The sequence below is a fragment of the Lutra lutra genome, chromosome 10 (assembly GCF_902655055.1).
Source record: "Lutra lutra chromosome 10, mLutLut1.2, whole genome shotgun sequence".
Classification (NCBI taxonomy): Eukaryota; Metazoa; Chordata; class Mammalia; order Carnivora; family Mustelidae; genus Lutra; species Lutra lutra.
Genome location: NC_062287.1, coordinates 104,319,104 through 104,379,509, shown reverse-complemented (window position 1 = coordinate 104,379,509; position 60,406 = coordinate 104,319,104). Strand labels below are relative to the sequence as shown.

General features: G+C 53.7%; 4 protein-coding genes across 7 annotated transcripts; 2 read left to right on the top strand and 2 right to left on the bottom strand.

The window, feature by feature from the left end:
* Nucleotides 1-9,022: 9,022 nt before the first annotated feature.
* On the top strand, nt 9,023-22,424 carry SLC15A3 (solute carrier family 15 member 3). The gene is made up of 8 exons (XM_047692047.1): nt 9,023-10,244; nt 13,177-13,466; nt 15,729-15,876; nt 17,244-17,354; nt 18,058-18,226; nt 19,865-20,023; nt 21,549-21,704; nt 22,140-22,424. Exons 1-8 carry the CDS (start codon nt 9,705-9,707, stop codon nt 22,292-22,294), a joined length of 1,728 nt encoding a protein of 575 aa, XP_047548003.1. The 5' UTR covers nt 9,023-9,704; the 3' UTR covers nt 22,295-22,424.
* TMEM132A (transmembrane protein 132A) lies at nt 22,344-35,305 on the bottom strand. Of its 3 annotated transcripts, none has more exons than XM_047692046.1 (11): nt 35,167-35,305; nt 32,021-32,235; nt 31,561-31,779; nt 30,481-30,812; nt 29,055-29,204; nt 27,787-27,985; nt 27,546-27,689; nt 25,573-25,775; nt 24,590-24,869; nt 24,031-24,222; nt 22,344-23,619 (listed from the first exon to the last, which is right to left on the bottom strand). In XM_047692046.1, the coding sequence occupies exons 1-11, from the start codon at nt 35,255-35,257 to the stop codon at nt 22,585-22,587; spliced, it is 3,060 nt and encodes a 1,019-aa protein (XP_047548002.1). In that variant the 5' UTR covers nt 35,258-35,305; the 3' UTR covers nt 22,344-22,584. The 3 variants fall into 3 exon arrangements, with proteins under 3 accessions (XP_047548002.1, XP_047548000.1, XP_047548001.1); XM_047692044.1 differs by lacking the exon at nt 35,167-35,305 and adding an exon at nt 34,657-34,914; XM_047692045.1 differs by lacking the exon at nt 35,167-35,305 and adding an exon at nt 34,657-34,914 and having other exon boundaries at nt 27,787-27,982.
* A 723-nt stretch (nt 35,306-36,028) lies between these two features.
* TMEM109 (transmembrane protein 109) lies at nt 36,029-44,007 on the bottom strand. Of its 2 annotated transcripts, none has more exons than XM_047693060.1 (4): nt 43,853-44,007; nt 39,078-39,322; nt 38,085-38,187; nt 36,029-37,647 (listed from the first exon to the last, which is right to left on the bottom strand). In XM_047693060.1, the coding sequence occupies exons 2-4, from the start codon at nt 39,312-39,314 to the stop codon at nt 37,256-37,258; spliced, it is 732 nt and encodes a 243-aa protein (XP_047549016.1). In that variant the 5' UTR covers nt 39,315-39,322; nt 43,853-44,007; the 3' UTR covers nt 36,029-37,255. The 2 variants fall into 2 exon arrangements, with proteins under 2 accessions (XP_047549016.1, XP_047549015.1); XM_047693059.1 differs by lacking the exon at nt 43,853-44,007 and adding an exon at nt 43,570-43,699.
* Nucleotides 44,008-48,072: 4,065 nt separating this feature from the next.
* On the top strand, nt 48,073-58,556 carry PRPF19 (pre-mRNA processing factor 19). Its single transcript, XM_047692019.1, has 16 exons — nt 48,073-48,308; nt 49,997-50,146; nt 50,322-50,398; nt 51,375-51,516; nt 51,600-51,673; nt 51,792-51,854; nt 52,918-52,959; nt 53,084-53,158; nt 53,463-53,538; nt 53,696-53,805; nt 55,384-55,539; nt 55,763-55,832; nt 56,060-56,145; nt 56,479-56,649; nt 56,772-56,877; nt 58,044-58,556. Exons 1-16 carry the CDS (start codon nt 48,290-48,292, stop codon nt 58,139-58,141), a joined length of 1,515 nt encoding a protein of 504 aa, XP_047547975.1. The 5' UTR covers nt 48,073-48,289; the 3' UTR covers nt 58,142-58,556.
* Nucleotides 58,557-60,406: the final 1,850 nt, after the last annotated feature.

Sequence of the window (60,406 nt, the reverse complement as noted above, 5' to 3'; positions counted from 1 at the left end):
GAGTAGGTCAAATCCCGGACTGATGAAATACATGGCCCTCAGATCCCAGAAGCTTCCCCAACCCCGCCTTGTTAAATAAAAAGAAATCTCTCTCAATAAAACTTGGGAAGTGGAATAATAATAAAAAGGAATAAAAATGTTTTCGTACACGCATCAATCAGTAAATAGATCTACACTAGTCACTTGTGCAAACAAGATTGCTACTCCCCGGAAAGAGGAACTGCAAAGTAGACTTACAGCTGACTTTTTCATGTTAGATAGAAGCTGGAAGACAATGGAACACCATCTCAAAGTGCTATGAAAACAGTCGACTTTAACTATGCTCCAGGAATGAGATTGAACAATCTACAGAAAGGGAGAACAGATTTGCAAATCATATATCTGATGAGGGGTTAATATCCATAATATGTTAAGAATTCATACAACTCATAGCAAATAAAATAAAATAAATCTGATTTTAAAATGGGCAGAGGATTTGAAAAGACATTTTCCGAAGAAGACGTTTGAATGGCCAACAGACACATGAAAAGATGCCCAACATCACTAATCAGCAGGGAGATTCAAATTAAAGCCACAATGGGTTATTACCTCCCACCTGTCAAAACGGCCATTATCAAAAGGACAAAGGATGTAGAGGATGTAGGGAAAAGGGACTCTCTGTATGCTTTTGCTGGGAATGGAAATTGGTGCAGCCACTATGGAAAACAATATGGAGTTTCCTCAAATAATTAAAAATAGAAGTACCATACGACCCAGCAATTCCACTTTGGGGTATTTTTCTGAAGGAAATGAAAACACTAACTCAAAAAGGTATATGCAGCTCCATAGTCTTTGAGCATTATTTACCAAAGCCATGATACAGAAACAACTTGAATGTCCATCTGTGAATGAATGGATCAAGAAATGGTTGGGTGCCTGGGTGGCTCAGTGGGTTAAGCCTCTGCCTTCAGCTCAGATCATGATCTCAGGGTCCTAAGATTGAGTCCCACATTGGGTTCTCTGCTCCATGGGGAGCCTGCTTCTCCCTCTACCTCTCTCTCTTTCCCTCTGGCAAATAAATAAAATCTTAAAAAATAATGCCGTAAGAAGTCAGGACAGGAAAGGAAAAGAAATGAAGGACAAACAGAATGATGGTAGGTTTCCCGGCAGAGGGCACAGAGTAAGTCGAGGTGGGACAGCATGGGAGGAGTGTCCCTGGGAACTGATGTGACACCCCTAAGTCACCTGTGTTTCATGGATGTGACCCTCTGAGCAGGAAGAGTAAGACACACCTGGCTAGGTACCCAACTCAATGAGCTCTTATTATTTTTCTGAGAAGGGGGTGACTGGGGAGGGGCAGAGGGATCTAAGTCTTAAGCAGGTTCCACGCCCTGCATAGAGCCCAATGTGGGGCTCAATCTCACAAACTTGAGTTCACGGCCTGAGCGAACTCAAGAGTTGGATGTTTAATGACTGAGCCACCCAGGTGCCCCTTAATAAGCTCATTTTTATTTATAACTCTTAGAGCCAAGACCTTTTTTTTTTAAGATTTTTTTTTTTTAAGTAAACTCTGGGCCCAACATGGGGCTTGAACTTACAACCCTAAGATCAAGAGTCACATACTCTGACTACTGAGCTAGCCAGGTGCCCAGGAGCCAAGCCCTTTTGAACTCAATTTGCAAGGACACCTAGTGCTCCCCCATGCTGTGAACAGCCCAGGCATCTTTCATCCAGACTGCGTCTCTCTTCTGACCTTGGCCCAGCAAAGTGGAACATGCAACATTATTGAGGGACATAAGTCTGCCTCTCTGGCCAGAAGGAAGGGGAGCCCTAGATCTGCATCCCCCTCCCCCATATGGCACAGGGGAAAGCCTCCTGCTGACTGACCCTAGTGAGTGCCCCCTATTATGACCCATGCTTCGAGTGGAGTCTGCCCTGATTCTCACAGCAGCGCAGGGAAGCAGGGGCTCTTCCTAACACGCCCATGCAGATCAGGAAACTGAAGTTAGAGACACGGTTTGCTCAAGATCCCACAGCTAAGATGTGGAGTAGAGTTAGGCTCCAAACTCAGGTCTGTCCACCCCAAGACCCTGAACTCTTAACCACAGGCAGTTCAGCTTTTAGCATGAATGCTTTGGCCGAACCATGGCCTCTCTGGCAGGAGGGCTCTGGCTGTATGGGGCTCTGAATCTTGGACCAGCCCTGCCCCAGCTCGAGTCAAGCCCAAGTCCTGTCTCTGGAGTCCTGAAACTGTCCCCACTGCAGCACAGCCAGCTCCTTGTCTTTCCTGAGGTCCAGCATTTTCTTCCACGGTCTAAACATCCAGCGCCTAAATGTACATACATTAACCGTCGTTACTTGGTCACTCATTCAACACAGATATGTGTTCTAGGTGCCAGGGACACAGCACTGAACAAAACAGACAAATGTTGCTGTCCTTGTTCACACCATAAACAACAGACGTAACAAATAAGTAAATTAGACAAGAAAAGGAGTGGAGCTGAGTCCCGGGTACTAAGAGGGTGTGTAAATAGAGGGTCGGCTTGCCCCTCTCAGAAGAGCCTTGCTTGCAGGAGGGTCACTAGGGAATGTGATCCCAGGGAACAGAGAGGAACACAGAGGGGTGACAGAGGAGAAGAAGGACAGTCAGCAAAAGGGCACACCATTGGGTTGGCCCCACTCTAGCGGGTAGTACTGGATATCAGACTTAGGAGATGGTTCTCAGAATGGTCTGCCCCAGGGACAGCCCCCATTCCCGACTCCTGCTGCACTGCAGCTGAGGGAGAGAGAAGTTGGCTTCCTGTCCCCCCGCTTGCTGGTGCCTCCCATGGGTAGACCTTCTCTGCTGGGCATTAACATAAGACACAGAGCATTGCATGCTTGGTCCCCAGGCCCCACCCAGGGGGTCATGAACAACCATGTCTTCAGCCCCTCTTCCACAGGCAGCAGATGACCCAATGTACTTTCACATCTCTGCCTTGCTCTCCCACCCCTGGAGGACTTCCATTTCTGGTTAGGAACCGCCTACTCCACTGTCCCATTTGTGAACCAGGCCTGAAGTTTTCCTCCTCCGTCAATGGCAGCTCCACGGCAGCCCCTCAAGTCACATGATCAATGGGTCAGAGCAGAATTGCTAAGGATATTCTATGCTCCAAATTCTAAACAGGCCCATTGCATACTGTGCCCTGCTCTTGGTGGGAGAGGATGCAAGGTGCAAAGTCTGGGTCTTCACCATAGAGGCAGTGTCTCAGCATGCCCCAGACCTTCGGATACCTAAAATCTTCCCCAATATAGCAACCACCTAAATCTCTGTGGGGCGTGTCTCCCCCTTTCAGCCCATAGAGCGTAGCCGTTCTCAACCTTGTCAGTCTCAAGCCTCCTTTATATTCTTAAAAATTATCAAGGGCTCAAAGAACTTCAGTTTATGTGGCTTGTACCTATTGATACTTATCATATTGGAAGTTAAACTGATAAACTTTAAACATTTACTTAATTCATTTGAAAATAGCAACAATCGGGGCAACTGGGTGGCTCAGTTGGTTAAGCATCTGCCTTCAGCTCAGGTCATGATCCCAGGGTCCTGTGATCAAGCCCTGAGTCAGGCTCCCTGCTCCACGGGAACCTGCTTCTCCTCTCCCTGACTCCCTGAGCACCACCCCCACCTCTTGCTATCTGTGTCTCTCTGAACTAACTAAATAAAATATTAAAAAAAAAAAATAAAAATAGTAACAGTGACCTCACCATGTGTCAATGTAAATAGCACTTAAAGAAAAATCACTATATATTCTGAACCAAAAAAATTATTGGGAAGAGGAGCATGGTTTTACACATTTTCAAATCTCTTCAATGTCTGGCTTTATAGAAGATACTTGGATTCACATATCATCTTCTTCAATCTGTTGAGAGGTGTTGTTTTGGTCAAAGTATACAGAAAAAAAATCTGGCCTCATAATATGCAATTGGGGAAAGGAGGAATATTTTCATACCCTTTTTAGGTAATTTTAGATATTCTCTGATACTGCAACAAAATTTGACAAGTGATGTTTTCTAAAGGTTAGTTGCAGTATGAGATCTGAAACTGTATCAGTGAACTTTAATCCACTGTTAAATTAAAATCCATTACCTTATCTTACACTTTGAATGGGTCTTTTATCCACGCGTGTTTCTGTAATAACATGCATCGGTCATTCTGGAACATCCCGGCTCGAAAAAGTTACGCAGATCTTCCAAAGGTTGACATATTTCGTTATATGGTATCAAAACAATCACATTCATTAATATCATCGGTGAGCTCATCAGAAAACTTTTAAGTCCTGGGAAGCTGTCAAGAGCACGGTGGCAGATAAGAGTTTTTCTAAAATTCAAATTTTCACTTAAAAGCTCCAGTTTCATCACTGGCAGCAAATACCGTCTTGTGCTTCCTCGGAAATAACAGGCTTCCTTTGCTCGGTTTCAAAAAATTATCTGCCAAATTCTCCAGTCTGAATAACCATAGTTTTTGAGTAAAGATGGTGTTCCAATGGGGGGATGAAAAACCCACAAACCCGCCCAGCTAGCTTGCTGGCAAACCAGAGAGCAGCAGCAGAATTCTGCTCGGAGGTGACAGCGGCCAGGGGACTCCGCGGAAGAGCACTCTGGCTGGTCTCATCCTGTCACACCGAATCCCAAGAAACTGGACGCACAGGGCTGTGCTCTAATAATGTTAGTGATTTTAACTGCTTCATGGAGGCCATTGTTAAGTAAAACTAGATGTTTTTCCCCCTGCTTGTACTCTGAGCAGAGGGTTGAAGAATTCAGGGGCTTCTAGGACAATCTTATGCCACTGCAGCTTTACCCATTATGGCTTTTGTACCAGGCAAATGAGGTCATGGAAAAGGCAAACGGTGTCTTCAGATTCGTACGAAAATAGTTCTGACCTCCTAGAACCCAGAAAAGGTCTCGGGGACCCATAGGGTGCCCATGGACTCGACTTTGAAAACTCCTGGTTGCGCAGGAAGGGCTGTGGGGCTCAGAACCAAAAGTTCACGCACCCTGAAACCCTAGCTCTTCTCTGAAGTGCTGCCTGAGACACAGAGTCCTTCTTCGTGGGGCACCTGGGTGACATAGTCAGTTGAGCATCTGACTCTTGGTGTCAGCTCAGGGCCGGATCTCAGGGTTGTGGGATTAAGCCCTGAGTCAGGCTCTGTGCTCAGTGCAGAGTCTGCTTGAGATTCTCTCCCTCTCCCTCTGCCCTTCCCCTGCCCTCTCTCTCAAATAAATAAATCTTTAAAAACAAAAAATAAAAAGCTCCCTTACAGGGGCAGCCTTGTGGACATTTGGCAAAAGGGACATGCTGCCAATTGTCTCCTCTCTCCCATGGGCAGGATTTCAAGATCTTTCCTTCCTCTCTGATCTCTCCCCATTGGACTTTCAAGTGTGGTACCTGCTGGACACAACACTCTGTTGAACCCAACCTGGAGTTGAGCAGAAGGATAGCCCCCAAACCAAATTTGATCTTTGCATAACAAACCCTTAGAACTACATTGGAGCAACTCTGGAAATTTAGGAAATGAAAACAAATCATTTTACTCTCATCCCATTGACAACTGCTGTTCTGTTGTGACCTCAGGTGGCCCAAACAATGTTGACTCATCCTGAATCTGTTGATGAAATCCCCAAAGTTTTATTTTTTCCATCCTGCTACCACTAAGCCACGTCATCTTGACCCTTTCCATGTGGGGCCGGGTGAACCATAAATAGATCTGACATTCACATCTGTCCCCTGCCCTGTGGACATCTTCTGGTGTCTGGAGTCTAATGGCCAAAGTTTTTGTTTGTTTGTTTGTTTTGTTTTTGTTTGGGTGAACTTTTTCAGCTTCGTGTGATCTGCAAATGAGTTCACTCTCATCCAATATCAGCGACCTCTTTCATAAATTCTCCTATGGCCATTTGAATCTGGCATCAGAACATTCAATGTTGAAACACACTCACTGGTGATGTATACCTTCCCATTAGTTTCCCAGGGCTGTTATTAACAAAATACCACAAATCTGGTGACAGATGACAGAATTGGATCCTCTCACAATTCAGGAGGCCAGAAGCCTGACATCAAGATATCAGTAGGGACAAACTCACTGCAGAGGCCTTCCCAAAGTCTGCCCCTTGTCCCCACATGTCTTATGGTGGCCCGAGTGCCTTGGCATTCCTGGATTTGCGGCTGTAACATCTGCTGTCAGCCTCTGTCTTCCCAGCACCTTCTCCTCTAGGCGGCTCTGTGCTCTCTCCCTCTGCTTTGCTCTTATGAGGACGGTTTTAGATGGCATTTAAAGCCCACTGGGATAATCCAGGTTAAGTGCCTCTTCTCAAGATCCTTAATTTAGGCGCGCCTGGGTGGCTCAGTCAGTTAAGCATTGCCTTCAGCTCTGGTCATGATCCCAGGGTCTTGGGATGGAGTCCTGCATTGGACTTGTTTGCTCAGCAGGGAGTCTGCTTGTCCTTCTCCCTCTGCCCCTTCCCCACCCCTGCACTCATTCTCACTCTCTCTCTCTGACAAATAAATAAATAAAATCTTAAAAAACAAATAAAATCTTTAAAATAAATATATAAATAAAACTAAAAAGCCTCCATTGTTGTCTCCACATCTCATTCCAACTTTACTTTTCATTATAGCCTTTATTATATGTGACAGTAAATGCACCTTCTGTTCTGTTTTACTCCCCTCTCTTCCTTTGTTCCTTGTCTATCTCCCTAAGCACTGGGACATCACTGCCGCAAGGGCAGAGGTTTGTGTCCTTTTTGGTCCCTGTTGTATCCCCAGCCCCTTGAACAGCACCCAGCACATAGTAAGCAATCTCTAAACACTTGTTTTCTTTGTCAGCTAATTAAAGCACAGACATTTCCTGAGCTCTTATGATATGCCAGCCACGGGCCTCGATTATCTCATTTAAATTTTTTATTTAAGATCATTTATTTATTTATTTGACAGACAGAGATCACAAATAGGCAGAGAGGCAGGCAGAGAGAGAGAGGAGGAAGCAGGCTCCCTGCTGACCGGGGAGCCTGAGATGGGGCTCGATCCCAGGACCCTGAGATCATGACCTGAGCCGAAGGCAGAAGCTTAACCCACTGAGCCACCCAGGTGCCCCTGTCTCATTTTAATACAAAAAACCCTGTCATCAGTAAGAGACCACCCCACACCTCTTAAAATGGCCAAAATCTAGAGCACCGACCACAGCAAAGGCCAGCAAGAATATGGAGCAACAGGAACTCTCATTCATTGCTGGGGAGAATGCAAAATGGTATAGTCACTTCGGATGACAGTTTGGCAGTTTCATATACAACGAAATATACTCTTACCATATAACCCAGCAATCATGCTCTTTAGTATTTACCCTAAGGAGTTGAAAGATTACATCCACACAAAAATCTGCATGAGGAAGCAGATAGCAGCTTTATTTGTAATTGCCAAAACTTGGAAGTGTCCAAGATGTTTTTCAGTAGCTGAATGGATCCACTGTGGTCCATCCAGACAATTATTCAAAAGAAATGAGGTCTGAAGCCATGGAAAGACATGGAGGATTCTTAAGTGTGTGTTACTAAATGAAAGAAGCCGAGCTGTAAAGGCCACCCACTGCACGATTCCAGCTATGTCATGACATTCCAGAAAAGGAGCAAAGATAGTAACTTCAGTGGTTGCCAGGGTTTGGAAGTGGTGGGGGTAGGGAGCAGGCACATAAGGAAGAGGAGCACAGAGGATGTTTAAGGCAGTGTAAAATATACTCTATTGATGTTAAAATGACGGGTACGTGTCGTCATACAGTTGTCCACAGAATGTACAACACCAAGAGTGAACCCTAAGGTAAACGATAGACTTAGGGTGATTATCATGCGTCAGTGTCAGCTCATCCTCGGTAAACAACGTACCATTCTGGTGAGTGATGTTAGCAATGGGGAACAGTGGGATAGGGGGTGTATGACGATCTCTGTACCTCCCTCTCAATTTGGTTATAAACCTAAAATTGCCCTAAAAACATTAATTTTTTTTAAAGATTTTATTTATTTGAGGGCAAACAAGAGCAAGAGAGATCACAGAGGGAGAGGGAAAAGCGGACTCACCACTGAGCAGAGAGCCTGATGCGGGACTCCATCCCAGGACATCAGGATCGTGACCTGAACCAAAGGCAGATGCTTAACCCACCGAGCCACCCAGGCGCCCCTAAAAAAGATTAATTCTTTGAAAAAGAACAAAAAAAGACAAAGTCCTTGACTCAGTGGAATATATATTCTATTAGGGAAGACAATAAACCCGTAACTGGATGAGTATTGTACGCCCTGAAGACATGAACACAAGACAGAGTGACAGATGGAGAGTGCTGGGGAGTCATCAGACAACTACTTAGGACCACCAGGAAGGTCTCTATGAAGAGGAGACATTTCAGCTGAAATCTGAGTGAAGAGAAGAGACCAGCCATGCGGAGATCCGGAGGAAGAGCAGTTCTGGGAGAGGGCAGAGCTCAGCAGTCAGGGGAAGAGAAGGAAGGGGCCTGGGGCTGGACTTGAGTGGCTATGGGGCTGTCCTGAGGTTGGAGGAGGGCAGACGGCAGAGGCACGCACTGCAGGGCTCCGCAGAGGGAGTGCTGAGCCCAGTCTAGATGAAGTCTGAGGGCGGACCCTTCCCAATCTCAACTCACTTGTGGGCCCTCTATGATGCCACATGCTTCCTGAAGGTGACCCCACTTCCTTCCTCCCAATAGCAGTTACACAATCTGAATTGTGTTCGGAGAGCTTCCCCATCACTCAAGAGCCCTAGCAGGGGTTTACCCCCAGCTCAGTTATCATAAACAGTCATCCCCACCCTCCCTTCCTACGGGTTCTCTGGGCCATGGTTGCTGCATCTGTAAAGTGGGCTGGGACGGGGAGGGGGGAACCAAAAAAACAAAAAAGTGCAAATGGCATTTCCAGTTCTGTTGCTGTTGCTTTGGACTGTGATTGGAAGAAGATGCAGCCAAAGTGGGATGGAGGGACGAAATGAAAGTGAAAGATGGAAACAATTCCTCAGGCTCCAGAGACGGGGGTAGGAAGAGTAGGCTGAGGAAGAAGGGAGGTTTTTAGAGAGCTGGGCAGACAGGGACCCTGTGACCCAGGCTTTCATTTCTCCTGTGCACCCCACGGCACCATGTGACACAGCCCAGCCACAGAAAGGGGAACCGAGAAGAGGCCAGAATTTCCCAAGAGGCAGAAAGCTGGACAGAGGCTGAGCGGGACAGAGTGCCAGAGGGGGCCAGGGAGGAGGGGAGGCAGCGGAAGCAGGGGAGGCAGGGGAGGCAGTGGAGGGGCCAGGAGGAGGCGGTGGGGGCAGAGTGAGCCTTGTGGGAGGGTCCCCTCCCCAGAGGGTAGGCCAGGTGTCACAGGGGTAAGGGAAGACACTTAAGCCGGGGCGACCCGGGAGAGCAACAGGAAAGGAGGGGGAGGGGCAGAGAGGCGGGGCGAAGAAGGGTCGGCAGCTAGGGCCTTAGAGGAGGGGGAGAAAGGGTGGGTGGTCGGAAGAGTCAAGGTGGGTGGAGGAGAGAGGACAGAGCCGAGGGTTAGGGCCGGGGAGGTAGAGGCTGGGTGGCCACTGAGGCCGGAGGGGGAGAGAAAGACAGGCAGAGGGGACGGGAGAGCAGAGAGGGGGAGCCACAGGGGCTGAGAAAGGAGGGCAGCCCGTCTGAGGGTGCGGGGCCGCAGGGCAGGGCCACAGGCAGAGGATGGCCGCGCGGAGAGCCCGGGAGGAGCGCCGGCCGCTGGTGGCGCGCAGGCCGCGGGCGCCCCGACGGTGGCAGCGGACCGCGGCGGCCGCGGTGCTGCTGGTGGAGACGCTGGAGCGCGCCGCCTTCTTCGGCGTCTCGGCCAACCTGGTGCTCTACCTCAACGGCGCCAGCTTCAACTGGGACGGCCAGCAGGCGTCCCGCGCCGCGCTCGTCTTCCTGGGCGCGTCCTACCTGCTGGCGCCCGTGGGCGGCTGGCTGGCCGACGCGTACCTGGGCCGCTCGCGCGCCATCACGCTCAGCCTGCTGCTCTACCTGGTCGCCTCCAGCCTGCTGCCCGCCACCGCCTTCGTCGACGGCCGCCGCTCCTTCTGCGGGGAGATGCCCGCGTCGCCGCTGGCGCCCGCCTGCGCGTCGCCCGACTGCACGAGCATCTCGACCACCCCGTACTGCGCGCCCACCCTCTACTCCGGGCTGCTGCTGCTCGCCCTGGCCGCCAGCTCCATCAGGAGCAACCTCACCTCCTTCGGGGCGGACCAGGTGAGCGGCGGGCGCGCGCCTGGCGAGGTCCAGGGAGGGCGCAGGGCCTGCGCGGTTCCTGGAGCTGAGACCGAGAGCCAGCAGCGGCCTCAGGCAAACCACTTCCCCCCTTCTCTGCTCCCGGTTTCCTTACTGGAAAGAAGAGGGGGCGCTAGGTCTAACAACAATAACGATGGCCGCGATGGTAATAACCGTTGTTGTTGGCTTTCTTGGACCATGTGCTGCTTTCGATGTTTTAACTCCTTTAATCCTCTTAACTACCCAGGAGGAAGGTGGTGGTGTTATGCCCACTTTACAGATGAGGACGCTGAGGTTTCAGTATATGAATCAATCCGTCCAAGGTCACATAGGGAGCAGGTCAAGGGGTGGGAAGGGTAGCTGGACTTCAGGCCCCTCCTGGAGCCCCATCTTTATGTGTCCTAGGGAATCTGGGGGCTAGGGAAGGAGTAAGCTCCTTCCTAACCAGCAGAGCCAGAGGTGGGGTCCCATAGACTGGTTCAGATCCCTGCTCTGCCTCTCACTAGCCATGAGCACTTGGGCAAATATCTCAGCCTCTGAGGCCTTTCTCTCTGCTTTTGGACAGAGTGCCGCACACAGGAGAAATTCAATAAATATCTACCAAATGAATAAGGGCCTAACGAAATGGCAGTATATATTTTCCTTTTTTAGAAAAAAATTTTTTAAAAGATTTTATTTATTTATTTGACAGATCACAAGTAGGCAGAGAGGCAGGCTTGTGTGGGGGTGGGGGTGGGCAGGGAGCAGGCTCCCTGATGTGCAGAGAGGCCGATGCTGGGCTCAACCCCAGGACCCTGAGATCATGACCTGAGCCCAAGGCAGAGGCTCAACCCACTGAGCCACCCAGGCACCCCTGATAGGGCTATATTTTGATAACTTCACTCAGTGGGATATTAGACAATAAGTTAAAGTAATATGTAATATGTTTAAAACAACCACATAGGGTGTTAGCAAAAGCAAAGCAGTACTGAGTACAGAATATGATTACAGCCCTTTGAAAAGACTAGGAGTCAGCTAAAATGAGAAACAGGAAAAGGCTGTCACAATAGTGTGATCAGGCCACAGGACTTACTGTACTTCTCCCTTATTGCCTCTGTTGTTCAAATGTTCTTTAATTGTATTTATCCACCATCATAAAGGGGATATTTTAAAAGAATCATTGCATCCTACCCGGTTTCCATTGTCCTTGCCAAAGACTTACTCATCCAGGCTATTGGGGTTCCTTTGATGACGGGGGACTTGGTGCCCCCAGGGCACCCTCTCCATTCCTTGGCTACTGTTGACCTTCCTTCGGACTAGGAGACGCCCAACATCTGTCAATAGGAATCTCTCTTCTTCCCTTCATTCTGCTCTTTCACTGATGTGCACTACACCCCCGTGTGCCCTAGGCTGCCCTCGGGAGTCTGAACCTGACCCATAGGACAAGGTGGAAACACTGAAATGATTCCAGGCAGGGGTGGACATCACTGGATTTGAGTTCTTTAAAAATGTCTCTGGCTGCAATGGAGAGTGGGTGGGGACAGTAGGAGCAGGTACCCCAAAGCAGTGAGGGACTGCTGCAGAATTCAGAAGGGCAGTTAGATGGAGGGTGTGTGGGTGGGAAGGGTTCGCACCATCTGGCAGACAGCCATACCTAGGAGCCGTGTTTTTAACACACTTGCTGATTTCGGAAAGGGCCATCCATCATTCTTGACAAAGTGCTCATTTTGGGAGAGCTCATTTATATCCTGAATGGGCTGCCTGGTCTTCCCTCTTAGAGCTGCAATTGTCATATTAATTTACATCCAATTAATAAATGGAAGTGCCTGCACATAATGGGGCTTATTCAATTTTCTGTTTGAAAGTCAATAGCAAAAATTCTCATGTGGACATGGTCTTCCCCCTCTAATGCCTAGAGGAGCCCTCAGAATCTCTAAGAGTACGCTTCTGTATAGACTATAATTTTACCTTTAGAAAGGCAAAAAAAAAAAATACTTACCTTTTCCCCAACACAATCACAGAATGCCAAGCTTAACAGATAGGAAAACCAGTGGATTTCGAGATGTGGTGGTTTGTTGAAAAGGTGACAGATGTAACAGAGTACAGAATCTCTTTGAAAATTGACCTCTAGTCTTTGCTGCTTTTTAGAAATGCAGATGCCTGGGCCCAGCCCCAGACCTGCTGGGGCAGAAACTGGGACCAGGGTCTGGGAGAAGTAGGACCAGCCAGCACCACTGACCCGAACCAGCAGACCAGAAGGGGGCCTGGGGCTTGACTGTTGTAGATTGATCCAAATCCTGGGTAAAGATTTTCAGTCTTTCTGCCCTTGCTGGGGGGGACTGATTTCTGTTTTTGTCAGGCCAGAACCCGCTCTTGGGGCTGTATCCGAGACTACCTCTGCTTTCCCTGATAGGCCAACCTTGCTTGACTGGGCCTAGATCAGAAGGAGCAAGAGGAGGGGAAGGGACGGGCCGATGGGTCACAGGAGAAAACTCAGCATTTCCAAATTGCAGAGGAAATTCTCAATTAGACTTTTAACTGTTCACCACATTTAATAATGTGAAATAGACCTGATCTTTATTGGCTTTCTTCTGATTAGAAAGGTGAGGCATACTGTAGGCCATTCAGTCGAAGACAAAGGAATAAACCAACCAGAAATGAACAAAGTGACATCAAAGACATCTGTTGTGTGCACTTCTTGGTGAAAATTAAAAAAGCACGGTGTGCCATGGACATGAAAAAACAGCTGTGCCAAACTATCTTGATCATTAACAAGTGACTCCCAAGGGAAAGGCTTATTCATTCTATCAACCAATATTTATTTAGTGCCTATTTAGTGATCAGGGACCAGGAAAGTGCCTCTCTGGGAGAGGGGGTGCAGTACCTCATGGCAGGGTGCCCCCGGTCCTCCCTTACTCTCACCCCTGCCCTGCAGGTGATGGATCTTGGTCGCCATGCCAGCCGTCGCTTCTTTAACTGGCTTTATTGGAGTATCAACGTGGGTGCTGTGCTCTCGCTGCTGGTGGTGGCTTTTATCCAACAGAACATCAACTTCCTGCTGGGCTACAGCATCCCCGTGGGCTGCGTGGGCCTGGCCTTCTTCATCTTCCTCTTTGCCACCCCCATCTTCGTCACCAAGCCCCCCACAGGCAGCCAAGTGTCCTCTATGGTTAAACTCGCTCTCCAAAGCTGCTGTCCCCGGCTGTGGCACCAACACTCTGTCAGGTAAGAAGGGGGCTCTTGGGGAAGAGGGCCATGGAGCATGGACATGTGCTGTGCTCCTCCGGGGGAGGCATGGGCCAGTTGGAAGGACGTTTGGGGTCAACTCCTGTGGTAGTCCTCTATGACGGCCTGCTGTGCTGGGGGCCGGAGCGGCGAGGGTGACTGAGGATGATGACCGAGGTCAAGGTGGCGGCAGCGGTGGTGCAGCTGGTGGGCTCACTGTAGAAAGTGGGAGGCTGTTCGTGGTCTTGACAGTGATGATCGAGGTGGAGGTGTTTGCTAGCAGCCTCGGTGAAGCTAAGTCAGCGGTGACTGACGAAGGCGGTAGGGCTGGCTGGTGATAGAGACGATGGTACCAGTGCAGGCTGTTGGGATATAAGATAAGTAATCCAATGCCACACTGGTATTAAGTGTAAGAAAGTCTAAGAGGGCACTGTGTGGTTCAGTAGGTTAAGCGTCTGCCTTCAGCTCAGATCATGATCCCAGGGTCCTGGGATAGAGTCCCCCATTGGGCTCTCTGCTCAGCAGGGAGTCTGCTTCTCCCTCCACCCCTCCACCTGCCCATGCTCTCTCTCTCTTCTCTCTCTCAAATAAATAAAAATATTAAAAACAAAAGAAAAGGGGCGCCTGGGTGGCTCAGTGGGTTAAGCCTCTGCCTTCAGCTTGGGTCATGATCTCAGGGTCCTGGGATCGAGCCCCGCATCAGGCTCTCTGCTCAGCGGGGAGCCTGCTTCCTCCTCGCTCTCTCTCTGCCTGCCTCTCTGCCTGTGTGTGATCTCTGTCTGTCAAATAAATAAATAAATTCTTTGGGAGAAAAAAAGAAATCTGCCACACTTGCTCCCCTTGAATTAGTCGGCAACCCAGGGAGGAAGGTTCTGAACAGCCTCTCACAGGCACACCAGCTTGCTTTGGCCCTTGTCCTTCCTAAAGTTAATTGATGACTTATGCTGAGCAAACCTGTGTCTAGACCCTGGAACCGGTTACGGAGCCTGTCAGTGGGATCTAGATGGAAATGGGGCAGCGCATGTTTGTCCGAGCTGGTGCACTGCTTTGCTGTGGGGTTTCCTTTTAACGATCCAGCATAGCCCAGCAGACCGTCCTGGAATTCAGTGGGTGAAGCAACTGTGTTTTCTTACCTGTCATAATTCCACGGCAACTGGGCTCAGCCAGGCAGTTCTTCTTCTTCTTGTGATGTCATTGTAGGGGGGGCTACAGTCATCTGGCCAAAGGGGTTAAAACATCCAAGATGGCTCACTTACGTCGCTGGTAGTCCACATCTCGTCCCCCGTCATGGGGCCTCATGCCTATGGCTGGAGCTCCTCACGGCAAGGGGGGTTGTAGGAGAAGGAGTTTTCAAAGAGTGAACGCTCCGAAGGGAAAGAGACAGAAACTATTGGTCTTAGAGTCTGATATCGGGCTTGGAGTCCCCGAGCCACCACTTCTGCTCATTCCGTGGGTCAGCCACAAGGCCAGCCTGGATTCCAGGCAGGGGAGCGAATCGGCCGTTGGTGGAGGAGTGGCATCCTACCATGGGAGGGGAGAGGCTAATAGTGGCCATCTTTAGAAATGACTGCACTGGTATTGCCCTTTTTGGCATCTCAAAGGATGAGGCAAGGCTCTAGATCAAGAAGGGATTAGAAACCTGTCCAGACAAAGGGCAAAGGGGGAAGGTTGCAGCAGTGGTTAATCTATCCTGTTTCCTGACCATTTCCCCTGCACTCCTACCTCTCCACTGTCTCCGTCCGTAGGGAGAGGGCTGTAATGTTGCCTGTTGAGGAGGATGGACTTGGTGATGGCAAATGGGGGTGCTTTGGGGTATGTCAGATCTGGGCCACCCTCTCTCTCTGAGTCAGGCTTGGATTGGGACTTCCTTGCTTCCCACGGGACGCTGATACTGAGGCCAAAAGTTCCCCAACACTCTGCTCACCACAGTCCCTGGTCTTCCTTCCCCCAGACCGCTGGGCTCGAGCTCTAGGAGGGAGGGGTCTTGATCAGCCACCTGTGCGAGAAAGGGGACAGTAAGCACAGTGACGGGGAGTGTAATGAACAGTTGGCGGGAGGTTGGCTTTGGGGGGAGATCGCCTCATTCACGACGATGATGGCGAGGATGGTGATGATGGTGATGATTGAGAAGGTGATGCTCCTGGTGGAGGGAGGAGATGGGTGATCTCAGAGGTGACCACTGGTGATGGAGGAGCAAGATAATGGTGGCCGTGGGGGTGGTGATGGCTGCTATTTTATCTGCTGCCCCCCATCACCCCACAGAGACCCTCAAGGCACCCAGCCGCTGCCTAACCAGAGGTCTCCCCAGCCTGGCCCTTCCCCCCAAGAGGACATGGCCAACTTTCAGGTGCTGGTGAAGCTCTTGCCGGTCATGGTGACCCTGGTGCCTTACTGGATGGTGTATTTCCAGGTGAGCATCCGGGTCTTTCGCTCTGGGGGCACAGGCTCCCCGGTCACCTGACAGGCCTCCGCTCTCACCGTAGAAGCCCAGAGCTTGTGGAAGAGAAGGCAGGGGGTTGCAGCATGACCTGTGGCTACGCAGGGCCTGGCACAAAGCCATCCCGGTAAAGAATAGCATGAGGAACTCTGGAGACGGGTTTGAGGCCCAGTGCCCCGAATGTCACCCTGTCTGTCTGGGCCTCATGTGCCAAACGGGGGATGTGGAGGCTCCCCCCAGCTCAAGAGCAGTCAGATCCTCTGACATGGCATCGGAGTCCCAGGGTTGCCCAACGCCACATAGCCAATCAGGGGTGAGCTCTGTGGGTTGAGTCCCCCACCCGGGCTGTGTCTCAGAACCACCTGCAGAGCTTTTGAAACTGATTCCATGTCCCACCCCAGACTGTGGGGGGAAGTCTCTAGAAGGGTAAACTTCTCAGGTGAGACTGGTACTCAGCCTGTCTGAGAGTCTCTGCTTCCAGCCATCTCCTCAGGGGAAGGCTGCGGGGGGAGGGTGGGGGGTGGGCAGTGGGCAGCAGCTTATAACCCCAACTTTTAGCCCCCAGAGGACAAGGCCTTTGCCTTCTATACCCCCTTCCTAGGAAGCTTGTTTTGCATTTACCGAATATGGGGGTTGTGTAGGGCCAGCCTGCTATTTGGGGTGACACAGAGGCGAGGGGACAGGGACATGAGGAGGGTGTGTGTATGCGTCCGCTGCTGATTCTCAGAATACTGACATCATTACACACCAGTTGGTGGATAGCTGCTGTCCTGAGCACCCTGAATGCCCTCTCCTGCCCCAGGCCCTCCTGGGAGGATTCTCCCGGTCCCCCAGTTTTATAGAGCAGCAAACAGGGTGATGCCCAGTGTGGCAGTGGGCTCCCTAGAGCCTTCCCAGAGCCATTCTGGTGGGCCAGGGCCTACCCGGGGCCTGTGATGTGTCAGCCCGTGGGATGCAGCTTGGCCTCAGTGTCAACGGAGAGCTCCCCGTGGGGACAGCCATGTCATTATCTTCCCCATGTCAACAGACATTTCTCCACACCTCCTCTGTGCCAGGCCCTGGAGACACCAAATGTGAGTCAGACCAGCTGTGCCCAGGCTCTGGGATAAGGCTGCACACAGGGCTCATGGGCCTGGAAGCAGAGCGAAGGAGGCTCCCTGACCCAGCCTGGCTCCTGAGGAGGAAGGAGAATGTGGGGGGGCGGTTGGTCACATCCCCTGAGGCTGGGGGAGAGGACCGCTGTCCGGCGGCCTGGTGCTCCTTCTGAAGAATGCCCATCGAGGAGCTGGCCGGGGAGGCGGCCAGCTCTGTGCCAGCCACGGCTCCGCCCCTCTTGGCAGATGCAGTCCACATACGTCCTGCAGGGTCTTCACCTCCGCATCCCGAACATTTTCCCAGACAACCCTGCCAACAGCTCCGCGGCTCTTCGAGCTCAGCCCAGCGGCTACAAGGTAAGAGGCCAGGCGGGGGTTCAGCCCCCACGGCAGGCGGTGCTGGGTGTCTCCTCTGTAAACAGAAGGCAATGAAGCTGTTCCCACGCCCAGGGGCAGGGGGTCCTCAGGGAACAGGAAAAGCACCTGGAGGACGGGTCAACTTGTGCCCCAGCCCAGGCATCCTGCCAAGATGCTCAGCTGTTCCAGAGAATTCGGGGCCAGCTTTGCTCCCGCCCACTGCCGCTCTGAGGCAGCCCTCAGCGCCTTCAAGGTGCGCTTGGGTCCCTCAATTTCACCTTGACTTCCCTCACTCTCTGGGATGCCTGGATGCCCAGATGTCTGTCTTTCACCAGAACTTGCCAAACCAGTTCCTTGGCATGTCAAAGACTCATAACATCAAAGACCCTCAGAGCTGAGGGTGTGACATTTGCCACTATACCTTCATTCCTTGCCCAGGGCAGACATCACTAGTCCATCCTGATATGTTTTCATGCAGAGCCCAAGAATGTTCCAGGCAGCCATTACCCACAGATAGAAGCCAGAGAAACCGATTTGCCATCCTCTCATTTAATCCCATCCCCGACTTACCCAGCGGAGCAAGGTGCATTCCAGAGAGGGGAAAGGGCTGACCTTAGATCACCCAGGAGGCCAGTGCTCCCCGCTCCTGTCCAGAGCTCCTTCTGCACTGCTAGCCCGTCTTGTTTGGCCCCCTCTTGCCCAGATCCCAGAAGCCTGGCTCCTCCTGGCCAACGTCGTGGTGGTGCTCATCCTGGTGCCCGTGAAGGACCACTTGCTGGACCCTTTACTGCTGCGGTGTAAGCTGCTTCCCTCCGCCCTGCAGAAGATGGCCCTGGGGATGTTCTTCGGCTTTGCCTCTGTCCTTGTGGCAGGTGTGTGGGCCTTAGTGGAGGGACATGGGGAGGGAGGCTGGCTCTGCTTTGGGCTGATGCTGGAACCGTGGGCCTAGGCCATGTACACCCTCCCACCGTGGGTGTCAGTCTTGGCTTCCCAGGGGGTGTGAGCTGAGGGGGACCTTCCTCCTCTAGTCCCATCTCCGCTCATCAGATGAGGGAACTCAGGCCAAGAGAGGCAAAAAGATTTTCCCCAGTGGCATGGAAGCTCCCTGAAGACAGGTTTTCTTTTCCTTTTTCATTCATTGCTATGAATAATGCACATGGCACCCAATCAATGTGTTGGAGAATTTTTCAGACACTCAGACACTTAAAAAAAAAAGAATTTATTATTTATTCTCTTCCTTCTTCTGGTTCAAAATGATTTGAAGCCATTTATGACAAAGGGGTCCTGGTAACGAAGCCTTTCATGCTACTGCACAAACCTTTGTCCCTTTCACTGAGCAACTCAGTGATCCTGAGGTTACTAAACGTCTTGGAGCCCCGTCTTTGCAACGGGGATAGTAATTCGTTCAGCCCCAGAGCAGGACCCGAGTTCTGCCTTGTGGAATGTAGTCTAGCAGGAGTGTTGTGCAGATTAAAAAAAGGCGAAGTCTGTGAGACACCCAGCACTGTGCCTGGATTATGAGGAGCCAGGGGAATCAAAGCTCAAAAACCAGGATTGTGTTGCAAGGACAAAAACCAAACTAGGTTCTTTTTCAACCTGTGCTTTAATGCAGTTTGTCCTAGTTCATCCCCATAGCAATCCTGGGATTTTTTTTTTTTTTTTAAGATTTTGTTTATTTATTTGGCAGAGAGAGACAGTGAAAGAGAGAACACAAGCCGGGGAGTGGGAAAGGGAGAAGCAGGCCTCCTGCTGAGCAGGTAGCCAGATCCGGGTCTCGACCCGGGACCCCGGGATCATGACCTGAGCTGAAGGCAAAAGCTTAATGACTGAGCCACCCAGTGCCCCATATCCTGGGATTTTTATTCCTACTTTTTGCATGAGAGCACTGGGTCTCAGGGAGTTTAAGTGATTTGCCCACGGTCACACAGCTAACCAGTGCCAGGGCTCAGGACTGGAACCTACATCACCTCCCACCACATCCAGTGTTCATGCCACGACAGCACAGCCGTCTCCTAAGCAATGAGGGGGAAGGAGGTAAAAATAAGCTTGAGAACCAGGTTAAAAACCCTTCTGGATTTCCTGTGGTATCAGGGAAATGGGGCTAGCTGTGAAACCAGATGCTGGCTGTGACATCAAATCCAGCGCCAACTCCTCATCAGCTTGGGTGACCCTGGCTGGTTGCTTAGCCTAAAATTGTCTTTCTTCATTTGCAAGAATGCATATTAAATGCCCAGCACTTAACAGGCTCTCAATTAACACAAGCTGTTCCTGTTTATGAGTGCAAAACTGCATTCTGAGCTTCTTAGCAGTTAAGGCAAAAGTCGAAGAGTTGAAGCTCAAATCTTGGACCTCCAGCCTGCCCCCAGGCCTGTGTGTGCTTTTCCTTTCCTGCCACTCCGTCCCTGGTGACCTAGTGAATACCAACCACGAGACAAGCTCTGCCCTGGGCTAAGCTTCCGATGCTGGGCCTGGCTATTTATATCCCCCACCCCCACCCCCTTCCACCCAAGGAGGCCTGGAGATGGAGCGCTTACAGTACGTCCATCACAACCAGACGGTGTCCCAGCAGATCGGGAATGATGTGTACTACGCAGCTCCGCTGTCCATCTGGTGGCAGATCCCTCAGTACCTGCTCATCGGGATCAGTGAGATTTTTGCCAGTATCCCAGGTACCCCGGCCCCCTCCCCTGCTCTCATGCCAATGACGGGCTCTGCCTGGTGCTGCCTCAAAGTCGGAGGTCTCATGGGTCCAGCTTCTGGAGTTCATGGGGGTGGAGGAAGGCCAGGTTTTCTGGGTGGGGCCGAGTTCACCCAGGGGAGACTCACTAGCTCCTGCTTTGGGCCAGGCAGTAGTCTAGGCACTGGAGGTTTGCAGGTGGTTAAGACATTCCCTACCGACTTCCTAAATCGTCCCTGGTGCTGTGTTCTTCATCCCCCGTGTCTGTGCGGGTGCTGTTCCCTGTGCCTCAGGTTCAAAGTGAACCCCGCTTTCCCCATCACCGCTGAGCCTAAATGCCAACTCCTCCATAAAGCCCTTTCCTAGGCCCCTGGGCAGAAGAAGTTCTTCCATCCTCCTTCCCTCGTCTCTATTGCGGGTCACTAATAACTCAGGACGTTTGCGGCCCTGGCCGGGCTGTGAGCCGGAGCTGTGGAGTGGAGGTGGGCTCTTTGCTCAGCCAAGTAGCAGGAGCTACTCAGCTGGAGGCCCAGGGCTAGGCTCTCGTGGGACTCACTCAGAACTGGGTGGGGGGACGGTCACGAAGACAGTAAACCCAGGGGAGGGCTATAGCGGTGACTCCAGGGTGTAGGGAGAGTCCCTGGGACGAGGTGGGGAGCAGGCAGGTGGGCAGGGAAGGCAGAACTCAGCTGGTAGCAGGAAGGATGTTTGCAGGCAGGGGGAACAGCAGATGCGAAGAGCTAAGCCTTGTGGGGAGTGTGCCAGGGCTGGGGACGGATGGGGCCAAACCTGGATGGATGTTGAAGTCTCTCCCGAGGGCAACAACAGCGCCCCCCCCCCGCCCCCAAGGGGACTTTGGCAGGGAAAGGATCCCGATCCTATTAGAGTTTTTTTTAGACAGACCCATCTGGCTGTGTGAGGAGGAAGGCAGGAAGCAGGGGGGTGGTTTAAGAGGCATTTGCAGGGGCTGGACAGTAAATGACCAGGGTAGCGCTTTGGCCTGGGGCAGAGGGAACAGAGAGGGGGGCCGACATGAAGTTTCTCAGGTTAAATCAAAAGGATTTGGCGATGATGTTGAAGGAGGGTGGAGGAAGGCAGGAAGCAGGGGGGTGGTTTAAGAGGCATTTGCAGGGGCTGGACAGTAAATGACCAGGGTAGCGCTTTGGCCTGGGGCAGAGGGAACAGAGAGGGGGGCCGACATGAAGTTTCTCAGGTTAAATCAAAAGGATTTGGCGATGATGTTGAAGGAGGGTGGAGGAGGGTAGGGGAGAGAGGGGTGCTGTCCCTGATATGGGAGACCAAGGAGGAGGGTGACAGAGCAATGGGGGGGGCATCCAGGCGGAGGTGTTCAGCCAGGGGACTAGATGAGCAGGGCAGAGGCAAGGGGGCACGGGGGCACGGGGGTCATCCTAGCCTCGTGGTGGGCAGTCATGCCGGGGAGGCCAGGACGGAGGCTGGGCGGGCCCCATCTCTGCTCCTCCAGCGGCCGCTTGGGTCTCCTCCCCGTCCCTCTGCAGGCCTGGAGTTTGCGTACTCGGAGGCTCCGCGCTCCATGCAGGGAGCCATCATGGGTATCTTCTTCTGCCTGTCGGGAGTGGGCTCGCTGTTGGGCTCCAGCCTTGTGGCCCTGCTGTCCCTGCCCGGGGGCTGGCTCTATTGCCCTAAGGACTTTGGTGAGTGTGGGGCCCTCCCCGGGGACTGGGACCTGGGTGGTGGGAGGCTTGGAGAGGTGGCAACTAAGTGCTTTGACCCCAGGCCCAGTGAAACAGCAGCCTGGACTCAGAAGAACCGGGTTCTAGCCCCAACTTGGCCAGTCGCCCATGTGGCCTCCCCGCCTTGGGCCTCAGTTTCCCTAACTGTCAAAAGGGAATCGGTGTACTCGACAGACCTCCAAGGCTCCTTCCTGCTTCTGGAAGTCTGTCGTTCTGGCTGAAGGCTCAACTTTCTCTGGGGTCTTTGTGTTTTAAGCCCCTGAAAGAACATCTGATGGGGACTCGCAGGGAGCACAGGATGAGAGGGCTGTCTGTCCACCCACTCCCCACACGGCTTCAGCCGCCAGTCCTGGGGGAGCCTTGCTTGACCCAAATGCCAACCCCTCCTTTCCCCAGGGAACATCAACAATTGCCGGATGGACCTGTACTTCTTCCTGCTGGCTGGCATCCAGGCTGCCACGGCCCTCCTGTTTATGTGGATCGCCGGCCGCTACGAGAGGGTAGCTCAGGCCCCAATTTCCCAAAGCTGTCCCAGCAGGGACAGGGGCTGAACACCCTCCCTGCCCTTCTCTCCCCAGGACACACACAGTCCAGGACCAGTGGAGGTTCCTTGAGTTTATTCTGTACCCAATGTTAGGATGAAATGGTTCATAAATAAGGGGCATAAGCCCTTCCTCACGAGCATGGTCCATGACGGGGGTGGGGCAGGGCAGAGGGGACCTGGGTGGGCGTTCTTTGGAGAGACCAGGTGGGGGACTTGGATCCGCAAGCACCAGAGGCTGCTCGGGAGGCTGCCCGGGCTGGCGGCCGACGGGGCCGGGCCAGGCAGGCTGGGGAGGGGTCAAGAGCTGCCCCGGATCCTCTCCATGTAGCTGCGCAGCTCCTCGGGGTCCTTCAGTCCCATGTCCTCACACACCCAGCGGATGTCCTCCTCGCCCGCCACCAGGATGGACTGCACGGCAGGGGGCCCTACGGGCTCCTCAGACGGCTGGGCTGGGGGTGCTGTCGCAAACGTCACGAACTCTACACGCTTCCGCCGCCCCCCGGCTTCCTTCCGGGCCAGGGTGCTTGAGGAGCTGGTGGTGCCCCCAGAAGGGGCCTGGGCCATGGTCAAGGCTTCTCCTCCTGCCCCAGTCTCGCAGGGGCAGCCCCCCTCCCCCTTGGGCAGGCCGGGGGACTGGCGGTCCAGCTGGCGGCTCAGTTCCTCCTGGTCAGTGCCCAGCCAGACCCAATTGTGGGGCTGGGGGGAGGCAGGGTCGATGGCACCGTCAGGAGGCTCCTTGCGCTGGTAGCGCAGCACGAAGACCACACCGTTGACCAGGAAGATGAGGATGGCCAGACAGAAGATGCCCAGCAGAGCGTACATGCCCAGCTCTAGGTCCGTGACCCGCTGAGGGGCGGGGACCATCTCCTCCTCTTCCTCCTCCTCTCCAGCCTCTGCCTCCTTCCCAGCCTCCTCCTCTGCCCGCTCAAACTTGCCCCTCACACCCCCGTTGCCCCCAATACCACCCGCCTCCCATCGTTTCCCTCCCACGCTGGCCTCCGTGTCCGGTGAGCTCCGGGCAGGGCTGGATGGGAGGGCAGGGGCCGGAGTAGGAGCAGGGGGCAGCCCCAGCCAGGCAGTGCCAGAGGCCAGGGGGACTCGGTGGCGGCCCCGGCGGCAGGGCTCGGGCGGGTGCAGAGCCACGTGCAGAGGCAGCCCCTCAGCCCCTGCCCCACTCACCACCACCCCGAGCTGGGCACCCCGCTCCTCAGCTGGCAGGACGGCACCGGGCTCCTCGGCTGAGACAGACAGTCCCAGGTCATGGTGGTTGTAGAGCTCAGCGGGGGCCAGGGTGTGATCCGAGAAGGACAGCCAGAGGGAGAGGGCCACCTCCTGTGGGGCACACGGACACAGGCAGAGACACGCGAGGGCACGCACGCATGCACACAGAGACCACTCCCACAGAGACAGGCCACACGGAGGAGGAGAGATCAGAGAGAAAACAGACACGGGCAGATGGACAAAACACAGGGAGAGAGGGGACGTGTGTCAATCACCTGTCTGCCACTCAGCCCTGGGGTCTGCATCGGGAGGGTCCTCAGAGCCATCTAACCAACCTCCCACTGCCACACTCCAGCCAGCCACTGCTTGATCACCTCTATCCACAGAGAGCTCACTACCTCACAGGGCAGTCAGTCCTCATTCTGAAAACCCTAAGGTGAGGGGTCCAGGTGCCTCCCATCCCCCTGTCATTAGCCCCCACCTGGAGATGTTGACCTCATCCCCCTGACCCCTGGCTGTCACCTGCTTTGGGGCGGGAAAGGCTGACTGTGCCCAGCATGTGGCCGTGACCTCCCCGGGGTGGGCAGTGCCTCGGCTCAGGGCCAGTGAGATGCCCATCACCGGCTGCACCCGCAGCTCCAACACCGAGACCTTGTCATCCGTCACAGCCAATGCCTGCTCTCCCAGAATGGAGTCAGACAGTGGGGAACGCACCTGAGGGTGAGAGAGAGCTGCAAGTTGTGGGGGGCCAAGAAAGTACACAAACAGCCCCTCCTCTCTGAGCCCCACCCTCTGCACACTGCGTTTCCCCACCCTTTGCCCTCCAAACGACCAATACATACCAGGACCCCGATCCCACGCCTCGGGAACAGTTCCCTCTTCTCTCAAGTTCTGGCCCCCACATATCCAACCCCAGCCCTTCATGCTTTGAGGGTGTCCCCCATTACATGGCCATCTTATTCTCACCCAATCCCCAATCTCACTGGGTGCATACCTGCTCAGGTACACCCTGGGCCCATTCTGACACTCTTCACACCTGCCCATGACATTTTGGGGGCCTCGGGGGGAATGCTCTACCTACCTCAATGGAGGTGACACCAGGCTCCCGGCCCACCAGGATGCTGCCGCCCTCCAGCGAGGCTACGCGTGGGTCCTGCACACGTGCGTGTGGCGCCACGAGGTGGGACACGTCCAGCAGCCAGTCGGGGCCAAGCAGGTGGGTGAGGCGGCGCCCACCGTCCAGCGGGTGGGCCGCGAAGGGGACAAGGAAGCGCACGCTGGCCCGCTGGTACTGCAGGCGGCAGCCACGGGCTCGCCGTTCGGCCTCCTCTGCCATCCCAGCAGCCTCGGGTTCCGGTACCCTGAGGGTGGGGGTGGGGAACGGACAAACCCGGGGGCAGGCCATCGGCTCAGGCTCCGCCCCAGCCTCAGAGGGTCCCGGCCTCTGGAGACTCGCAGCTCCTAAGGGACGTGCACAGCTGCCCCTCTACTGTCCCTCTATGTGCGGGTGCCCCGCCGCAGCCCTGTTCCTAATTGGTGCCTTTGCCTGTCCATCAGGCTGCCCTCCTCTTGCTCCTAATCTGAATTCCTGTCTCCCAGGGAGGTGGAGAGACCATCTCTGAACGGGGAGTCCTTGGGGTGCTCACGGTCCAGAAGGCCTGGCTCAGATTCCTGAGACCGCCTCACCATTGGGCTCTGGTGGGACCCTCTCGATATTTACTGAGCTGGGTGCCATCTTAGGCTTTGAGGACCCAGCAGCGAACAGAATAGACAAAACCCCCCGCCTTTAAGGTCTTACATTCTCAGGGAAGAGAGTGAAGGTGGGTGGGGTTAATCAGGCAACCCAGTAATTAGGAAATGATCTGGACTTCGGAGAAGGGGGAGAGGGAGTGTGGAGGTCCGTGATCACAAAGTGGCCAGAGGCTGGTTGATGACAGGCAGGTGGGTAGGAGGAACCAGAAACAACGGGGGTGGTTTTTTAGACCCCAGGTTGAGCCCCTGGCTGTGTTCCTGCACCATCTCTCAGGTTCCAGAGCGACTTACTTCACCAAGGCCTCCACTTACCCTTCAGCTGCGCCAGGGACCCTCCAGCCTCGGACCTGCTCCAGGGTGGTGTCGCTCAGTTCCACGCGCAGGGGCAGCAGCGGGGCCCACACTGTCAGCCGCAGCGAGGCCCTCAGCCGGCGCCACCAGAAGTCCACCCGCACCCCGCGGGCGCCCCGGCTCTCCTTGCCAGACACAAACACAGCATCACAGGTCTCCGACACCTACAGGAGGGTGGGAGCTGGGCTAAGCCTTGGAAGACAGGGCTTCGCCATGAGGGGCAGGGCTGAAATTCATCCTGCATTTTACTGGCATGTCTTAAGAGTAGGAAGATTTCACCAAGGGGCACGTAGGTGCCTCAGTCGGTTAAGGGTCTGCCTTCGGCTCAGGTCATGGTCTCAGGGTCCTGGGATTGAGCCCCATGTGGGAGCCTGCTTCTCCCTCTCCCTTTGCCCCTCGCCCCTGCTCATGCTCTCTCTCAAATAAAATCTTGAAAAAAAAGTGGGGGGGGGGGGGTTTCACCATGCCTCCAAGATTCAATCTGGAGGAACCAGCCATTCCTCAAGTTCACCCGGGGCTCAGCTGGGGAAACCAGCTATTTGCCTACAACAAAATCTTTCTCTTCGTGGTGGAGAGTTCAAACCCACGCATTTGGCTCCTCGTTAGTGCTGACCTCTGACTTTTGTGTGGGAGCCGCCTGGCAACCAACTGCAGGAAGGTGGGCAGAGGCAAGACAGGCCTACCCACCCGAGGGCCCTCAGGAGGGAGTCACTCACATAGGGGCAAAGTGCCATCGTAAGTGGCAAGACATCTTTTCCAGTCAGGCAGCCAGGAGTTAGGAAATGCAGGCTCTGGGTTTCCCCTCTTAGAACTTCAAAACGGAGAAAGTTGCCTACCCTTTTTTTACCTCATGGATCATTACAAGGCTCTAATAATTACCATTTTTAGCATCCTATAAGTATTACATTGCATTAAAAGCTGCCGTGGCTTAAGCTGCTGCTCTCCGCTGGTATAGTGTCTTAGGGTGATTTTAATTCATCTTTTTCCTTTTTTTAAGAGAGGGAGAGAGTCAGGGAGGGGCAGAAGGAGAGGGAGAATCTTAAGCAGACTCCATGCCCAGAGCAGAGCCAGATGAGGGGCTCAATCTCACGACCCTGAGATTTTGACATGAGCTGAAATCAAGAAGTGCATACTTAACCAACTGAGCCACCCAGGCACTTCTGGGAGCTTCTAATTCTTACAACAGTCTAATATATTCCCATTTTAAAGCTTAGAAAACTGAGGCTCAGAGAGGTGAAGAGACTTGCCCATCATCACACAGCTAATTGATAACAAAGATGGGTTTTCTCCTCTTTCTCTCTCTCTCTTTCTTTCTTAGATTTATTTATTTGACAGAGAGAGAAAGCGAGAGCTAGCGTACAAGCACAGGGGGAGCAGCAGTCAGAGGGAGAGGGAGAAGCAGACTCCCCATTGAGGAGGGACTCCAATGTGGGGCTCGATCCCAGGACCCCAGATCATAACCTAAGCTGAAGGCAGATGCCTAACCCACTGAACCACCCAGGCACTCCCAAAGATGGGTTTCAAACTAAAATTTGTTGGTCCCAACATTTATACTCTCCCTCTTTTTTTTTTAAGTAGGCTCTAGCTCTGTGTCCAACATGCATCTTGAACTCAGGACCCCACGATCAATAGTCACATGGCCTACTGACTGAGCCAGTCATATGCCTCCAAAGTATGCACTCTTAACTCTCCCACATCAGATCATTTGTCAATGAACGTGGAGGTGCCTAACCTGGGGCTGCTGGGGCGACACAGCTCCCACCTGACTGTGGAGAAAGGTGGTGGGAACAAATGAAGTTGAATCTGTGGTTACCTCCACGAGGTTTCTGGTGTGAAGAAACAGCTGTTCTCTTGGGGACCCAAGTGGGGAAGGGGTCTGTGCATCCCCGTGCACACGAGGGTATACTCACATGGGGCTGGCACACGCTACTCACCTGCAGGACCTGGGTGTTGGCTGACTCGCAGCCGATCTGCTCTGTCACCTCCACCAGCGCCCCCCCGCTGTCCACAGTGACCAGGCGCACAGGCACACGGCGCGGCTCTCCAGTCAACAGAGCTGTGTTCACCAGCTCCTCGGCCTGGGGGTGGGTAGGAGGGGTGCAGGAGGAGCTCGGCCCCTAGCTCTTCCCCTCATTTGGCCCCAAGCCTGGCCAGGCACAGGAGGGGACTCCTTACCTTGGCCAGTGGGACAAGGGCTCTTATATCCCGCTCTGACACCAGGATCTCCCACACCATTTTGTCCTTCTCTGCTTCGGGGGCCTGGCCTGCATACTCCAGCTGCCATGTGACAGGGCGAGTGACTGCCACACCCCCACTAGTGCCATTCTCCACCAAAAAGTCCACCCACAGGAACTCTGATAGTTCGAGGGGGTTGCTGGCCAGGAGAGAGAGAGAGAGAGACTGAGCACTTGCTAGTGGCCAGGTGCTGTTGTCAGCACTTCTAGATTGTGAGCTAGGTCCTAGGATAACCCCCAGTTTGCTGGGGAGAAAACAGAGGGACAGAAGTCACATAACCTGCCCAGAGTCACAGAGTGAAAAGTGGCAGGGCTGGGATTAAACTCAAGCAGCCCGGCTCCAGACCCCCAGCTCTCATATACCCTCGGCCTCTAGAAGATTCATGTAGCCACTTTGCCACCCTCCCTGGAAAGCCTGCTTGCCCTCCTGCCTCCCTACTCCCCCTCCACTCAAACATCCACCTTCCACAGCTATTGGGTGGTGGGGGAAGGCAGCTGTGGTCAATTTCTACCCAGGAGGAAGAGTCACTTCTAAGCCCCAGGACTGGCACTCGACCCCCTGAATCATAACCCTTGCAGGTTATTTTGATCAAACACTGGCTGGGTGCTTGCTATATATTTTATTTTCACAGACCCTAGGGAGTATATTATTATCCCCACTTTACAGGTGAGGAAACTGAGGCTCTGGTCGGGAGCGGGAGTTATCGGGGGAGGTTAATCAGCTTGTTCGTGGTTATTCATCCAAAATGTCAGAAGCAGGATTCAAACCTGAGCTACCACAGTCATGGCCTTGGCCTAGGCTCAGAGCACCAGTAAGAGTTCATAAAGTTTAACCACAGCTGAACTGTTTCTGAAATAGTAATGGCCTCGAAAAGGGGACCCATTTGATGTGGCTGTGGGAGACAGGGTGGCAGCTGTGAGGGCTGTCACTGAGCCGTCAGGATGGGCTGGCATCCCCTGGAACTAGATCATAGACACTTGCTGTACTGGGGCATGGATACACAGTAGCTGAATGGCTTCACTGTACCCAGACATGGATACATAGTAGCTAAATGAATTAGTATCTGCTCTGTGCTGCTTCCTTGAAGGAGTGCTCTCTGCATGCTCTGATGGGAGTAGGGAGGGAGGCAGCCCGGGAGCCCCCTTCCATTGGGCCCCAGAAAAAAATTTGCTCTCCTTTCTCTGGCGCCCAGGGAAAGAGTTGCCCACCTGGAGTTTGGCCCTGTGGGCCCGGCACGGTGGCAGGTGATGAGGGTTGTATGGTGCTTGGAGCCCTTAAAGCGGTCCAGCTTGGCAGTCCAGAGGCTGGGCTGGGCTGGGCGGGCAGCTGTCACATGCAGCCCCTTCTTCACCTTGATCCTGGGAAGGGGACAGAGGCCCAGTGTGTCAAGCTGGGTGCTGAACCATGGACTGAATGAGGAGGGACACAAAGGGTCGAAAGACATCGGCCTTCCATCTGGGCTCCCCAACTCCACTCTGAATCTTCTGCTCACCGTCCTCTGGTCCAGAAGGACCCCATCTCAGTGCAGTTCAGGACACAGAGCTCTCCCCGCCTCAAAGACCCACTGCCCACAAGGTCAACTCTAATCCGGGCATCGAGGCCCTCCAGGATCTGGTGAAGTTTTGTCTTTAGCTGTGATATCCCTTTGTCACTCTGCTTCAGCTACACTGAAAGTTCTTGCCCCCACACACAGCTCATTTATGCCTCTGAGTCCTTGCTCAGGCTGGGCCTTCAGCCCACCCCGCCCTTCTTTTTTTCGACTGCTCATTCTTCCAAGCCTCCAGCAACTCAAATACTGTTTCCCTTAGAAAGCTTTTCCTGTGCAGGATGAATTTCCCCTTCCCTCCAGCCCTCACCCAGGCCCCACCACACCTGGCACCTCCACCGGAGCACATAATCCAGTGCGTGCCATATAGCTCCTTTCCCTACCGCTGGGGCCCTGTAGCACCAGGTGGGGACTCGGCCTTGCTCCTCTCTGTAGCTCCAGAGTAGAGGGAAACACAGGGCTGGGCATGTTTTAAGTGTCTGGGAAAGATCTAATGAGTGTGCAAGTGGGCACAGGAGGGTGGGAGAGGCACCTGACACAGGGTACACACAAACCCAAACATGGGAGAGGAGATTCATACTCTGCAAATCCTTGTCAGTGGAATTGGTTTGGGGGGCCACTTTGGGAGAACTTCCTGCAGGGAGGGACACAAAAAGGAGGGCCTTCCTGTGGGGAGGAGTGAGAAGGGACGTGCAGTCAGGGGGCAGGCGGGAGAACATGCAGATGAACTTGACTGGAGCAAACACTGTTCCTGGGGCATTAGAGCATTAGCCACTCCCAGGCACTGCACTTTCCAGTTTACAAGTCCTCTCCTGTTTTCCCTCCCCGGAGCCTCACAGCTGCCCTATGAAGCACGCCGTGTTAACCAGGAGAAGGGGAGCTTCCTATTTCTGACTCCGAGTTCAGGGCTGTGCCCATGGCCAGGTCTTGCTGGGCCTGGAGAGAATGGGGTGGGCCCTTGTTTGCAGAGATCAAGGATTCCAGTAAGGACCCCTAAAGGAGAAAGCAACTGTCCAGTCTCCCTGCAGAGGTTCCTGCCTTCAAACCGCTGCCCCCGCCCCCAACCCTTCCAGGAGCCCAGAACTCACCGCAGAGTCAGGGCACTGGCTGTGAAGTTGTGCCGAAGCAGGACTGTGGCACTGAAGAGCTGGCCGGGCCGCACGGGCACATCAGGCACCCGCAAAGTCACTGCCTCGTCCAAGGGCACCTCCTGGTACTGCGGGGGGTCCGCTGGGCGCAGCTCCACACCACCCACTGGGAGGGCCTGTTCCCTGAGGTCCTCCTCCCCACCGGGGCCGCATCCCCCAGGGCCCTCAGCGGCGGGCTCCAGCGTGTAGGCCAGTTCAGCCCTTGTGGTGGAGCCCTGGGAGAACCAGTGGGAGGGAAACTCCAGCTCCACCACGCAGGCACCTAGGGAGGACTGCAAACACACAACGGCCATGGTTGACCCGGGGTAGGGGAGCGGGTTCCAGCACCCACAGCAGGAAATGCAGAGTTGGAGGGGGTTCGTGAAAGGCAGGACCAGCACGGGTCAGAGACATGTCCCAGGTGACAGTGACTGGGGCTGGGTCTCCGAACCCATCCAAAACCCACACTTCAACTTTGGGGGACAGTCTCATTCTAAAGTGAGCCAATCCCAATGCCTCCCCCTAACAATGCCCCAGGATCACCTGGACTACATCTCAGGTTTTGAAGAATCCCGAAGCCCGCAAAATACTTCTCCCTGGTGGATTCCTGAGCCCGGCGCCAAAACAGTGCAAGATGCAATTATAAGAGTAATTCTAACAATAATGCAAACACTTGCTGAGGGAGTACTCTGGGCCAGGCACTGGCATTGTACTAAGCTATTGCACTCATTTCATTTGTTCTTTATTCCAGCTCCATATGAAGTATGATCTATTATTACCCCATTTTACAGATGGGGAAGCTGAGTCCCACAGAAATTAAGTTACTTATCCAAAGTCGTATACAATAGCCCGACTTCCTTAAGGGGCCCTCAATAACCCTTTCAAAGGGTCCCCATGAAAGCTAGCAGAGCGGGAATGGAGTCAGCTTGTCTGGGACTCCGAAACCACCTGGAAGTGGTAAGCTCTTTCTTCCCTCCGCCAGGACTACCCTCTGGCTAGCCCAGCAGGTAGGGCCTGCCTAGGTAGGGCCTGCCCACTCACCTGGAAGTGGCAGGCGCGGTGAGCAGTGCCTGCGGGGTGCGTGGCGTGGAGCCGGGCGCAGGGCAAGCTGCCAGGCCCTGGTGGCCAATCCTGCCCTTTGAGGTGGAAGAGGACTCGGGCATGGGGCTCCGCCGGAGTCACGGCTGCTTCCACTGACACAGCCCGCACATCCCAGGGTACTGGCCGTTGGTGGGGCTCAGTAACCCGTGGTGGGACCACCTGGAGGGAGAATGGGGTTGCTCAAGAAAACAGGGAGTGCAGGGAAGCAAGACCTGGAAAAAGGGGATCCCAGGCTTCCAGGCGTGGTGCAGCAGAAGAGAGCATTTACAGGCCTCAGTTTACGCCTCTGGAAAATGTGAAGCACAGCTGGGGCTGGGGAAGATCCTTGAGCCACGCACAAGCAGACCTCAGCTCTGAGTCCTGTTAGCCTGGGAGTCAGTTTCTGGTGTCCTCTCCTTACCTGCTGAGTAGCGAAGGGTGGATAGGAGGCCCGGAGAAGCGGCTGGGCCCTGGGCCATGGCTGCAGGAGCAGAAAGGTCTCGGATCGGGAGCCCAGAGAGGAGTTGGTGGGTGGATAGCGACCCACTTGCTGCACACGGAAGTGCTCAGGGGCGTCAAGGAGCTCCAGGGTTGCGGGCAGGTAGACGGGGCCCAGGGGGTCCTGGTCACAGCCCACTGCAGAAGGAGAAGGCGTAGAGATGATGACAGCTCCAGAGCTGGCCAGGGCTGAACTAAGCTCCAGCCTGGGGCACAGTAGTGGTGGGCAGTGGAGGAAGAAAATGTTAAAAATGTCCCATCCCCCCAGGATGTAGGGGAAGTTGTCCCATTTCACAGAAGGGGAAATGGATGGTAGCACAAGATAGGACCAGGATTTGAATGTATATCCTGGACCGGATGCCAGCTTCCAAACCTTTCCTTCGTCTACCTTCCATAGGCTCAGGCCTTCCTTCCCTTGAGGAGAACCTTCTCAGCATCCCCTCCCCATTCCTGCCCTCCGCGTACTTGCCTCTGGTATCAAGCCTTCTGTGGGGCACAGTTCTCTCCAGACAGGGTCTGTGCAGTGAGATGGTGATGAGGGGAGCTTTGTAGAAGCAGAGACCCTTTCTCTGTCCCTGGGTCCTTGGCCAGACTTATCCGGGCACCCACCCTCCCTCCTCTTCCATCATCACCATGGAAACCGCACACTGGTTTTCTAAGCTTGCTCCCTTCTTCTCTGTTCCAACTGGGTACCGGAGTGCAAAAATGGGATTGGGATTGGGACTTTGGGGGAGGGGGGGACCATGACCCTGGGGAGAGCCAAAATATTCAATGAGTAGAAGGACAAAGGACTCCTAAGACCGTATTTGGTTTGTACCAACTATTAGTTAGCCCTAGTAATAATACACACTTTCGGACACTAACTATATGTAGATGACTATTTAAGACATTTACATATATTAATTCTTCAATTTGTGTAATAACTCTGAGAACTAGGTTCTATTGCTATGAATTCCATTTTATGGATATGAAAGATGAGGCTGAGGTTAAGGGACTTGCCTGGGGTCCCCCAGCTGGAAAGTGGGGAAGCTGGGAGTCAGAACTCGGCGATTACACCCAGAGGGATACCCTGCTTCTCCTCCCAGTGGCTGTTTTCAAGGGTGAGCACTTCCAGATTCACTCCCCAGACTGTGGGTCTCTCCTCTCGCCCTTAAGGTCATGTTGTCTCCTTAAGGAAGCCCTTCTTGATTGCTTGCCCTCCCACCAGTCCCCTAATTGCCTCATCTGAATTGGTTGTCTTCCTGTCTATTGACAGGGGGAATTGTTCTACTGGTTCTTGAATCCCCCAAGCTGGGCAGCTCTCCCTGGACAGGATGTTCTAGGAGCCTGGAGGACTGCATTTACATCTTAATTCTGCCTCAATAAAGCCTGGGTCATTTAACATCTCAGAGCCTGAGTCCTCACCTGTAGAATGAGCATTTAGTGACAACTGTGAGTAGGGGAGGGCTTTGTAAAGTGTGGTGTGCAGTCTGGAGGAGGGGTTATCACTATTGAATAATGGATGTGACAAGGCTTCCCTCAACTCTCTGTGTAAGAGGTTATTAGGACTCCTGCTGGGTCCCCTGGGGAGGGGAGCAGGTGGCTGAAAGCAGCCCTAGAGCCAGCTCCCTCTCTGCTCCATCCTGGGCTGGGGCACTTCATGGTTTCAACCTCTTTCAAGACCCTCCCCACCAAAGAGCTTGTATCTGAGACAGTCCACACATCCTGCCCCCAAGTGTTAACAGGTGAGTGACTATGGCTTCCTGGGGGCAGCCCTTGACCTCTGTTCTTCCTCCTGTTAGACTGCCTGGATAATTACAAGATGCTCTGTGGCCTGACTCCCACGGACTCCCAGCACTCAGTGCTCAGCTCTCGTGAGAGTGAGGGGAGGGGGGGCTAGAGAAAGCCTCACTATCTGCCACCCCCCACCCAACCACCCAGTTCTGTGGTGTCATCCGCCTGGTCTGACCCCCATCCTGGGCACACAGGAATCGCTCCCCCTTCCTCCAGCGATAGGGATCCCCACAGAATTCAGGAAGGCACGGATGGGGCAATCCCGGGAGATTCCAAGGTCAGATCGCTCCTGGGGGCAAGGGGAGGGCGGCTACGCACCTCGCAGGTCCAAGGCAAAGGGGTTGCTTCCCTTGCCCGTGGGGGCGGGTCGATGGTGGGTGAGTGGGTGGGGGGAGGAGGCTAGGAGCTCTGTGGACCGCAGATTAGGGAGCTGGTGCGCCTGAGCCAGGGGCAGCCGGGTTAAATGCCCGGGCGGGAGGGGGAGCTCGCGGAAGGTGCGGGGGCTGGCGGTGAGAGCGCGGGACCGGCTGGTCCTGGATTAGGAAGAGTTGCCAGGTTCTGGAAGTGAGGGAAGCAACAGAGGAGCGCGACTGGAGGGAAGATCCGTTTGGGGGGCGAGAGGGGAAGGAGTGGTGAGACCTCCGGTCCTCAGGGCAAGCTGCGGGGCGACCCTCTCCGGGCTTAGTCCGGGAATCCGCAGGTCCCCGCTGGCCGCATCCCTCCAGACCGGCTCCGGCCGGGCCCTAGCCACCCCGGGTCCCGCCCATCCCCTCCCCTCCCGCTGACCTCTCACGACGTCCAGGACCAGGGCCACCAGGAGGCAGAGCCAGGGGCCGCAGGGCCCCCGGGGAACCGCTGCCGCGCGCCCCGCCATCCCGGCGCACATCCTTCCCGCGGAGGGCGGGGACTAGGCGGGTGGCTCAGGTGGCCCCCGCCCGCCCGGCATCTCCCGCGCCCGCTCCGCGCCGCCCGGACCCGGCCGGCTGGATCCCCGCCGCCGCCCGCCCGGTCGCCTGCCCGCGGCCGCAGCTCCCAGACAATGGAGCGGGAGCCGGAGCAGGAGGGTGGGAGGGAGGGAGCGCGGCACAGGGGCTGCCCCTCCGCCCCGCCGGGTCCTAGTGCCCCACGGATCCCCAAGCCCCGAGCGCCCCCGCGCTTGAGGTCGGGAAGAAGGCCGCTCCCCTGGAGACTGACCCGCCTTACTAAGAGGGCCTCGAGGCGTTCGGCTGGCTCCCTCTTGCCCCTGGAGGAAACAGCCACTTCCTCTGCCTCACGCCCGCCCCACAAGTAACCCACCTGTAAAGGCATCGCACATCTGACTCTGAACTGGTATTGGGGAAGATGGGGAACCAAAGTGCGGGGGCGGAAAGGCGGAGAAAGCGGCCATAAAGGGCTGGGTGACAACCACCTGGGCCTGCCCTGACAGAGCCCTAGGCCATGCTGGTGGAGGAAGGTCTCGGGCGCAGACGGCCGGAGTTCGTGCCCAGCCCCACCCCTGGGAGAGGCCCCTCTGCTCCCGAGGAAGTCCCGCCCCCCAGGTCTGGCCTCCGGGCCCAGCCTTGCCAGCAGGCAGTTCCGAGAGGTCGGACGGGGGCACCTGGCGGCACGTTAGTATCTTCGTGGCGGCTTAAAAAGAAAAAAAGCTAAAAAAACAAACAAAAACCAAAAAACCCCAAAACAACAACACAAAAAACACCAAAACAAACCACACCTGGGACCCTAGAAAACAACCGATTTAACCTATGGGCCAGCTTGAGAACCACAGTGCAGGAAACTCCCGTCTGGTGAGGGAAGGAGGGAGGGCAGGCAAATCTCCTGGCTGTCTTGGGGCCAGCCTTTCCTACTCTTGCACACAGCGGCAGGAAGGGGTACCCTTCCTTCCTCTCTCCCACATACGCACTACTCCAGCAGTGCGGGTCAGTTCCTGGAAGTTTGGGAAAGGGGGCCTGACTTCCTCATTCCTCACACTCCAGGAGGGAAGGGTACCTGGCACCAGCCTTCTTGCCCCAACCCGCTTCTCCCGCCCTTTCCACCAGCTTCACACAGCCCCTGCAGGGAAAGTCAAGAAAACTGAGCAGCTCTGCAGAAATGGATTTAGCTGTAGGGAGAAATGAAAGCCATCCAGACTTTGAGTAAATACATTTTATATGGAACGAGATAATAAAATAGCGTGCATTTTATTTAAAACCAACCAAGCGCTGATAAAAATATGTATCACTGCAGCTGTGATTCCACATCAAACCTTGACAGTAAGAACTGGGCACTGAATTCATTCTTCACATGATGTGCTGGGCCTGGCAGAGGATGCCCACCTCCACCAGAGCCCCAGAGAAAGAATGAGACCCCTGGTGGAGAGGGCTCAGGTGACAGGCACCCTGCCCATCTTGGAGCTTGGGAGGGGAAGGGGCCATGCGTGCAGCTCTGGTTTGTCTGCCCTGCACTCCCCCTAGGCCACTGGGGTGAGCGGTTCCTTAGTGGCAGTGAGTGGAGGGAGAAGGGTGGAGAACGGTCTAGAGCTGTGCAGACCAGAGGAGTCCTCCTTCCACCTTCAGTGTCTCTGAAATCCCCACAGGGGATCTGATGGCCACTGCAGGGTCCTACTTGCAGCCACAAGCCTATGAACCAGTCACCTTTTACTCTGGCTGAAGGGGAATCAAGGTTCCGAGAGGGACAACTCTCTTCTTGACACAAAGCAGCCACAGTGCACTTTCCTACATACAGTACAGCAGCGGGCAAGCAGAGGGCCCTGCTGGCTCGGATTAAGGCACTTAATGAAACTCAATGTATATCCTCATTCCCAGCCCCCATGGGAACTCCACGCCTGCCCCCGCCCCAGCCGTTCCCCTCAGGTCCATATGCCCTGCCTCTTCCCCAGGGCTAGGCAATGAAGAGGACAGGAACATGCCTTGAGGGGCAGTGGTTTGGGCGGAGTGCTGGGCTAGAAGGAGACAAACAGGAGGAAGGAAGCTGGGGACTTGGCAGAGGAAGAGCTCCAAAGGACTGGAAAGCAAGAGCATCAGGGGGAAGGCAAGGCAGCAGCAGAGGGGAGCCGGTTGAGTCACACGAGGACCCATGGCAGTGATGTCCACTGAGAGCAGATGCACAAGCCACAGGGGGGCCCTTCCAACCCGGCCTGACAGGCAGGCAGGGAGCAGAGAAAGGGTTAAGACAACCAATCCCAGGCAACCTCCCAAGACAGGGCCCCTGCCAACCAGCATGGGGCATGGTCTCCCTCTTTCTCAGTAAAGGGTCTGGTGCAGGGTTGAAGGCTCTGACAGTTCAGAGACAAGGCAAGAAAGGGGCGGGGGGCTGGAAGGAGTGCTAGGCGATCCAGAAGCAGTGCAGCTCTTTGGTTCGACGAAGGTGTCCTTGTCTGGCAGCCTCCTCACTCCTCCTCCACACCCCGGGGCCCCTTGGCCGCCCGCCTCTGCCGCCAGCGCAGCTCTTCCACCTGCCGCTCCAGCCCCCGAACCTTGGCCTCCAGCTGGGCCCCAGAGGCCCGGGTGCCAGTGAGCCGGCTCAGCAAGGCATAGAGGGTCAGCAGGGCCAGGAGGAGCAAGGCCCGGGTGGAGGGGTCGGGCACAGACCTCACCAGGGCCACAAAGCCAGCTAGGAAGAGGACAAGCTTCAGGCCCCACAGGATCCGCCCCAGCAAGGCCAATACCAAGCCAAGGAGCAGGGACAGAAGCCAATAGACGACTAGGGCCCCTGCTCCCCACAGCAGGAACGTCTGGACCTGGCTGGGGCTGAGCTTCAGGCCCTGCATGAGGTGGTCTCCTGGAAAAGGGAGAGTCACAGAATCAGTCAACCTGGGGTGGTCAGGGCACAGGGGGCCAGAACCAAAAACGGGGGAGGAGCTAAACCCCCTTTCCCACAGGGCCACCAAGATAGGAGCATGAATCTCAGCGCCTGCTGGCTGGGGGTAGATTACTTCTCTTGGTTGAACCAGTTCCTATGCAAAAGCGGGAGTGATTCTCTGGGTTGCGGGTAACAGTTAAATGAGACACTGTGGCTTAGCACCACGCTCTGCCTCACATGAAGCAAATGCCTCATGGGTGCTGGCAATCATTAGCCCGTTCTCAGGCTTGCCTCTGGAGAAACCTGGCAGGGGTCAAGCAGCTAGGGAAAAGTCTGGGCCCTGAAAAGATAAAGTCCCACCAGCAGGAAGTGACAGGCTAAGCTCCAGGAGCCCTGAACAGTTCTCTGGCGCTCACCATCCAGTCCCAAGGCATTCAGCAGCTGCGCAGTGATCCCGGACAGTGCAAAGAAGGCCACTGAGATGGCTGAGGAGATGGCCCACATCACCTGAGACAAGGTCTGTGGAAAGAGCAGGGCAGAAGATGAGTCCGCAATCAATCACGCTCCTTCTCCTTCAGGCCTCTCACCCCCATTGGGTCAAGGCCTGGAAGAACATGTCCCACCTCCCTCTCAGCCAGAGGTTTGCCCACCAAGCCTGGACAGCAGGCCATGTGTCCTTCCTGAACTGGAACTCGGGACCTCAAGACATCTGGGCCCTCATTCAACTGATCTACCAGAATACTTTGGTGATGGCAGTGGGTTAATGTGTGTGGGGAAATCATCAAATCTCTCCAGTGGTCGCCCTGTGAAGCTGGGGTCCTCCCGGGGAGTCATGAAGTTGTGTGAAGCAACATATTCGAAGGGCTAGGACTTTTCAATGAAAAAAGCTCAGGTACCAGCTCTATCAGATGCTGGGTTTTATAAATGATCATTTCAACTGTTTAGAACATCCTATGGAAAATATGTGATGCCATACCTGGGATGCCCTAAGTGAGAAGAGACAGCCCTGCCTTAAGCCCCAGAGTCAGACCTACTTCTCCCTCTACAGGGGAAGGCATGGATTCAGGTCTTGATATTTTGCCAATTTAAGACTTCAGGTCAGATTTAGACCAAAGTCAGACTCTATCGTGATCCAGCAACATGGATTTACGAAGACTGGCTCATTTCCCAGGCTTTCTGACAAGAAAGGTCAGGAAGAAGGGAAAGGGCTAACAGCTCCAGGGCAGGAATCAAACAACGGGACTGCAAAGAACAGGTACTGTCTGGCTTCATTTTCTGGAATGAAGGGGCTCTCTGCACCAGGGACTGTGACACACACAGGATGTGGAGCCAAGACGGGGTGACCACGAACGTCTCCTCCTTTCTCTCTCTTCGATGTGTGTGCTCACAGCAGGGACCACCATCCTTACCTCGGAAACCAGGTGCACGGTCTCTGGCCCAAGCCAGGCATCCAGTGTTCCCCGCAGAGAGCGGCCCATCTGGCTCAAGAGATCGACTGGGGCCTCCTTCTTCTGCCGGCCTGGGGGCACAGAGTCTGCATGGGACTGGGATGATGCTGAGTGGAGGAAGACGAGGGCCACTAGGACCATCAGGATGACTTTGAACACATGCTTGCCCCACGGTGAGCTACTGCCTGGGCCTGCCATGGCTGGGTCTGCCAGGAAAGCACAGGGTGAGCAGGGAGCCAAAACCGGCACAGACAGCGGCTGTCCCAGCCATGACCTGCCCCAACACCCTCCTCAACCCCATCCTGTTAGCTGAGAAAGGCAGAAGTGGGCCTTTCAACTTCAGCTGGGCACAACCATCTGGTTCACGGGTTCCTCCTTCACATTCTTTACCACCTGCCTATTAATTAACCAGCAAGTACTCTTCAATGCCTTCGGGTGGGTGAGAAGATCTAGGATTATTCCAGTTCTAAAAATCCAACGGCCCATCTCTGGGTCTTAGGTGCTGTGAGTATAAAAGAAAGCATAAGACTATAAAGCTTTGTCCCCAGAGAAGTTATAATCTACTTAAGATAAAGCTGATATTAAAAAAAAAAAAGAACAGCTTAAAAAATAGCACACAAATATGATTACTGCTGTGTAATGATGTAAAGGGCAGCACTCAGGGATGTGCTCAAGCAAGAAAAAATGGCATATATGCCATCTGCTCTGTAGGACGGACCATTGTACGAGGTGGGTATTAGCCTCCTCACCCTCCTGGTGACAATGAGAAGAAACTGAGACTTAAGAGTTAGGCATCTGCCCAAGGTCACTGGGCTAAGCAGAGAGGACAGGATTTGAACCCCGGCCTCTACTTCCAAACTGTGCACACACTGGGAGTGAAGGGAACACAGGGGATCTCAACTGGGACTGTTCAGCGGAGTCACCTGGGAGCTTCCAAACTACTGATGCTTCTGTCCCGAGCCCAGAGGTCCTGGTGTCACTGGGTAGGACTTGGGCTTAGACCTGCAAAAGCCCCCCAGGGGATTCCACAGCACCAAGCAGAGATGCGCTGACAGGGAATGGTCTCAACTCCCCAGCCTCCAAGGCAGGCAAAGGGTTAAAGCGCAACCTTTAGGGAGAGATATTAATAAAAAGCGAACCATGTGCCACCGATTTCACACAAGCACCACCGCATCAGGGAGGCATTGTCACTTTCCTCCATTTTACTCAAGAAACCAAGGTGGGAGAAGCAATAAGTGGGGAAGTCAGGATTCGAACCCAGGTGCACCTGATAGCAGCGCCCTTGCACATGCCACCCAGCTGTGTCATCTCCAAAATCAGTCTCTAAAGTGATTTAGAAAGTCACACAATAGATTATTCATGAGCTACAATCAACTTGGCATCTGCCAGTCATCTCCGTGAATTACTGGTGACAATTCACTTAACTGCTTTGTGCTCTGTACTCGCCCAACGTGATGCTACAGGCAAGTTAAGGCCCCAGCAAGCACCGATTCATTAAAGCAGGTATGGATTAGCCAAAGAGAGTGCTCGCCAAGTCTATCTTCCATTTGCCCCTGTGCTCGAGAAATGTCAAACGGCACCAGCAAATCCCCTGTTCTTTCAGGCTAGGCAATGAACCTGTAGCTCCAGGGAGTCTCCATGATTCAAACCCGACTATCAGAGGCTAAGCCATGCCCCTGACACAGGGGCAGCTAGGTATCTGGAATGTTTGCAGTTACCAGAAATAGCCAGAAATGAGAGGCACTGGGACGGAGGAGAGGGAAGATGTGCCCATTCTTACTTAGTGGGAAGGAGAGTCCGAGAAAGAGTTATAAAAATATCACATCAGAGCACTTTCTGGCCCAGAAACAGCTGCCCTAAGTTCCTCTTGGGGTCTGTGGAATCAAGCAAGTCTGCAAAACACGCATTCATGGGGAGCAACCTCAGGCCAGGAAGCCTTTTATTCTACTCTTTGGCATAAATCAAGAACCAGATGGTTCCTGCCTGCCAGTGGCCAGACAGGAGGAAAGCACAGGTCAGTTCCTGAGCTATCTGGGTCATAACCACCCTGGGAACTTAAAGAGCAGGGTTGCTATCTTGGGTTGGGTCCTATATCCAAGGACCTCCACCAGGACGGATCAGATGTCGTCTCCTCTGTTCTAGAAGGTCAGGGTGATGTGAGCTGCTCCCCCCAAGGCAGCCTCCGGCATTCTGTGCTAGCCTCAACTTTCAGGCAGCCGTCTGCCCCAGTCAACAGGAACTAGGGGACCTTGGAATAAACCCTCCCCATGAGGCCATCATTGCCTTGCCAGCTGATCTTTTGAAGCGCACCAGAAACCAAATCTAGCAGGATTCTAGAGCATGCCCTTTGCAGTTAAGGGTGCAGATCACTGGCTGGTCCATTTCTTCCAGTTGTTTTATTTTACAGGCTTCCTTCTTATTTCTTCTAGGTCATTTCTAGGCAGCAAGAATCAGACTGTCATTACACCTCCTCACTGCAGCCCAATCAAAAACTTTCAATAAAGAGAAGCCATGGCAGTCAAGAGCTTACTCCGTCTCGGGCTCTGAGGCGAAGCAGGTAGGTCTTAAACATCATCTCCTGCAATGCCTGGCCTCAATAACAACCAATTGTACATGTGTGATTGTGTGTATTCATACTTATATATGCAAGTGGCCATCTGCCCCAGTTAAGTGTGTCTGTATCTTGTTAAGAATATGTTTATTTGTGTATGAGTGTAGTGCTTTATAATTTAAAAAGGGCTTATCTCTTCTTGTCACTGAACTCTTATGACAGCCTGATAAGTTTCTGTGATTCCACATTTTACTCAGAAAACCATGGCTTACAGAGGTCAAGTGACTTGTTCAAGCTCACACAACAGAACTGGGCCTTGCCTGCAGAACCCAGGATCTAAATCTTGCCTCTTTGCTTGTTCCACATCCCTCTGCTGCCTCAGAAAGACACGGTCCCTGCTCTCAAGGCACTGAAAGTTCCACCAAATACCAATGAGCTCAGAGTGAGTGGACATCCAGATTCCTAATGGGAGCTGACCCACCTGCTGGACTTAGAGGTCCTGGTTTGGTACCAAGAGGTATGAGGACGGCAAAAGATTGAGGGAGACCTGCCCCTTCTGTCCAGGTATCTGTAAGATGGCTCAGGCAGGGCCAGGAGAACCTGGCTCAGCTGGAAAACTGCTTCACTTAACTACCGTAGTGAGGAGGCATATATGTTCAGCTGTGGTTTGCCGAGAGGGCAGGGTGGGGCAGCCCACACACCCCCTGCCAAGGCTCCTTCCTCTGGTTAGCTTCCTTTCACACCATGAATCACTATATGGCAGGAGGGGCAGCTGATTCAGTGCCCTCTGGTGGCCCTGATTTTCCCCATCATTGCCCAGAGCTGCCCAGGTGGGGCAGGGCTTCTGGGCTCTGGTCGCTCGTGGAGCCTGTTCAAACACGGATGTCTGCCCCACGAGGGTCCACCTTAGACTCTCGCAAAGAAGGGCTAAGGATTTTGTTTGTAGAGCCCCTGGAAGATTTCTGATGTATAAATGGACAGCTGCCGCAAGCGACCAGCAGCGCAGGAAGTCTGTTCTAGGCGAAACCTCCAAAGTGTGGCAGCAGACAAAGGAACTGAGACTTGCATCCTAGACTCAGTTTTGCCACAAACTAGAAGCCACTACCTTATGCCTATTACTTAATCTGAGTCTCAATCTCCTCAATGCAAAATGGGGTTAAGCAGGGTTAAGAACTACTGCGGATTTCTGCAAAGCTTTGTAGACCTTAAGGGTCAACAGAAATGTTGCAGCACACAGACTGTCAATACACCACTCATTACATTGTAGCATCATCGAGCAGTTTACAGGCCAGCCTCCCCCAGGAGACTTTGAGCGCCTCCGGTTAGACTTGACAACTTTTTTTTTTTTTGAATCCTCAGTGCCTAGCGCAGAACAATGACTAATAGATGCTTGTGAAATGAATATTAGAAGCCCTCCAAGAAGCTGCGAGAGTGGCAAGGGAGAGGTGGGAAGAGAAGGCTTATTTTAAAGTTGATCCAAATAGGCAGCAGCCACCGGAGAAGCACAGCTGCGTTGAAAGGAAGCTCCTTGATGGGGTGAAGCTGCCACTGAGGAAAATGAAGTCAGCATCCCAGCAGGTGGGGGCAGCCCCCGCTAAGCCCCTGACAGCTGCTGCCCAGCAACTGTTTGGGGGCAGGGCGACGGGCAAAGGGGCAGCTTCCTCCCCAGGGCCCAGCCTCCCCCAGACAGGGTGTCAGTAGCATGTGCTATTTCGAACAGCAAGTCCCCTGCCAAGCCCTGCTGGGTGGTGTCGCTGGCAAGGGACGCGGCACGGCCCATGGGCTCGGGGTACCCCCAAGGGGTAGGGGTACCCCGGGGGCTCAAAGCATGGCGGTGGGAAGTTGGGCCGGGGCAAGCTGGGCCACGGGGTGGGATCGAGGGGCTCAGCGCTAGCCTCCTACCCCAGCCTGGCAGCAGCCCCGCCTCAGCCGGACCTCTGTGCGGAGAGCGCCTAACCCTCTTCACCCCGGAAACGCGTGCCTCCCTGTTACCTAGTAACGACGCCCCCTGTTGCATAGCAACCAGGATCCGGGTCCCCAGTTTGTTTCCCCCGCCGGGCGCCGTCGGACCCCTCCCCACGTGTGTTCGCCAGGCCTCGAGGCCGCGCCTTGCTTCCACCTGCAGCGGCTGCCGCCTGCCCGTCCCACGTTCTGCCCCTAAGCCCCGGTCTCCACTGGCACTCACCCGGCTCCGGCCACTACTGCCCTTCACGTGCGACTTCGCTAAAACGCGCCACCAAACCCGCGCCTCAACTCCCGGGCGTTGGTTTATCGTCTGCGCACGCGCAAGGCGGGATGAGCCCGGGACCGACCGGTCCCCCTCCCAGCCCAAACCCTGTGCCTTGGGCGCATGCGCCCTACCCTCTAGATCACGATTCCCACCAAAAAAGAGTGGGATCGGGGAAGTTTCTGGCAGGAACGGGGGAAGAAGTGACTATAACTGGGGTGTGAAGTAAATAAAGTGGATCTTCGAAATTTGGAGTCGAAGCCTATCCATCTCTTCAATACCTCAGCATTCCGGGCAATGTAGTTCGGGCTCATCAGTGCCTCGTGGGGCATTGTGGGAAATGTAGTTCTAATCTAGAGGCACCTGATCTCTTGAGGAACTTTCCCGCTAAAAAGGCACAAAGGAAAAAGGTGTTAGAGAGGAGCAGTAAGAGGTACTGGAGCTGGGAAGTTGAATCCGCCCCTCTGAGAGCAGTTACACACCCAAACCCTGCAGATGGCTCCCGAATGTTCATTCAATTTTAGAGAAGGAAAAGAAGCAACACCCAGACCCCATTTCTACGAAAAAAAAGCAAGATCGTGAAGGCGAACAAACAGGAGTTTGGGATGAGATGATCCTTTGCCTACTTTGTCATTCTAGGCACTTTGCTTCATCCCTCTTGACCTTAGCTTTTCAGCTTTCCTACACAGTCCTAAAAATACCACTTCATTTCACAGTAGGGTGTGGAGAGTCAATCAGTAATGAGAGTGAATATTAAAAAAAAAAAAAATCCAAGTCACTATCTGAATACCTCTCTCACATTGGCTGCCTTAGGGAAGCTCCCCCTTAGATGCTAAAACAATTCTTGAAGCTCAACACCCTAAAACAGAACTCTTTTCCCCATCCTTCCTGGATCAGCCTTCTAACTATGCCTTCTTCTCAGACTACACAACTCACCGGCAACCAGCCCATCACCTCCTCCAGTTGTTTCTTCAGATGTTTCTCAGCTTCACCCATCTTCCTGCCTGAGCTAAGGTTCTCTTTCTTCCAGAACAGGCTCTGGTAGCATCCTGGGCCTCACCTTCCAGCTTTCCTAACAGTTACAAATTTACATTTGTTTGTGAAATGTTTTTGATTTGTAGGACTACCAAACTGGGGTCACAGACTCTTGTGCAAGAAATGTAACTCCTCACCCTCACCCCCATCCCCACTATTTCAAATCACTTTCTTTTCAGCTCTTTTTCATCTTAGTAGAAACAATTCTCAAACAGTTTGGGGTTCTTCCCACCTTGGTTTTCAGAGTGTACACCATGTTTGGAAAAGATGGGGCCGAAGTGCTATGAATCCTGTCAGTTAAACTGCATTGTCTTGCCTACTCTTCAGTCACTTGTCCACACAGGTTGCCACTAAATCTACCAGAGAAATGGAGCTTCTTCTGGGTTACTGGCCAACATGTCCCCTAAGTTCCCTTAGTTTCGAGTAGCAGCAGACTTGGCTGAGCGAGCAAGGCATAGAGCTCCTCCCTTGGGGTGTTACCTATGGCTATCCATATATCCCTTTTTTACTATGTCTTCCTTCCTTGCCTAGGGGATCTTTAGCTCCCTTGTGGGAGTTTGAGACTGGAAGAGTGGGGAGGACTCTGAGATCAAGTTCTTATCTGCAGTATTTATTCCAAAATTTATTTCCCTATATCCTTTCTATCCCTGAGGGGCTGGCTTTTGAAATTCACAAGGCTTGAAAGGACTCCCTGTTTTCTCCCTTCTTCAGTCACAGCCCTAAGCTCCTCAGTATAGGGATACCTCTGCTTTCACTCACAGTGGTATCCCTAACACCCACGATAGTGCCTGACTGGCACACAGTGGGTACTCAACAAGGATTTGTCCAACAAATGAATTCCTGGCTCTCTTCCTCCAGTCTGTCCTCCTCCAAGCCATCCAGGGTCTTCTGGAGGAATCTTTGGGAGGTGTAGCTATCACTCCACAGTTCAGCTCCTGTTCTGCTACCAGCCAGATCAAGTCTAACTAGCCTCTGGTTCAAGGCCCTGACTAAATGGATCCATTTTATTTCCTATCACATCCAAATATTCAAGACACTTGGTGTCGGACAGCCTGTCATTCACCCAACAGCAGCTATGAAGTTCCCGCTGTGTGTCAGGTGCTGCGTTAGACTTTGAGGGAAACAGTGACCAGAACAACGATGGTTCCTGGTATCACAGAGTTTACAGTCTGGTGGAGAACACAGAGATCAGACACCTGTAAGCAGTTAAATCATCAAATGATTATAGTTTCCAGAACGGCTTGAAGGAGAATTACAGGGTGCTGTTGGGGGTGTCAACTTCAGTCGGGGGTCCCAGGGAAAGTGCCATTTAAGATGAGATGGAAGTTCACTTTGGAGGGAATAGGTGGGGAGGAAAGAGGAGGAAGGTGTGCCAGGCACAAGTAGTGGAATCAGCCAGAGGGGCTAATTTAAGGACTTGAAAAGCCAGTGTGGCTGGAGGCAAGATGAAGTGTGGTGGTGGAGGTCAGCAGGAGCTAGATGATGCAGGAGTTGGGGGCAAGTTTTCTCTGCCAGAAACAGTCTCCCTCATTCAGGTCTTGACAAAAATGTCACCTCCTCAGAGATGACTTCCCTGAATACCCTGTTTAAAGCAGCCCATCTCTCCCATCTGCACCACCTCCTATCCATCTTTCTCTGATTTGTTTCATTCTTAGCACTTACCTCTCTCTGGAATTTTTTTCTGATGTGTTGACTGTCTTTGCTACCTCACCCCCCCCCCCAAAAATGTAAGCTTCAAGAGAGCAGAACCCTTGTTCACCATTTGTATCTCTAGTTATCAGAGCAGAGTCTGGCACTTAGGAGGAACCTAATTAATATTTGTTGGATGAATTTGGAAAGCCTGGGGAGTAGCAGGAATAGATTTTTCATGGGAAGAGGATCACTGGCTGTTCTGTAAAAAGTGGATTGGAAGGCTAGGCTGGAAGCAAGACCAATTAGGATGTTAATTTACTGCTGCAGGGGAGACATAACAGTAGTTTGGACAGTCTCGCTTGGATTCAGGGATAGTGATAAACACGAATATGTATATCGTACTTACTATGTGCCAGGCAATGTCCAAAGCTCTTTTTATTTATTTTATTTTTAAGTAGGCTAGAAGCGGGGCTTGAACTCACAACCCTGAGATAAAGACCTGAGCTGAGATCAAGAGGAGGACGCTTAACTGACTGAGCCACCCCAGCGCCCCCCAAAGCACTTTTTAAATATTAACTCCTCACAACCCTATGAGCTAATTTAACCTTTGGTATTATTCCCCCTATTTTACAGATGAAGAAATTAAGGCAGAGAAGTTCACACAGTTTACTAGCTGGGTGGGCTGGGATTAGAGTACAGGCAATCTGGCTTCAGACTTCAGACTGCTCTTGGCTCCTATGCCATGCTGCCCTTCATACCTGCAACTTGTACTCTTCTCTCCAAGCTTTTCCTCAAGCTCTTCCTCTTCTTGGGATCTTTGTTCTTCCCTTCTATCTGAATATTGCCTACCTGTAAAAATCCAGCTCATTCACCCCTCTTCAGCCAAGACGACGTCACTGATTACACTTGGATCCCTTCTAGCCCACACCACGTGTTCCGTCCATGATTCCTTAGAACCTCTTACAGACAGCCACTTAGAACCCGACAGATCTGAGCTGGAAGGGGCCTGGCAGTCATGCGGGAAAGGGGCAGAGAAGGTGATGACTTGCCCACGATCACACCGCAAATTGGTAGTAGAGGCAGGGCCAGAACAGTTTTTCCCTCAGGGCTGGTTTCTCTCCCCCTCTGCACCTGCGCTTTCTTCTCCGGGCACCTAGCCGCGTCTCTCAAAGGGTGGCCGGAGATACACCTGCCTCAGAATCACGTGGGGGCACGCACTAAAAATGCAGACTCTCTAAGGCAGACCCCAGGAAGATGCGTTTTTAAAAAGTGTGTTAGGAAATTCACTTACACTCCAAAGTTTGTGCGAAATACCGTCCCCATGGACCAGCGCAACAGCAGGTCTCCCCAAAGTGTTGCTCAACGCATTGGCTTTAAATTCCCACTGCATCGTGGGAAATGTAGTTTGGAACCTCCTCTGCCCCAGCCCTCGAGAGCGCTTTACGGAAGGCAACGAGTAGGTCCGGAAATGGCCGAAGGTTCCCTGGCGGGCCCTTTCCTGCCCGGTTGCATTCTGGGAAAGGGCAGTTTCCGTTAGGTGGTGGAGGCTGAGGCGCGCGAGCGGCCGCAGCCCCACGTGAAGCGCTACGCGAACATCGCTCGGCGGGGTCGCTCCCCGCTAGTCGCGGAGCGTCCCGGAAGCAGCGGGGAACCGGAAGCGGCCCGCGGGGGCGCAGAAGCGAATCCCGGAGCCCGGTGTGAGGCGCCTGGGAGCGCAGCGACGGCGCCATGTCCCTGATCTGCTCGAGTGAGTGTCGGCTGCGGCCGATCGCGGGTCGCAGGGGGCCGGAGCGCGGAGCGGGAGGAGCTGCGGGCCTCTGCTGCCAGGGGGTCGGGGCGGAGGCGAAAACAGGGCTCCCTGGGGGCTGGGCGGCGGCCTGTCAGCGCGGGGGTCCTCCTCCTCCCTGGCGTGGGGTGCATTTGCGCAGCGCTTCACAGTTTACATAACGCCTCAAGTTTATTGTCGCAGACGTCACTGAGGCCAAGCACCTGGTTTACGCAGTGAACTGAGCCCTGGATGGAGGGAGCTGGTGCAGGGAAGCAGCTGTGGTGTAGGAATCGGGCTTGTGCAGGATCTCCCTTCCGATTGGCTTTGTGATCTAGCGCAGGCTCTGGGCCTCAGTTTCCACACCTGCAAAAAGAGGGTATTGCACTGCATGACGTCTGAGGTCCCGCTCGGGTAGTCAGAGATTCTGCAGTTTGCGAAGGTCACACGGCGAGTTAGAGGCAGTGACAGGGCTGGAATCCAGGTCCCTGGCTCCCAGCCTCCCAGGCTCCCTCTGTACGACTACCAAACACAGCGCACATTTGTAAAGCCTTTGGTCGACGCGGCGCTTCCGAGTCCGTGATCTCATTTTATCCTCACAAGAATTCTCCAAAGCAGAAAGGAAGATGGGGGTTTTGCAGATGAGGATGTAAGGCTGGGGGAGACTGTGGCGGAGCTGTGCGGTGGAGGTGGTTTCTCCCAGCCCAGATCCATGCTTTTTTTTCCCTGTAGGGGCTTTCCTTTTGGTATTTTAATGCGGCACGCAGATGTTTCCCATTCTGTGTCATCAGGTTACTAGAACATCCCTTTCTCCATTTGCTTCCAACTTGTAAGCCCTGTGCTCTTCTCAGAACCTCTCCATGAATCCAGAATGAGGGAGGAAGGGAGAAAGGGAAATGAGGGCCAGAAAAAGGAATTTTTCATAGTGAAGAAATTAAAGTTTGCAAAATATTTTCACATGGATTGTTTTCTTTCAGTGTCGAGGAAGGTTTTTTCCCCATATTGCCAGCACCATCCTCCCTTTCATTTGATTGTGCTTAGATGTTTTTGTTAGATGTGTACTGGATGCCTGCTGGGCATCTGCATTGTGCTGGAAGTCTGACCAGCTGTAATCCCTGTCCTCAGGGGTGCAGAGCCTACCGAGGCAGGCGCGCCCATGATACGTCTGTTGGGGGTTGTTGTGAGGATGAGTGAACCTACAGAAAATGTTTACAATCAGGCTTGGCACTTGAGAATGCAGTTTAAGTGTTTCTTCTTAATGTAACATATTCACGGTGCTTTGTAATTTCGTTGTCTGATTATCCATCTTGGTTCTAGACTGAGATTTGAGGGGCCATGTGTATTTCTGTGTCCCAGAGTATAATGGGTGCTTGGGTGTCCTTGTTCCAAACGGAGACGGGCAGGGATTATTGACTGCTCTGTAGGTGTGTGGCACATAGTAGTAACGCGGTAATTGTTGGTTGACTCTCTGTCAGGGGAATGATGAAGAAAGAAGCTAGTTATGTAGCTGAAAAGATGCTGAGGACACTACAAAGCTAGTGTCATGTCCTGCTTTCTGTCAGTCGAATGTGGGGACTTGTGGTTTTGCCGGGGCTAGGTGCCTGTGAGGCATCCCTTTGTCCAAAGTCCCTTTCACCACCCCAAGCTGATTGCCTGCCTTTTCTCCACAGTCTCCAATGAAGTGCCAGAGCACCCGTGCGTGTCCCCCGTCTCTAATCATGTTTACGAGCGGCGGCTCATTGAGAAGTACATTGCAGAGAACGGCACAGACCCCATCAACAACCAGCCTCTGTCTGAGGAGCAGCTCATCGACATCAAAGGTGCCTGGTGGCTGGCCTCTGTCCAGAGCTTTTAGCTCAGAGCTTGAGAGGCTGGGAGGTGGGGCCAGCGCACTGGAGGAGGAGATGGTGTTCTGTTAACGTAGGGGAAAGAGGTGGGGGAGAGGAAGAGTCCCTGAGTTACGGTTCTTCATACGCGCTCTCCCTCTCTTGGCAGTTGCTCACCCAATCCGGCCCAAACCTCCCTCCGCTACCAGCATCCCAGCCATTCTGAAAGCCTTGCAGGATGAGTGGGTGAGTCCCCGGAAGAGAACCGGTGTCTCTGTACTTGAAGAGAGGGGATCAGTGCTCTAGGACTTGGGGTGGGAAGGATGGAGTCTTGTTTTGTTTCGCTTTATTTTGTTTTTTGAGGGGCAGGATGATAGTGGCGGAGCCTGGTTGTTACGCTCACACAGATCTGGGTTCCACGCTTCGCTCCCTTCCTCACTTGCCATGTGACCTTGGGCAAATTGCTCATATGTGACTCCCAGTTTTCCTGACTAAAGGACAAGGATTTATACCAATCTCTCAGGGCTTGAGGGAGAATTAGAATAAGGTTAGAGTAGAATGTGACATCAGGGATTTTTTTTTTCTTTAAGATCTTATTTATTTATTTGAGATAGAATGAGAGTGAGACAGCGAGAGCGAGAGCGCACAAGCAAAGGGAGCAGCAGGCAGAGAGAGAAGCAGGCTCCTGCTGAGCAGGGAGCCCAGTGTGGGGCTCGATTCCCAGGACTCTGGGATCATGACCTGAGCCGAAGGCAGACGCTTAACTGAGCCACTCAGGTGCCCCAGGGTTTTGTTTTGTTCATCAGTGTAAACCCAGCGCCGAGAGCCGCACTGTATGTAGTAGGCTCTCTGAGAGACGACTGAGTGAACACATCTTGAGCGACTGTCATGTACGGTACCCGACACAATGAAGGCAACAGCGGCATTCCTCTTCCCTTGTTGGGGAGGTGACGGCATGATGTTGAGATTGGCCAGGGAATTGGAGAAGATGGGATGGGAAAGAGTGGGGTCCCAGTGCTCCCTGTGCCCCGTGTTTGGTGTGCGGTGGCAGCTCCAGAGCGGCTACCAGCACACTCCCGGCCCCTCCTGGACCTCTTGGGTTACTGATACTGGTCCAGGCTGGGGGAATACTGGGCAGTATCCTCTTGGTCAAGGGCTGACTCTTCCACCGGGTGCTCCCTGCTCCTCCCCACCCCCTCACAGTGGCGTTTCCCTTCCCCAGGACGCAGTCATGCTGCACAGCTTCACTCTGCGCCAGCAGCTGCAGACAACCCGCCAGGAGCTGTCCCACGCTCTGTACCAGCACGATGCTGCCTGCCGTGTCATAGCCCGTCTCACCAAGGAAGTTACAGCTGCCCGAGAAGGTGCTGCCCCTGCCCTACCATCCCCCACTCTGGGCCGGTCCTGCTCTGTGACACCCCATTTCTAATGTATTCTTCTCTCTCAGCTCTGGCCACCCTGAAGCCTCAGGCCGGTCTCATCGTGCCTCAGGCCGTGCCAAGTTCACAGCCGAGTGTTGCGGTGAGTGGACCCCCGCCCCCCACCATCAGCAGCCCCTGTGTGCAGTGTCACATGTGGCTCTCTTGCAAGGGTCTTTGGCTTTCTGTGCCTCCCTCACCTTTAACTTTCTTGTCTTCAGGGTGCAGGCGAGCCGATGGATTTGGGCGAGCTGGTGGGAATGACCCCCGAGATTATTCAGAAGGTAAGTTGTGGGAAGTCACTTGGTTGGACTGTTTGTGGGCCCTCACTTCTCACCCTCTGCCTTGAGTCCTGTCTGACTAGAAATCCCAGCCACGTGGGACTCAGGCAGAGCGGGGCAGAGCACAGACTCAGGTCACACTGCCTGTGTTCATGCTGTGTTGTCACCTCTTAGGAGCTGGCCGACCTTGGGCTGACTTAACCAACTCTGTATTTCATTTTCCTTGTTCCTAAACTGAGAGTAACAGTGTCTACTTTATAGACTTGTGAGAATTTAAAAGATTGTAATTCCTGGTAAGTGCAACTTGTAGCTCTTACTGTTATGGGGGTTCTTTGCAGATTGTGAAACACTTTGTTACACATTCTCATGTGTTTTCTCTAGGGAGACAGAATGGGAATGACCATTTTTAGGTTTACAGATAAAGAACCAGAAACTAAGATTCAAGGGCAGAGGGGCACGTGGGTGGGTCAGTTGTTAAGTGTCTGTCTTTGGCTCAGGTCAAGATCCCAGGGTCCTGGGATCGAGCCCTGGATCTGTGGGAAGCCTGCCTCTCCCTCTTCCACTCATCCTGTTTGTGTTCCCTCTCTCATTATGTCTCTCTCTGTCAAATAAATAAAATCTTCAAAAAAGAAAAAAAGATTGAGAGGCAGAGCGGGTGGGATTCCAGGGCCAGTGCCCTGCTGTACTCACAGAACTCGCCTTTTGTAGGAGTTGGTGGTTTGTGTCTTGTCTGTGCTCACCTTGCATCTCCACTCTCTCGATGGCGTAGACCTGGTCTGGGAGCTCTGCAGAGCTGGTTCAGGTGCTCGCTCTGCCATTTGTCACTGCTGAGGCCTTGGGGAAGTGACCTCCCTCCTCGGAGGCTCAGTGTCCCCTCTACGAAGTAAGGGTAGCAGCACCCCCCCCCCCCCATCAAATTGGGGTGAGAGTAAGAAGAGGGAATGCACGTAAGCCCTTAGCTCAGAACTGGCAGATCATGAGTGCAGGTGACGCTTGGAGATGGGACCAACGTCCAGCTGGCAAAATCCCTTGTCTCACCGTTGCACCTGTTCTCTCTCTTGCCCAGCTTCAAGACAAGGCCACTGTGCTCACCACGGAGCGTAAGAAGGTGAGTCTTCCCAGAGCCAGGGGAGAGCTGGTCGGTGGAGGCAGCGGCCACCCTTGGGGAAGGGGGAGTCGCTGCATCCTGCACTCACTGCTGCTCTCGTTGGGGGCCTTTCGCTTCTGCTCAGAGAGGGAAGACGGTGCCAGAGGAGCTGGTGAAGCCGGAGGAGCTGAGCAAATACCGGCAAGTGGCCTCCCACGTGGTGAGTAGCCGGGTTCCCACTGGCTGTGGCGCAGGGGGCCCCTGTGGTATCTGGGGCGGGCAGCCAGCGTGGAGGGCGGTGGCCATAGGACTGCACAAGGGCCCCGGCTTCTTGCCCCAGTGCTGGCCTTCCCAGTGATGCCGCGAGGGCGGTGCTGTGTCCGAGCAGAAGGCCAGGTGCAGCGGGTGAGGAACAGAAGTCACTCTTGTTCCCCGGGGCTGGGGATGGAATGGGGGAGTTGTGTGGCTTTATGGCTGGTTTGGATTCGACGACAACTGGGTTTGATGTTGTACACTTTGCTCAGGGCTTGCACAGCGCCAGCATTCCTGGGATCCTGGCCCTGGACCTCTGCCCTGCCGACACCAACAAGATCCTTACTGGTGAGAGCTGGCTGGGCCCAGCAGGCCAAGGCGGGGAGGGTGGTGGGGAAGGTGCATGCTCCTGTCCTCTGCGTGACCTGGGGACAAAAGTACCTTCTTCAGCAGAGGACCCAGGTGGGCGTGACTCATTTTTGGATCTCATCTGGGTCCTTTTTAGGTGGGGCGGATAAAAATGTTGTCGTCTTCGACAAGAGTTCTGAGCAAATATTGGCCACCCTCAAAGGCCATACCAAGAAAGTCACCAGTGTGGTGTTTCATCCTTCCCAGGTAAAGGGTTCTGCCAGTCACCCGGGCTCCTCCTTCCTGAGCAGCGGTTGCTGTTGCAGTGGTCTGGGTCGCGGCCCAGTTACCCAGTGCCCTGCTCTGTGCTCTTGGAAGTCAATCAGGCCCAAGGAAGAATGCTGAGCACTAGGCCTTTGTTTGCAGTCATGGGGTTGCCCTGTACTCTGTAGAACCTCCTAGAGCAGTGGCCTTCAGACCAGGGGAAGAGAGGAAACGGAGAGCTTGAATAAGCTTATTCATAGACCTACGTTATGTTAGGGAAAGGAAAAACCTTACGCTCTCTGTAATACGAACTGGAAAACCAAGCTCAGCGAAGTCTTGACTTAGCATATGTGGGAAGGACAGGTGTGTCCACATTCCCATGGTCCTGTGGGGTTGTGGGGGCTTGATGTTGACTGTTGAAAGTGGCGTGGGCTAAAGTAGATGGAGAGGTGCTGGCATAGAGGGCAAAGACTGCTCAGTAGACCAGATTACTGACCTTACAGGATTTGAGTCTTGAGGTCTGGGACAGTTTGGGTCTGAGACTGTAGGAGAGCTGCTGAGTCTGTGCTTCCCAATTAGCCTTTTCCCTATTCCTTAAGGAAATTAGAAATAGATGATGAACATGAATTTTTTGTGAAATTAAATGTATTTTTTGTTTTTCATTTATTCTCTTCAGGTTTTTTAAATTTAATCTCAACGTGGGGCTCAAGCTCCTGACCCTGAGATCAAGGGTCACATGCTCCCCTGAGTCAGCTGGGCACCCCAAAACTAAATGCGTTTCAGGGGGAAAGTATTCCTTCCTTGCTGACTGGGTGCTGTTATTTCTCTTATGAAATCATACTGACGAAATAGGGTAGTTGGTTGTACCTTATAGTTTTTAATGTTCTAACCCAAATAATTGGTAGCTGACACTGTGGAGGTTCTCTCTGCCCCATATTTTTCTGAGGATTAACTTGCCCCTGCAGAGCTGAAGTTTGAGTGGTCCTGGTCCTGCAGCCCCGCCCAGACCCAGTGCTCAGACCCATGCCATCCGTGCCAGTAGCCATTAGCTAATGTGTCTATTTAAGCAAAGTAAAATAAACTAAAAAAGATTTTTTAAAAATTTCATTTATGTGACAGATCACATGTAGGCAGAGAGGCAGGCAGAGAAGGGGGAGCAGGCTCCCTGCTGAGCAGAAAGCCCGACACGGGGCTTGATCCCAGGACCCTGGGAATCATGACCTGTGCCGAAGGCAGAGGCTCAACCCACTGAGCCACCCAGGTGCTCCAAGTAAACTAAAATTTAAAAACTTAGTTCCTTAATTGCATTAGAAACATTGCTCGCTCTGGTCTTAGAAACAGGGCGTGGGAAACTGCCCTCTTGTGCAGCTGTCCTTCTTAGCACTAGATAGGCTTCCTCATCTAGGCCGCTGCTGTTTGAGTTACCATTTTAAATAGCATTTACTGTCGGCTCTGTTAGGCATCACTGGGTGGATGGATGGTGCTAGGCAGGACAGGACTGAAAGAGTAGCAGTTGTTGGGGTTGTGGCTGTTTCCGGTTTTGTAAAATTGTGTGGTCCATCTCTTCTGCTTTCTTTTCAGGAGCTGGTGTTTTCTGCCTCTCCAGATGCTACTATCAGGATTTGGTCGGTCCCGAATGCCTCTTGTGTGCAGGTTGTTCGGGCACATGAGAGCGCTGTGACAGGCCTCAGCCTTCATGCCACTGGGGACTATCTCCTGAGCTCCTCTGATGACCAGGTGTGGTGTCAGCCTGGACACTGCAGAGGCCTGCTGGTCTCCGAGCTTTAACATCCTGGGAGGAGGGAGCATCTTGCCAACACCAGCTGGTTCCCCAGAACCCCAGAGGAGGACGTTCCTCTGCTCGGAGGGTCTAGCTTGGTCAGGGTTTGCCGAACAAGGGTCCCTGCCTTCCTGAAGGGCACCCACTTTCTTACTGGCTCCATTGTCTCTGTTTTTTCAGTACTGGGCTTTCTCTGACATCCAGACAGGGCGTGTGCTCACCAAGGTGACAGATGAGACCTCTGGCTGCTGTAAGTTGCTTCAGAGGCACTGGCCTCTGTCTTTTGCTGCTTCTCGTTTAGGTGTATGTTTTATTTTGTCACTTGTTCATTTTCTCTTAAAATACATTAACTGCCAGCACCTGCCAGGTGCCAGGCATTGTGCTGGGCACAGTGTGCAGTGTGAAGAGCGAGGGTCTTTTCTCTGTGCTTGTCTGTCCTGTGGGCTCTGACCACAGCTCTGTCTCCCTCTCCCACAGCTCTCACCTGTGCGCAGTTCCACCCCGATGGACTCATTTTTGGGACAGGCACCATGGACTCGCAGATCAAGATCTGGGACTTGAAGGTAGGACATGGCAGCCTCCATCTAAGGCCCAGGTTCTGAGCCCTTGACTACACAGTGTGATTAGGTGCTGATGGCACCTGGCCCTGGCGGGGGGGGTTGGGGCTCCCAAGGGTGGAGTGTGTGTGTGTGTGTGAGACAGAGAGCGAGATGTGATGTGATGTGATAGGTGTGGTCTGGGGTTCCTGGGCTGGGCCATCTGCTTCCGCCATTCTTGCTCGTGGTCCTTCCCTGAAGCGTGGAGGAGGATGGCTCAGAGGTGGGCATTTGGCGAACTCCATCTTCTCCCTCTCGTGACCAGTGGGTGACGTTGTGCTACCCATCCTCCAACCATAGGAGCGCACCAACGTGGCCAACTTCCCCGGCCACTCGGGCCCTATCACCAGCATTGCCTTCTCGGAGAATGGCTACTACCTAGCCACAGCGGCTGATGATTCCTCTGTCAAGCTCTGGGATCTGCGCAAGCTTAAAAACTTCAAGACGCTGCAGCTGGATAACAACTTCGAGGTGGGCCCCTCCCGCCCCTGCTCTGTCGCTGCAGCTCCTCGGTTGTTGGTTATTCACCGAAGTGATCCAACTTCTGTGTATCCCTGTCTGTTCCCGTGTGACCTCTGTCCTGTTTCTGGCAGGTGAAGTCGTTGATCTTTGACCAGAGTGGCACCTACTTGGCGCTTGGGGGCACGGATGTCCAGATCTACATCTGCAAACAGTGGACAGAGATTCTTCATTTCACAGGTAGGGTCTGACCTCTGGGCCCCCAAGGCGCCCGTGTGCCCTGGCCCAGGACGAAGAGGGCAAATACCACCAGGCTAGGAATTTCTAGGGGCGGGCGTGAGGTTGCCTAGGCAGCTTTCCATCACCACCCGAGACAGTAGAGTTGAGTGGCTAAGAAAGTGAACTCGAGTGTCAGACTGCTGGGCCTTAAGTGCTGGCTCTACCACTTCAAGTGCACTTCAGGCTGTGTGGCATTGAACAAGTTGCCTAGCCTCTCTGGGGAATGCTGACAGTGTGTACTCCACCAGGTGGCCATGAGGTGAAGGTGAGTTCGTACACATACGAAGTTATGTGTTTAGGCGTGCACATGTCCATATATGACAGGAAGTAGCTGTGTATATGACATGCATCCACGTGTATACACACGTATGGATGTAGAACATAGAACAGTGTCTGGGTTGGAGTAAGGATTTGCCGTTGCTCAGCACTGCATCTCTGCCTTGGGAGGGAGGCAGGACGGAGGCTGGAAGCACAGCCTGGGCTCTGTAGTCGGAGCTCCGGGTTTTACCCCTAAATCTAGAAGGAATTTGCTTTGTTGCTCACGAACTACCTGAATCCAGGGCTGCGTGTCACCCAGCCTCTTCTGCCCTTGGCCCAGCGCTGTGCTCTGTTGGGGGCTCAGGTTCCCTAAGTGGGAACCCCGAGCTAGAACAGGCTAACGGACTGTCCCAGTGATAAACAAGGAGTTAGAACTAACTACAAAGTATAAACATACACCAGCTGGATGAGCAGTGAGGTTTTAAACCGAAGTGAAAACTTAGCTAAATCTGTAAAACAGGTTGTGAGAAGGCAGAGAACGAGACTGCCCTCTGCCAGCTCTCAGTGGCTTCTAGCCCTTGAACTGAGCAGAATTGCAGTTGCTCCGAGAGCTCAGGTGGGGGCGCTGACGTTCCTCTCTGCACTCAGCACCCAGGCGCATGCTGTGTGCCAGACGTGGAGTAAGGACCTGTGGTGTGTGTGCAGGTCGGACTGGCACCCTGCCCTTGGGTGTAGAGCTGACTGGGGAAAGAGTACATGAGCACTGACCCGGGAGCGCTGGATGGATTTAGGAGCGTGTCCTCAGGGTCAGTGCTCGGCCCCAAGCAAGCGGGAGAAGCCTCACCATTGCCTCTTGTCTCTCTCCTCAGAGCATAGCGGCCTGACCACAGGGGTGGCCTTTGGGCACCACGCCAAGTTCATCGCTTCAACGGGCATGGACAGGAGCCTCAAGTTCTACAGTCTGTAGGCCCTGGCCCTTAGGATCTGGGAGCCGGGCCTCATCTCAGTAGAGGGGTAGAATTAGGGAGGGGGGGTGGGGGGAGGGAGGGGAGAGACTACTGAGGGAGGGGGGGTCTCTGGGGCGGGGCAGTCACATCATTTCACTCTGGTCCGGGTGGTGGCCTGAGAGCCATGGCAGCGGGGACCACCCTCTTCCATGCCACCTTCAGCCTGACAGGAAGGATCATGGGCGGTAGAACTGTCACCCTGGGAAGGCTCGGGTCGGAGCCCAGGGCCTCTCCCCTCATGGCGTTCATGAGCTTCAGTTCCTGGGAGATGGGGAGAGGCTGAGCCAAGGGAAGTGTGAAGGGGATGGGCGTGAGGACTCTTGCAGGTTTTTGTAAGCAGTGATTTAGTTTCATTAAAAAAAGAAAACAATAAACCGCACCCCCCTGTGTGTGTCTGTAAGAGGAAAACCACGCTGGGAAGGGTGGGGAGGGAGCACATCTGCCAGAAGGACACTTTCACGGCCCTGCAGGCCTTGACCTTGTGTTTCACAGGGTCTCCTGTCACTCTCATGCAGCCACTTTCTTGTGGGGTTTCCATCCACAGCAGCCAAGAGGGGAAGGGGACGTGAGGGCAAAACAGCCTTTTCTTACTGGTGAGGAAGTGTGAACAAATCACGGAGGCGTCATTACTGTGGGTGCTGCACAACCTGCCCCCGGCCGGCTTAAATCTGAAGGATTTTCCAAACTCTGGCTTTTGAACATTGGAAGTAAGCCGGTTCCAGGGAAGACAGCCAGTACAGTAAATAAACACAGATCAGGTCGCTGATGCCTCTCCTGGAAGAGGAAGCAGAGCTCCTTGGCCGCTGAAGGCGGGGTGGCCTCTTGCGCGCGGTAACGACGCTGAAACCTTAGTGCTTATTGGCAAAAGGGAGGAGGGGTGTTGTTGGCAGGGGCGGTGTCCAAGGGGAATGATGGAGGTGTGCGGAGGGGAAGGAAGGAGAGGCCCAGTGTTTGTGGAGGGGCAGGGGTGGTGGGCCAGGGAGGTCTTCAGGACCCTGGACAACAACAGTCCCGGAGCCTCTTGGACTGGAAGCTTGACGGGGGCTTGTGTGGGAGTGTGGGGGGGGGCACGATTTGGTGAGGTACTGCGCTGGGGCCGGGGGCAGTGGCGCAAAGCACAGGGGATCCTGTAAGTGCCACAGAAGAGCTCTGCATGTGTTCTGCTGGGTCAGCGTTCCGTGGTCCAGAAAGTTCAGGCATGCTGTTCTCTGCCTTGGAGGCCCACAATGCTTGCTAGGCTAGTAAGGCCTTTGAAAACTGCAAGAAAGAAACCTTTGAACTTACTGACCCAGTTTTCACAGGTATTTGACTAGCACAGCCTTTGTGTGTGTGTGTCTGTGGTTGTCCCTGGAACTTGCCTTTGGGACCCACGGCAGAGTTGTAGCTGTTGGCAGACGGCGCGGCTGCGGGCAGCTCTGAGCACTGGCCTGGTAGTTCGGGTCAGTTCTCACAGAGATGCCCAACAGGCAGTGACGAGGCGGCGTTTGAACACCTAGAGCTTTTCCAGTATTTGCCAATCAAAGATCAATTTTGGGTATTCTGGTTTGAAAAATGTGGGGTTGTCCCTTTTTAAGAAAAGAGCGGTCATGCAGTTCTCCTGAGGCCGGACACCCTACAAAAGGAGGACAGGTTGGAGCTGCGGTTTGCAGGTGGTAGGGCCTCGGGGTCAAGGTGGGGAAGGGTGGAGCTGGACCTCCCCTAGCCCGGCACTGAGCCCTTGGTTGGTTCCTGGCTAGACGTGAATGGGCGCTGTTAGCTCGGCTTTGTTGCCTGGAAAACCATTGAAGAGATAAAGGGAGGTTCTTGGGGACTGTGGGGTTAGGAGGGGCGCTGTGGTGTGGAGCATATGTCGTGTCCTCATTTACGTGCATTTTTTGGCGGCGGAGGGGCTTGGAAATCATCTCAGAGAATCTCAAAGGGACTGTAGTCCCACCCTCACCCTGCTCCAAACCACCGTCCTGGAACTGGAACCTGGCCCTGCTCTTCTGGCCTTGGGAGCCGCATGTTTGGTTAGAAACCCTGAAACGCTTTCCACACCGTCCTGCCATCCGTGCCCTCATACCAGCTGTGTGCTGGACACGATACGTACATTCTCTCATTTTATTCTTGAAACAGCCTGGCTTTTGGCTGTGCAGCCGAGCAGCTTCCCTGCACCACCCGGGAACCTCAGGCTGCTCCTTTGCAGTCCAGGATAGAGATAGGAGCGCAGAATCCCAGCTGTGGCA

Bases quoted from the DNA above. Each gene is read 5' to 3' on its own strand.
- SLC15A3 (XM_047692047.1), top strand. From the start codon at position 9,705: ATGGCCGCGCGGAGAGCCCGGGAGGAGCGCCGGCCGCTGGTGGCGCGC. The intron at 13,467-15,728 runs GTAAGAAGGGGG...ATCACCCCACAG, and splicing joins TGGCACCAACACTCTGTCAG to AGACCCTCAAGGCACCCAGC. The intron at 21,705-22,139 runs GTGAGTGTGGGG...TCCTTTCCCCAG, and splicing joins CTATTGCCCTAAGGACTTTG to GGAACATCAACAATTGCCGG.
- PRPF19 (XM_047692019.1), top strand. The intron at 55,540-55,762 runs GTGTGGTGTCAG...CTGTTTTTTCAG, and splicing joins TGAGCTCCTCTGATGACCAG to TACTGGGCTTTCTCTGACAT. The intron at 56,650-56,771 runs GTGGGCCCCTCC...TGTTTCTGGCAG, and splicing joins AGCTGGATAACAACTTCGAG to GTGAAGTCGTTGATCTTTGA.
- TMEM132A (XM_047692044.1), bottom strand. From the start codon at position 34,756: ATGTGCGCCGGGATGGCGGGGCGCGCGGCAGCGGTTCCCCGGGGGCCC. The intron at 32,236-34,656 runs GTCAGCGGGAGG...CTCCTTCTGCAG, and splicing joins GGTCCTGGACGTCGTGAGAG to TGGGCTGTGACCAGGACCCC. The intron at 25,776-27,545 runs GTGAGTAGCGTG...ACCCTCCTGTAG, and splicing joins CCAACACCCAGGTCCTGCAG to GTGTCGGAGACCTGTGATGC.
- TMEM109 (XM_047693059.1), bottom strand. From the start codon at position 43,684: ATGCAACAGGGGGCGTCGTTACTAGGTAACAGGGAGGCACGCGTTTCC. The intron at 38,188-39,077 runs GTAAGGATGGTG...CTCTTTCCACAG, and splicing joins CCGTGCACCTGGTTTCCGAG to ACCTTGTCTCAGGTGATGTG. The intron at 37,648-38,084 runs GTGAGCGCCAGA...TCCCTTTTCCAG, and splicing joins GAATGCCTTGGGACTGGATG to GAGACCACCTCATGCAGGGC.